At 66.3% G+C, this 66,819-nt stretch overlaps 4 long non-coding RNA genes across 4 annotated transcripts in view; all 4 read left to right on the plus strand.

Annotated features, from left to right (window-relative positions):
* The first annotated feature begins 16,028 nt into the window (after nt 1–16,028).
* Nucleotides 16,029–19,553, plus strand: LOC141963308 (uncharacterized). Its single transcript, XR_012634080.1, has 4 exons — nt 16,029–16,134; nt 17,196–17,312; nt 17,660–17,807; nt 19,221–19,553. It is a non-coding gene; the product is annotated as an uncharacterized LOC141963308 (long non-coding RNA).
* Nucleotides 19,554–34,697: 15,144 nt separating this feature from the next.
* LOC141963305 (uncharacterized) lies at nt 34,698–38,224 on the plus strand. The gene is made up of 4 exons (XR_012634077.1): nt 34,698–34,803; nt 35,867–35,983; nt 36,331–36,478; nt 37,892–38,224. It is a non-coding gene; the product is annotated as an uncharacterized LOC141963305 (long non-coding RNA).
* A 10,321-nt stretch (nt 38,225–48,545) lies between these two features.
* LOC141963307 (uncharacterized) lies at nt 48,546–52,071 on the plus strand. Its single transcript, XR_012634079.1, has 4 exons — nt 48,546–48,651; nt 49,714–49,830; nt 50,178–50,325; nt 51,739–52,071. It is a non-coding gene; the product is annotated as an uncharacterized LOC141963307 (long non-coding RNA).
* A 14,281-nt stretch (nt 52,072–66,352) lies between these two features.
* LOC141963306 (uncharacterized) overlaps nt 66,353–66,819 on the plus strand; it is a 3,526-nt gene continuing 3,059 nt past the window's right edge. The window contains exon 1 of the long non-coding RNA XR_012634078.1: nt 66,353–66,458. This is a non-coding gene — a long non-coding RNA (uncharacterized LOC141963306). The remainder of the gene's footprint in view (nt 66,459–66,819) is intronic.

The raw sequence follows: 66,819 nt of genomic DNA on the forward strand, positions 1-66,819 counted from the left end.
CTTCCTCTCTCACTTTCTCTCTCTTGTCTTGCTGCTCCCTTTTCTTTTTCTGTCTGCACTTCTGACTGCTTGTTCTGTACCTTTTGCATCACTCCTCAGTCCATTTCTCTCTCGATCCTTCCGTTCTGCTCCTCACTTCTCGGTTTCTCTCTCTTTCCTCTGTCCTACTCCTGCACGTAGTGTGTGATTGAATGAGGTTCTGTGTCTAGCAGGCCTCATCTCGTAAGAGCTGTGAGACACCTACATCTTCTCATAAGTGGAGGACAGCCAGGCACCTGGAGCTGTAGAAGAGGAAGGGAGAAGGCAAACAGAAGGAGGAGTCTGACCTGTCAAATTCTCCTGGCAGCGCGGAGAACTGCAGTAAGTCCCGAGCTCTTGGGCCCCTCTCATCCCTCTTGTGTGGCCTGGTCCCTCCCTGTCTTTCTCCTAGACTCCTCTCTTTCTGGTGCTGCTCAACTTTTTTTGCTCACCTGTATCTTCCGTCTTGCTTGGAGCATCTCCCTGTCCCCATCTTGTAGGTCTTCCCTTTCTCTGCCCTGTACCCTGCCGCTCTTGTTGCCTTTCTCCATCCCTCTCTGTCCAGCTCCCTGTTCCTATTGATGCCCCTTTCTTCTTCCTGCACCCGCTGCTATTCCCTGCGATCTCCATCTCTCTCTTTCCTGCTCCCTGTCCCCCGTTTTTCATTCCTACCTCCGTCCCTCATAGACTGTCTGGCCTTTTTCCTCGGTGTCTTTCTCTCTGGCTGACTCCCTTCTGCTGTTTTTCATTTCCTCCCTATCCATCTTGTTGCCCATCGCTCTTTTGTCTTCTCTCTCTCCATGTGTCGCTGTCTGTCTTCCAGTCACTGGTCTTTAATTCCTCCCTCTTCCCTGTAGCTTGCTGCTATTTTTTTTTTTTCCCTGTTCTCCATCATGCTCTGTCGGGTGCCCTGTCCCTGTTTATCAATTCCTCCCTCTGCCCTGCGGTCTGTCTCTTTTCACCATTTAATTTTTGCCTCGCTCTCTCTCTGTCTGGCTCCTTGTGCCGAGTTTGCTAATTCCTTCCTCTGTGCCCCGTACCCCCTGTGATCTTTGCTGCTTTGTGGCCTGTTTCTGGCTGGCGCTCTGTTACTATTCAGTAATTCCTCTCTCGATGCCTTGTAGTCTGTTGCTTTTGTCTTTTCTCCATCTCTCTGTCTCTGTTTCCCCTGTTTTAGAATACACCCCCCCACCCCCACCCCCCTTCTTTCTGTATGCATCAGGATTAGTTTTTGGCTCCAGGTCTCTTTTTTTCTGTGTCTCTGTCCCTGTTTCCTAATTCTTCCTTCTCTGCCCTGTCACATGTAGCGATGTGATTTGTTTTGTGTTCCTTCCCATGGTTTGCTGTCCTGACTCCCCATCGCTGTTGCTTTTTCCTCCCTCTGTGCCCTGTTCTCTGGAGCTTTTTGGTCTTTCTTCCATCTTGCTTGGTCTAGCTCCCTGCTCCCCCCCTTTTTTTTTTTTCCCTCCATGTCTGTTGTGCCACCCATCCCAGCTTTTTTTTTTCTGCATCTCTATGCTGCTCCTCGTCCTTCTTTGTTGGTTTCTGTCCTGATCCTGCTCCTTCTTTCTGCTGCCTGTTTTCTTCTCTCCCTGCTGCTTTTTTTTCTGCATATCCACGCTGGGTTCCCTGTCCCCATCCTCTCACCGCCCCATTGCTCATCTCTTGTTTTCTCTCTACCCCTGTACTAGTCAGCTAGCTGCCACCTTTCTTCTGTCTTCTTGTGTCCTGCATCTTGCTCCTCATGTTTGGCAGTTTCCAGCTCTGCCCTGCAGCTTGTTGCTCCAGGAACCGACTGACTGTTCCCGGCTGGACTGAGGAGCGTGGCTCCGGGAACAAGCGCCAAGGTGTGCCAGGGGCAGGGGCAGCATTAGGGGCCCTGAGCCCCGGAGCAGACTCACTCCCTTCTGGGACTTGTTCTGTGTGTGACTGAATAAACACTTGCTGGCTGCCGGCTGCCTTTTGTGCTTCCTTTGCCCCAGGTGAGGGGCTGGGAGGGGTGATGATGCTCTGTGGGGGTGGGTGATGGCCTCCAGCTGTGGGCTGGGGCTGGAGGGGCCCCAGGTGTGGGCAGTGAGGCTGATGGCAGCGGCCCCTCCCTGTAAAGGGCTTGCTCCGGGTGGAGGGGCGGGTGCTGCTGTTAAGAGCAAGGCAGCCGTCGGAGGGGTCGGTGTCAACCAAGGGAGGAGCAGAGCAGTCGCTGAGCATTGCTGGGCCCTGGCTGCACCGAGGGAGAAGGTGAGTGGAGCCGTGCCATCAGCTGGCAGCTCCTGGGGAGGATGGCGGTGCCTGCAGGGTGGCAGTGTTGGAGGTGGTGGCAGGGGCTGCCCCGAGCCGGTGGTGAGGCTTCTGGGTGCATTGGTGGGGGTTCGGAGGGGTGAGCAACGGTGTTGCTGCAGGGTCAGAAAGCAGAGAAAACTGCCTCTCGCAACCCAGCGGGAGCTGTGGTCCTGGCGTGTGGGGTTTCTGGCCAGCCGCGTTGGTTCCCTGGGTCACGCTGGGATGCGGGGTCTTACAGCGCTTGGCGTGCAGGCGGCCGTGCCGCGTTGGCCAGCGCGTGCCAGGAGCTGTAGGTTCTGCAGACTCGGCTGCCAGGCAGCTGCACCGCTCGTGGGCGCCCGTAGCGCGGCGCAGTCCTCGCTACCGCCGCGGCCCCTGTGGCGCAGCACGAGGGATAGTTTTGTTGCCGCTTTCACGTGGATTCCCGGGGGCTTCCAGCTGCTCCCCACCAAGCGTCGTGCCCGTTCCTCGAGAGCGTGTGCGCATTGACGTGCCGCTCGGCCGCCGCTCGCGCGGGGGGTGGCGCTCGCCCGCGCTAACCGCCGCTGCCTGGCAAACGCCACACGGCGCTGTCGGTGGGCGACACAGAGGTGGCCCCGTGCCCCACGCTGCCGCCCGCCAGCAACGTCGGTGCGATGCTCCGATGCCCGTGGGGGGGTGCGGCCACGCTCGGTGCCCCCTCCTGGTAAGGAAATGCTGCCGCCGCCCCACGTCACGCTGCCGGCGGGCGCTCGGTGCGCGAAGGGCAGGACTGCAGCGCCGGCCCCACACAGGTGTGCGGCACCGCCAGAGCCGCCTTCCTGCTGCTGCAGCGTGAGGCTTGCTGGGCGTGATTCCTGGGGGTGGGCGAGGGCCGAGGCCGCCAGTGAGGCCGGTCCGCCCCTTTGGCAGGTGTGGGGGCCCCTCCTGCCCGCTGGCCACATGGCAGCGGTGGGGCAGGAAGCTTCACACCGCCTGCTGTGTCAGGCCTCCGCTCTGCTGGAGGTGATCCGGGCCGGGGGAGCCCCAGGGAGTTACCCGAGAGCTGGGACAAAGGCAGAGGGGAATAAGATGGGTGTCCCCCGGGGGTTGGTGCTGGGTGCCTCCCCAGCTTGCCAGAGCTCCCCTTGAGCTGGCACTGGCCTCGCCCGCACCGTGTCCTGGCCCCAGGTCTCGCACCTCACCCTGAATCCCGTCCCGTAGCCCCAGGTCACCCCCGAGCCCCGCGGGGATGGCGGCAAGCCGGCCCTTGGCGCCTCCGCTGGAGCCCCTGTGGAAGGGGGGCTCCGGCCAGGGGCGATCTACGGTAATAACGGCAGTCACTTCACCTTCTCCCAGAGGCCTCACCGGGGCCGCGCTTGCCTGTTCCTTCCCTGGGGATGCTGTCGACTGGACCCACTTCAGAACTGTGTGGGGTTCTCTGCCTGCCCTTGTGCTCCTCTCAGCAGAGAGGTGAGAAGGGACAGGCCCCTGGGACGTTTTCTGGCTGTGGACAGGAGCTGCCACAGCTGAAGCTGGAGAGGCCTGAGAAAGGGAAAGAAGAAAATCAAGGGCATGTGGGCAGCAGCTGCCTTCCACTGCAGGAAGAGAGAGCCTGCCTCTCTGGGCGAGGCAGGAGCCCTCTGTACAGTCCGCAGCGGGCCGGACCGCCAGCGTGCGATCAGGGTCCGTGCGCGTCACCCAGAGCGCGGTACGGCCGCGCAGCGTGCGAGCGAGGCCACACGTGCAGGAAGCTGCGTTTTGTAAGAGCCGAGAGACACCCGCGTGTTCTTTGAGGTGGAGGGCAGCTGAGCGACTGCACCTCCAGAAAAGGAAGGGAGGAGAGAAGGAGAAAGAAGGGTCTGAATCGGCAAATTTTTCCTGGCAGCGCTGAGAGCGACAGCTGCGGTGAGTCGCGGACCCTCGGGCCCTGTTGCCCCTCTTGGACGTTTTGGGCTGTCCCCTGGCCCCCTCTCTATCCCATGCTGCTATGATTTTTGTTGTTTTTTTCTTCCCTGTACTTCTGCTCTCGTTCGTTCCTGCTCCCACTCCCTCTTGTGTCTTCTTCTAGCTCTCCCTTTTTCTTTCTTCCAGATGCTTGGTCCTGCTCTCTCTCCTTCCTTTGTTTCATCCTCCCTTTCTCTCCTGTAACCTAGCGCTGTTATTTTCCTTGTTCAGTTCTTGTTTCAGATCGGCTTTGGGGTCTCTTTTTGCCCACAGCTTTCTCTGGCCAGTTCCCAGGCATTGTTATCCTCGGCGAGCCTGTCTGCCGCTCCATGTGCCTGCCTGCCCATTTCCCTCCCTCCTGGTAATCCCGCCTCTACGCTGTGCCCGAGCTCAGGCCGCCCCTGCTCCTGTATCTCGGCTTTCGGCACGCCCCCGGCGCTTTCGGCACGCCCCCGGCGCTTTCGGCACGCCCCCGGCGCTTTCGGCACGCCCCCGGCGCTTTCGGCACGCCCCCGGCGCTTTCGGCACGCCCCCGGCGCTTTCGGCACGCCCCCGGCGCTTTCGGCACGCCCCCGGCGCTTTCGGCACGCCCCCGGCGCTTTCGGCACGCCCCCGGCGCTTTCGGCACGCCCCCGGCGCTTTCGGCACGCCCCCGGCGCTTTCGGCACGCCCCCGGCGCTTTCGGCACGCCCCCGGCGCTTTCGGCACGCCCCCGGCGCTTTCGGCACGCCCCCGGCGCTTTCGGCACGCCCCCGGCGCTTTCGGCACGCCCCCGGCGCTTTCGGCACGCCCCCGGCGCTTTCGGCACGCCCCCGGCGCTTTCGGCACGCCCCCGGCGCTTTCGGCACGCCCCCGGCGCTTTCGGCACGCCCCCGGCGCTTTCGGCACGCCCCCGGCGCTTTCGGCACGCCCCCGGCGCTTTCGGCACGCCCCCGGCGCTTTCGGCACGCCCCCGGCGCTTTCGGCACGCCCCCGGCGCTTTCGGCACGCCCCCGGCGCTTTCGGCACGCCCCCGGCGCTTTCGGCACGCCCCCGGCGCTTTCGGCACGCCCCCGGCGCTTTCGGCACGCCCCCGGCGCTTTCGGCACGCCCCCGGCGCTTTCGGCACGCCCCCGGCGCTTTCGGCACGCCCCCGGCGCTTTCGGCACGCCCCCGGCGCTTTCGGCACGCCCCCGGCGCTTTCGGCACGCCCCCGGCGCTTTCGGCACGCCCCCGGCGCTTTCGGCACGCCCCCGGCGCTTTCGGCACGCCCCCGGCGCTTTCGGCACGCCCCCGGCGCTTTCGGCACGCCCCCGGCGCTTTCGGCACGCCCCCGGCGCTTTCGGCACGCCCCCGGCGCTTTCGGCACGCCCCCGGCGCTTTCGGCACGCCCCCGGCGCTTTCGGCACGCCCCCGGCGCTTTCGGCACGCCCCCGGCGCTTTCGGCACGCCCCCGGCGCTTTCGGCACGCCCCCGACGCTTTCGGCACGCCCCCGACGCTTTCGGCACGCCCCCGACGCTTTCGGCACGCCCCCGACGCTTTCGGCACGCCCCCGACGCTTTCGGCACGCCCCCGACGCTTTCGGCACGCCCCCGACGCTTTCGGCACGCCCCCGACGCTTTCGGCACGCCCCCGACGCTTTCGGCACGCCCCCGACGCTTTCGGCACGCCCCCGACGCTTTCGGCACGCCCCCGACGCTTTCGGCACGCCCCCGACGCTTTCGGCACGCCCCCGACGCTTTCGGCACGCCCCCGACGCTTTCGGCACGCCCCCGACGCTTTCGGCACGCCCCCGACGCTTTCGGCACGCCCCCGACGCTTTCGGCACGCCCCCGACGCTTTCGGCACGCCCCCGACGCTTTCGGCACGCCCCCGACGCTTTCGGCACGCCCCCGACGCTTTCGGCACGCCCCCGACGCTTTCGGCACGCCCCCGACGCTTTCGGCACGCCCCCGACGCTTTCGGCACGCCCCCGACGCTTTCGGCACGCCCCCGACGCTTTCGGCACGCCCCCGACGCTTTCGGCACGCCCCCGACGCTTTCGGCACGCCCCCGACGCTTTCGGCACGCCCCCGACGCTTTCGGCACGCCCCCGACGCTTTCGGCGGGCGGGAACGCCGCGCGCCGACGTGAGGGGCGGAGCTTTCGCCTGAGGCGAAGGGCGGGAACGGCGCGCGCAGCAGTGAGGCGCCGCGCGGCCGCCTGAGGCGAAGGGCGGGAACGGCGCGCGCAGCAGTGAGGCGCCGCGCGGCCGCCTGAGAGGAGCGGGAGCGGCGCCCCCGGAAAAGGCTGCTCGGCGATCGGCGCCGCCTCGGCGGGGACCTCATCGGGTCGGCTCGGCTCGGGGCGGGCGGGGGTGGACCCGAGTCGCCTGTGGGGGGGCGAGCGCCATTGTCTGAGGGGCTCAGGAGAGTCCTGGACCCGCCAGGCGCGGCAAGGTGCCTGGAGCAGACGAGTGCCCGGCGCAGTCGTCCCTGCAGGAAGTGCTGGAGCATCGACTCTGGTGAGAAAAGCCGATCTGTGACGTTTTTTTCGGGGGGGGAAGGGGGGGTTGGAGGGCGGCCGGGGTTCGGGTGGTGCTGTGGGCACTTCTCGCCGGGGACAGGCGTCCTTCTCAGACCTGACGGCACACTCCTGCCCTTGCAGCAGCTGGTGGCGGAGAAGGGAGAGATGTCCACTGCGTGTGGAAGGACCTGCGAGGCAAGAGCGAGCGGGAGGAGCAGCGGAGGAAGTCTGGGCAGCAAGAGGAAAGAGAAGGGCGCTCTGAACAAAGCGCCGCTGTGAGGGGCGGAGCGGTCGCCTGAGGGGGACCTGCCCGGGGAAGGGGCGAGCAGGAGTCGAACCTGCCTGGGGAAGTACCGGATCGACTTGGGAACGGGGGGGGGGGGACGGGACGGGAGCCGCCTTGGAGAGGGGGTCGGTGTCGTCGCCTCGGCGGGGGAGGGGGGGGGAGCAGTGTCGTCGCCTCGGCGGGGGAGGGGGGGGGAGCAGTGTCGTCGCCTCGGCGGGGGAGGGGGGGGGGAGCAGTGTCGTCACCTCGGCGTGGGGGAGGGGGGGGAGCAGTGTCGTCGCCTCGGCGGGGGAGGGGGGGGGAGCAGTGTCGTCGCCTCGGCGGGGGAGGGGGTGGGAGCAGTGTCGTCGCCTCGGCGGGGGAGGGGGTGGGAGCAGTGTCGTCGCCTCGGCGGGGGAGGGGGGGGAGCAGTGTCGTCGCCTCGGCGGGGGAGGGGGGGGAGCAGTGTCGTCGCCTCGGCGGGGGAGGGGGGGGGAGCAGTGTCGTCACCTCGGCGTGGGGGAGGGGGGGGAGCAGTGTCGTCGCCTCGGCGGGGGAGGGGGGGGGAGCAGTGTCGTCGCCTCGGCGGGGGAGGGGGGGGAGCAGTGTCGTCGCCTCGGCGGGGGAGGGGGGGGAGCAGTGTCTCGCCTCGGCGGGGGGGGGGGAGCAGTGTCGTCGCCTCTGTGTCTGTGTGGGGGGGGGGAGCAGTGTCGTCGCCTGGTGGGGGGAAGTGGGGTGGTGTCATCACCCTGGGGGGGGGAGTGTCGTCAACGGCAGGGGGTGGGGGAACGGAGCTTCCTCAGGACCGGTGAGAGGGGACTGGAGCTGCCTGAGGAGGGACGGCCATCGCCTCAGGGGCGGTGGAGGGTCCAAGCCTCGCTGAACGCGGCCAGGAGCCCGGAGGAGAAAAGCGCCCGTCGTAGACATCCCTGCAGGAAGTGCTGGAGCATGGACTGGGTGAGGAAAGCCAATCTGTGAGTCTTTTTCGCGGGGTGGGTGGTGGGAGGGCGGCCGGGGTTCGGGTGGTGCTGTGGCCAGCTCTCGCCGGGGACCAGCATCGCTCTCGGACCTGACGGCATCCTCCTGCCCTTGCAGCAGGCGGCGGAGCGGCGTGGAGGTCTCCGTCCTGTACCGCTGCAGGCCAAGAGGGAGTGGGACGAGGCGCGGAGGAAGTCTGGGCAGCAAGAGGAGGAAGGAGAAGGGCGCTCTGGGCAAAGGGACCTCCCTGTCACCGGGGCTGTGGTCGCACCAGCGTGTCGCCAGGACCTTTGGTGCCCTGGCCGGCTTTGTGCCGGGTGACCCCCCTGTAAGCAGGGCTCGGGTCTTTGGGTTTTTGCTGGCCTTTTGCCACGTCACCCCGTGGTCAGGCTGCCGGGCAGGTGGCAACCCTCTAAGGGGGGTGAGCGGCGCCGTCTCTGCGGCCGGGGCGGGAAGCGGAGCCCCTAAAGCGCGCCGTGGTGGTGAGCCGCAGCCAGGCCGGCCGGCCTGTAACTTGGGCGCGGGGGGGGGCCTGGCAGCGGGGCCGGGGCCTCTGCTCTGTCCTCCGGGTGGGGGAGCTGGCGCCTGGCTGCGCCTTCCTTCTGAGCACCAGCTCCTCGAGAAGCAAGACAAGGCATCGTGAAGGAGCTGCGAGGCCAGAGCGAGGGAGAGGAGGAGCGGCGGGCTGAAGAGAGGGCTGGGGGGAGAGGCGGGAGCTCAGGGCAAAGGGGCCTCCCCACGGCACCGTTGCCGGCACCTTTGGTGTCCTGGCCGGTGCTGCGCCGGGTGACCTCCCTGTAAGCAGGGCTCGGGTCTCTGGCCTTTTGCCCCCTTGCCCCGACGGTTTGGCTGCCCGGAGAGAGGGGTGACCCTGTAAGGAGAGAGCGGCACCGTCCCCGCACCGAGGGGCAAATGGGGCTCTCTGGCCCCCAAGCCCGCCCTGTAGGCAGGGGAGGGCTGTTTCCCCGGCCCTGGCGGCTTTCCGCCTGCTGGCGGCCTGGCCAGCGTGACCCCCTGGAGTCGGGGCGCGTCGCGGCACTTGTCCCTTGGTCCCCCGCGAAGGCCCGTGGCACGTTGAGTCCCTCTGGGCTCCGTGCGTCCGGGGGGACAGGTCCGAGGCTCTGCTCTCTTGCTCGCGGGAGGGGACGGCTCCCCAGACATTGGCTGCACAGAGCTCGCTCTCTCTCCTGGGAAGTTTTCTTTCCCCCTGTCCGTGTCCGTGTGCCTGCCTGTGTCCGCGTCGGTGCGAGTGAGCGAGTGAAGGAGCTTCTTGTTTAGGCCCCTGTTGAAATCGCTGCAGCGTACTTAGCTTAAACTTCCCGGGAGGGAAAGAGGGGCTCTGTGCAGCAACAGGGGGTCGGTCCCCGCTGAGCCCGCGAGCGGAGGGCGAGTCCCGGCTGGCCCCTCCTTTCCAAGGACGGAGCCAAGCCGCGCGGTCGTAGCACGGCCGACGCGTGACCCGCCCGCTCTCTGGGCCTGGGTGGCTGCCTGTCCTGCTGGCGACCTGCCAGCGTGCCGGCCCCGTACTCGGGGCGAGTGCCACGAGCCGTGGAGCCCTCTGACCCGACGGCCCTGTAAGCAGGGTTGTGCCCGTCCCCCGCCCTCGGCAGGAGGAGCGGGTAGCGAGCGGGCGTCTGCGGCCCCCGGCCTTCGAGGGCAAAGGCTCGGCAGTTGTGTCCCCTTCACCGAGAACCGCGGTAGCCTCTAGAAACGCAGGGAACGGCCCTGAGCCAAGTACCTGCCCCAGAGTCCTCGAGACCCTCCCAAAAGCGCCCAGGATGCTCTTGTCCCACAGCAGCCGTGGTGACAGGGAGGGCCCTTTGCCCGCAGCCCCTTTCTCTTTCCCCGGTTTCAGCGTGCCGCTCCTCCTCTCGCTTGCCCTCGCCTCGTAGTTTCTTCCGCAGGCCACGGATGCCTCTTCCTTCTTCCTTCTCCGGGAGCTGGTGCCTGGAAGGACGGCGCGGTCGGGCGCCAGCTCCTCTGCCTGGACGACGGGGAAGCCGGCCGCCTGAGGGACCTTCCCTCAGCGTGCTCTGGCCCCCGGCCCTCCCTCCTCCCTCCTGCCCCCTGCCCCGGCCTGAGCCGCCTCAGACCCCATTTTCTCACCTGGTGGTGCCCGGCGGCCTGGGGGCTTAAAGCATAGAGGGAGAGGGGACAGGGGTACGGCAGGGCAGGGGGAGATTTAGGGGGACAGGCAGCACGGGTGGGCCTCAGCCGCCAGCCCCTTGCAACCAGCTGCTCCGCAGTGACGCGGCAGCTTCTCCCAAGCGATGAGGAACCCCCCTCGGGAAGTTCTGCTTCCCCAGCCCCCAGAACCTCTTGGGAAAGGGCCGCTGCTGCCGATTCACCTGCCTTCAGGGCAGACAGCGCCCAGCACTCTCGATAGTGCTTGGCTGGCGCCTTGTGTGGGGCGGCGGCCCTGTTAGCGGGGTGCGGGTCAGGGCGCCCCTGTAGCGGAGAGGAGGGGCCTCGTGGGCCTTTGGGACCGGGGCTGCCCTGTAAGTCGGGGCCTGGCCCGTGCCCTGCAGTCCCGGGCACTTTGCAGTCCCGGCAGCGGCTCGAGCCCCCTGTAAGCAGGGGCGCAGCCTCGGTGGCCGCCATTTTGCATGCCCAGCTCCATTTGCCCAGAGTGCCCGACTCCGAGCCCAGCTCCAGCGCCCACCGCGACTCCACGTGTGGCAGCACCGGAGCACCGATTGGGTAAGAAAAGCCGATCTGTGAGGTTTTTTTTTGGGAGGGGGTATAGAGGAATAGTGGTGTGGGAGGGCGGCCTGGGTTCGGGTGGTGCCGTGTCAGGCTCTCGCCGGGGACCGTCGTCCCTCTCAGGCCTGACGGCACCCTCCTGCTCTTGCAGCACTTGGTGGTGGAGAAGGGAGAGACATCCACCGCATGCGGAAGGCCGTGCAAGGCAAGGGTTAGCAGGAGGAGCAGCGAAGGAAGTCTGGGCAGCAAGCGGAAGAAAGAGAAGCGCGCTCTGGGCAAAGCGCCGCTGTGAGGGGCAGAGCGGCCGCCTGAGGGAAAGGGGAGCGCAAGTCGGCGCTGCCTCAGCAAGAAATGGATCGACTCGGGGCCGAGGGATTGGAGCCACCTTGGCAGGGGATCAAAGCTGCTGCAGGGTGGGGGGCCAGTGCCGTCGCCTAGGAGGGGCAGCAGACCTGCGTCAGGGCGCATGGGGGGGGACTGGAGCTGCATGAGGAGGGACCGCCATCACCTCAGGGGCTGAGGAGGGTCCAGGCCCTGACGGACGCTGCCAGGAGCCGCCGGACGCTGCCAGGAGCCCATTGCAGATGAGAGCCCGTCACGGTCCCTGCACGAAGCACTGGAGCACCGACTGGGTGAGGAAAGCCGATCTGCGAGGTTTTTTCGCGGGGTGGGTGGTGGGAGGGCGGCCGGGGTTCGGGTGGTGCTGTGGCCAGCTCTCGCCGGGGACCAGCATCGCTCTCGGACCTGACGGCATCCTCCTGCCCTTGCAGCAGGCGGCGGAGCGGCGTGGAGGTCTCCGTCCTGTACCGCTGCAGGCCAAGAGCGGAGGAAGTCTGGGCAGCAAGAGGAGGCAGGAGAAGGGCGCTCTGGGCAAAGGGACCTCCCCGTCACCGGGGCTGTGGTCGCACCAGCGTGTCGCCAGGACCTTCGGTGCCCTGGCCGGCTTTGTGCCGGGTGACCCCCCTGTAAGCAGGGCTCGGGTCTTTGGGTTTTTGCCGGCCTTTTGCCACGTCACCCCGTGGTCAGGCTGCCGGGCAGGTGGCAACCCTCTAAGGGGGGTGAGCGGCGCCGTCTCTGCGGCCGGGGCGGGAAGCGGAGCTCCTGAAGCGCGCCGTGGTGGTGAGCCGCAGCCAGGCCGGCCGGCCTGTAACTTGGGCGCGGGGGGGGGCCTGGCAGCGGGGCCGGGGCCTCTGCTCTGTCCTCCGGGTGGGGGAGCTGGCGCCTGGCTGCGCCTTCCTTCCGAGCACCAGCTCCTCGAGAAGCAAGACAAGGCATCGTGAAGGAGCTGCGAGGCCAGAGCGAGGGAGAGGAGGAGCGGCGGGCTGAAGAGAGGGCTGGGGGGAGAGGCGGGAGCTCAGGGCAAAGGGGCCTCCCCACGGCACCGTTGCCGGCACCTTTGGTGTCCTGGCCGGCGCTGCGCCAGGTGACCTCCCTGTAAGCAGGGCTCGGGTCTCTGGCCTTTTGCCCCCTTGCCCCGACGGTTTGGCTGCCCGGAGAGAGGGGTGACCCTGTAAGGAGAGAGCGGCACCGTCCCCGCACCGAGGGGCAAATGGGGCTCTCTGGCCCCCAAGCCCGCCCTGTAGGCAGGGGAGGGCTGTTTCCCCGGCCCTGGCGGCTTTCCGCCTGCTGGCGGCCTGGCCAGCGTGACCCCCTGGAGTCGGGGCGCGTCGCGGCACTTGTCCCTTGGTCCCCCGCGAAGGCCCGTGGCACGTTGAGTCCCTCTGGGCTCCGTGCGTCCGGGGGGACAGGTCCGAGGCTCTGCTCTCTTGCTCGCGGGAGGGGACGGCTCCCCAGACATTGGCTGCACAGAGCTCGCTCTCTCTCCTGGGAAGTTTTCTTTCCCCCTGTCCGTGTCCGTGTGCCTGCCTGTGTCCGCGTCGGTGCGAGTGAGCGAGTGAAGGAGCTTCTTGTTTAGGCCCCTGTTGAAATCGCTGCAGCGTACTTAGCTTAAACTTCCCGGGAGGGAAAGAGGGGCTCTGTGCAGCAACAGGGGGTCGGTCCCCGCTGAGCCCGCGAGCGGAGGGCGAGTCCCGGCTGGCCCCTCCTTTCCAAGGACGGAGCCAAGCCGCGCGGTCGTAGCACGGCCGACGCGTGACCCGCCCGCTCTCTGGGCCTGGGTGGCTGCCTGTCCTGCTGGCGACCTGCCAGCGTGCCGGCCCCGTACTCGGGGCGAGTGCCACGAGCCGTGGAGCCCTCTGACCCGACGGTCCTGTAAGCAGGGTTGTGCCCGTCCCCCGCCCTCGGCAGGAGGAGCGGGTAGCGAGCGGGCGTCTGCGGCCCCCGGCCTTCGAGGGCAAAGGCTCGGCAGTTGTGTCCCCTTCACCGAGAACCGCGGTAGCCTCTAGAAACGCAGGGAACGGCCCTGAGCCAAGTACCTGCCCCAGAGTCCTCAAGACCCTCCCAAAAGCGCCCAGGATGCTCTTGTCCCACAGCAGCCGTGGTGACAGGGAGGGCCCTTTGCCTGCAGCCCCTTTCTCTTTCCCCGGTTTCAGCGTGCCGCTCCTCCTCTCGCTTGCCCTCGCCTCGTAGTTTCTTCCGCAGGCCACGGATGCCTCTTCCTTCTTCCTTCTCCGGGAGCTGGTGCCTGGAAGGACGGCGCGGTCGGGCGCCAGCTCCTCTGCCTGGACGACGGGGAAGCCGGCCGCCTGAGGGACCTTCCCTCAGCGTGCTCTGGCCCCCGGCCCTCCCTCCTCCCTCCTGCCCCCTGCCCCGGCCTGAGCCGCCTCAGACCCCATTTTCTCACCTGGTGGTGCCCGGCGGCCTGGGGGCTTAAAGCATAGAGGGAGAGGGGACAGGGGTACGGCAGGGCAGGGGGAGATTTAGGGGGACAGGCAGCACGGGTGGGCCTCAGCCGCCAGCCCCTTGCAACCAGCTGCTCCGCAGTGACGCGGCAGCTTCTCCCAAGCGATGAGGAACCCCCCTCGGGAAGTTCTGCTTCCCCAGCCCCCAGAACCTCTTGGGAAAGGGCCGCTGCTGCCGATTCACCTGCCTTCAGGGCAGACAGCGCCCAGCACTCTCGATAGTGCTTGGCTGGCGCCTTGTGTGGGGTGGCGGCCCTGTTAGCGGGGTGCGGGTCAGGGTGCCCCTGTAGCGGAGAGGAGGGGCCTCGTGGGCCTTCGGGACCGGGGCTGCCCTGTAAGTCGGGGCCTGGCCCGTGCCCTGCAGTCCCGGGCACTTTGCAGTCCCGGCAGCGGCTCGAGCCCCCTGTAAGCAGGGGCGCAGCCTCGGTGGCCGCCGCTCTGCATGCCCAGCTCCGTTTGCCCAGAGTGCCCGACTCCGAGCCCAGCTCCAGCGCCCGCCGCGACTCCACGTCCGGCAGCACCGGAGCACCGATTGGGTAAGAAAAGCCGATTTTTAATTTTTTTGGGGGGGGGCGGGGGTATAGGGCTGTGTGAGGGCGGCCGGTGTTCAGGTGGTGCTGTGGCCAGCTCTCACCCAGGACCGTCGTCGCTCTCAGACCTGATGGCATTCTCCCGCTCTTGCAGCAGTTGGTCGTGGAGAAGAAGGGAGAGACATCCACCGCGTGCAGAAGGACCTGCGAGGCAAGAGCGAGCGGGAGGAGTAGCGGCAGCGGTCCGACAAAGAGGCGAGAGAAAGCCCTCCTGGGCAGGGGACCTCCCTGTCACCTGGGCTGTGGTCGCCTCAAGCGTCCCTGCCCCTTTGGGGATGTTTTCTTTGCCTCGTGAGCAAGTACTCAATCAGATGCTTTCTCCAACTGCGTGTTCCCCATTTAGCTCCTTTTCTGCCCAACTCGGCTTTAACCGCTGCCTGCCACATGGCAGCGCGTGGGATTTTAACCTTTGGCAGCCGCTGGAATGTTTGCGGCGTGTGTTGGTCCTGGCTGCTTGCAAGGGGACTCTCGGGGTGAAGCGCTAAGGCTTGGACAATAGGGCCAAGCCAGAGTTGACTTGTAGACGAGTCCTGTGTATTTTGTAACTGTTAACCATTGTGCTCACAGGTATTTTACTAAGTGATAACCAACCACCTATTCCGATGTAAAAAGTGGAAGTATCGCAGCCTGAACAACAGGCCCTGAGCCGAAGCTGCTCACTCAGTATGTCATCGTTAGTGAAAGAGGTGTGGAAGACGTGGCTCTCTTGAATGTACATTTATCTTTCTTTGTGTGGGGATAAAATAACCGGGTCGTGGAGACCGTAGTCTGGCCCTGTGGCCTGACGTGAGCCCTTGCACCTAGCCTGCCTGGGTAAGCAGAGGAGCTCCCTTAGCTTCTCCCCTGAGCCCTGGCCAGGCTCCGGGGGAATCTAATGTGAGATTGAAACCAGATATTTCCGCTCCAAACCAAGGTGCCAGCTCTTCTGGCTTGCCGATTTTGGGGTATAGAAGGGTGGACCCGCTCACAGCGACTTTGGAGGCCTCAGCTACGGGTGTTCGCACCGCGTAGGGTTTCCCACTTGCCGGGAAAGGCTCTGCAAACCCTCGCTGTAACCGGGGCTGCCTGCGGGTCTGGGTGATGGCAACGGGTGCAGGTGCTGAGGGATCTTTTTTAACCGCTGTTCCCTCTCTCTCAGGCAGTCAGGATTTGATGCGTTACCCTGTATTTTCCTGTCTGTGTGAGTGCACTATTCCGTCTTTCCTGACTGCGTGTTTTCCATATTCTTCTGTTATTTAGTTATTTCTAATAAAATACGCCTGCTCCTTTCACTCCGGTGTCTGAGTTGAATTGATATCCCTAATCAGCAAAACGGGGGGAGATGAGGTGGCGCTTTCCAGAGCCGAGGTCGGTGTCGGTTTGGCTTTGGGCTGAGCTGTAGCCGCTGCGGCGCTAGTTCCTGGCAAGGGGACGGACGGGGGAGCTGTCGGGGCCAGAGCTGCCGTAAATATAATCAGACAGCTTGCTCGGGTTCTCCAGCTCCTAGCGTACGCTCCAGAAGAGCGGCTGAACGCGGGCAGAAATGTTCCTGGATTTATCTGGGTTTTTTTAAAAAACTATTTCTGCTATCACCAGGGTTTGAAAAACTAAATTGGATAAATGTGAGTTTAGGAAAAATATCTAACACTACGTGTGCTTTTAATAGTTACTGTACTGGTCTCCCAGGGACCGAAGTTACGCTGTTTCGTCCTTAAAACAACTCTGCGCTCCCGTGTCGCGTTGTCACAGGCTTTCCTCCCCCTTCCACCCGTCCAAAGAGCCCTGAGGCTGCTCTGACCGACACTTCGGTCACCCCGCTGAGTTCTGGGTCACAAGGCGAGACTGCGCTGCCCTGCGCTGCGGCCGTGCCGGAGCTCCTCCCTCTCCGGGGGGTTATAAGATTTGGCAGCGTCGGTCCCGTCGGCCCGCGCACCGGAGCGGTCTCGCCCAGCGGCTGCTCCCGCTGGCCGGGGAAGGTTCCCCCGGCGGGGAGAGGCGACCTGCGGCGTGCGACTGCGCCGGGCGGCCCCCGGAGTGCGCGTGCGCGGCGGCGGCCCCGCGACCGGAGGACCGGCGGCCCATAGAGCGCGAGCTCGGAGGAGCGACGGGCACCTCCGGCGTTTATTAACGGTGCTGGTCGCTATAGTTACCGGGGGGGGGGGGGGGGAGCGTGGGCCGGGCCGGAGGAGCCGCAGGGGCGGGCAGGGAGGCTGCAGGCAGCGACCCCTCCCTGTCCGGGGCCGGTGCTGGAGGAGGAGCCGGTGCGAGCCGAGGCAGGAGCGGGGCCGGGCGGCTGCGGGGAAAGGTGCGGCGGGACCGGGGGCGGAGGCCGCTCCGCGTCGGGGCCGGGCGGCGGCGGCGCTGCCCGGAGCCGCGCGGGGCTGCGCTCGGCCGGGCTTCCGGGTGCGCGGGCGGCGCGGCGGGAGCCGTAGTCACGTGCAGGGGGCTTCCGGTCGGCCATGTTGGCTCCCCGGGGCACGCCGGGAGCTGCAGTTTCTGCGCTCTCGGTTCCCCGCAGCTGCGGCGCTGGCGGGCGCGCGCGGCACGGCACAGCCCTCGGTACCGGCGCGGCCCGAGACGCGGTTTTGTGGCGGTTTCCCGCGGGCTGCCCGCGGCTCCCCGAGACGCGGTGTGCCCCCCGGCCCGGGGGTGCGCATGCGCGGCCGCGGCGTCTCCCGGGAGTGCGCGTGCGCGGCGGAGGTGAGTGTTGGGGCTGCGGCCGGGCCGGTCCGCGGCAATAAGGGTCCCTGCCGCCTCCGTGCCCCCTCCCGAGGCCGCGCTGGGGCCGCGCGTGTCCGTTCCTGCCCCGGGGATGCCGCCGGCTGCGCCCAGCTCGGGCTGGCGTGGGGTGTCTCTGCCCGGCCTGGCGCTTCTCACGGCTCGGGGGCCAGAAGGGACGGGCGGAGCCGAGCCTTCCCGGCCGTGGGCAGCGGGGCGGGAGCCGCCGCGGCTGGAGCTGGAGGGGCCGGAGAAAGGGAAGGAAGGAGAACGTCAAGGGCATGTGGGCAGCAGCCGCCTCGCCCTGCAGGGGGAGAGCGCCTGCCTCTCCGGGTGAGCGAGGAGCCCTCTGCACAGTCCGCAGCGGGCCGGACCCAGGCGCGGAACGGCCGCGGAGCGAGCGAGCGAGCGAGGCTGCGTGTGTCGGAAGCCACGTCTTGTAAGAGCCGAGAGACACCCGCGTATTCTTTTAGGGGGAGGTCAGCCGGGCGAGTGGAGTTTCAGAAGAAGAGGAGGGGCAGGAGGAAGGAAGGAGAAAGAAGCATCTGACCTGTCCAGTTCTCCCGGCAGTGCCGGGAGCGAGAGCCGCGGTGAGTCCCGGGCCCTCGGGGCCCTGTCGCCCCCCTTGTATGTCCCAGTCCCTTCCCGCCCTTCTCTTTCCCATGCTGTGATTATTTTTTTTTCTTCTCTATATCTTTTCTTTCTTTTCTTCTGCCTTGCTCCCCCTTCCTCTCTCACTTTCTCTCTCTTGTCTTGCTGCTCCCTTTTCTTTTTCTGTCTGCACTTCTGACTGCTTGTTCTGTACCTTTTGCATCACTCCTCAGTCCATTTCTCTCTCGATCCTTCCGTTCTGCTCCTCACTTCTCGGTTTCTCTCTCTTTCCTCTGTCCTACTCCTGCACGTAGTGTGTGATTGAATGAGGTTCTGTGTCTAGCAGGCCTCATCTCGTAAGAGCTGTGAGACACCTACATCTTCTCATAAGTGGAGGACAGCCAGGCACCTGGAGCTGTAGAAGAGGAAGGGAGAAGGCAAACAGAAGGAGGAGTCTGACCTGTCAAATTCTCCTGGCAGCGCGGAGAACTGCAGTAAGTCCCGAGCTCTTGGGCCCCTCTCATCCCTCTTGTGTGGCCTGGTCCCTCCCTGTCTTTCTCCTAGACTCCTCTCTTTCTGGTGCTGCTCAACTTTTTTTGCTCACCTGTATCTTCCGTCTTGCTTGGAGCATCTCCCTGTCCCCATCTTGTAGGTCTTCCCTTTCTCTGCCCTGTACCCTGCCGCTCTTGTTGCCTTTCTCCATCCCTCTCTGTCCAGCTCCCTGTTCCTATTGATGCCCCTTTCTTCTTCCTGCACCCGCTGCTATTCCCTGCGATCTCCATCTCTCTCTTTCCTGCTCCCTGTCCCCCGTTTTTCATTCCTACCTCCGTCCCTCATAGACTGTCTGGCCTTTTTCCTCGGTGTCTTTCTCTCTGGCTGACTCCCTTCTGCTGTTTTTCATTTCCTCCCTATCCATCTTGTTGCCCATCGCTCTTTTGTCTTCTCTCTCTCCATGTGTCGCTGTCTGTCTTCCAGTCACTGGTCTTTAATTCCTCCCTCTTCCCTGTAGCTTGCTGCTATTTTTTTTTTTTCCCTGTTCTCCATCATGCTCTGTCGGGTGCCCTGTCCCTGTTTATCAATTCCTCCCTCTGCCCTGCGGTCTGTCTCTTTTCACCATTTAATTTTTGCCTCGCTCTCTCTCTGTCTGGCTCCTTGTGCCGAGTTTGCTAATTCCTTCCTCTGTGCCCCGTACCCCCTGTGATCTTTGCTGCTTTGTGGCCTGTTTCTGGCTGGCGCTCTGTTACTATTCAGTAATTCCTCTCTCGATGCCTTGTAGTCTGTTGCTTTTGTCTTTTCTCCATCTCTCTGTCTCTGTTTCCCCTGTTTTAGAATACACCCCCCCACCCCCACCCCCCTTCTTTCTGTATGCATCAGGATTAGTTTTTGGCTCCAGGTCTCTTTTTTTCTGTGTCTCTGTCCCTGTTTCCTAATTCTTCCTTCTCTGCCCTGTCACATGTAGCGATGTGATTTGTTTTGTGTTCCTTCCCATGGTTTGCTGTCCTGACTCCCCATCGCTGTTGCTTTTTCCTCCCTCTGTGCCCTGTTCTCTGGAGCTTTTTGGTCTTTCTTCCATCTTGCTTGGTCTAGCTCCCTGCTCCCCCCCTTTTTTTTTTTCCCCTCCATGTCTGTTGTGCCACCCATCCCAGCTTTTTTTTTTCTGCATCTCTATGCTGCTCCTCGTCCTTCTTTGTTGGTTTCTGTCCTGATCCTGCTCCTTCTTTCTGCTGCCTGTTTTCTTCTCTCCCTGCTGCTTTTTTTTCTGCATATCCACGCTGGGTTCCCTGTCCCCATCCTCTCACCGCCCCATTGCTCATCTCTTGTTTTCTCTCTACCCCTGTACTAGTCAGCTAGCTGCCACCTTTCTTCTGTCTTCTTGTGTCCTGCATCTTGCTCCTCATGTTTGGCAGTTTCCAGCTCTGCCCTGCAGCTTGTTGCTCCAGGAACCGACTGACTGTTCCCGGCTGGACTGAGGAGCGTGGCTCCGGGAACAAGCGCCAAGGTGTGCCAGGGGCAGGGGCAGCATTAGGGGCCCTGAGCCCCGGAGCAGACTCACTCCCTTCTGGGACTTGTTCTGTGTGTGACTGAATAAACACTTGCTGTCTGCCGGCTGCCTTTTGTGCTTCCTTTGCCCCAGGTGAGGGGCTGGGAGGGGTGATGATGCTCTGTGGGGGTGGGTGATGGCCTCCAGCTGTGGGCTGGGGCTGGAGGGGCCCCAGGTGTGGGCAGTGAGGCTGATGGCAGCGGCCCCTCCCTGTAAAGGGCTTGCTCCGGGTGGAGGGGCGGGTGCTGCTGTTAAGAGCAAGGCAGCCGTCGGAGGGGTCGGTGTCAACCAAGGGAGGAGCAGAGCAGTCGCTGAGCATTGCTGGGCCCTGGCTGCACCGAGGGAGAAGGTGAGTGGAGCCGTGCCATCAGCTGGCAGCTCCTGGGGAGGATGGCGGTGCCTGCAGGGTGGCAGTGTTGGAGGTGGTGGCAGGGGCTGCCCCGAGCCGGTGGTGAGGCTTCTGGGTGCATTGGTGGGGGTTCGGAGGGGTGAGCAACGGTGTTGCTGCAGGGTCAGAAAGCAGAGAAAACTGCCTCTCGCAACCCAGCGGGAGCTGTGGTCCTGGCGTGTGGGGTTTCTGGCCAGCCGCGTTGGTTCCCTGGGTCACGCTGGGATGCGGGGTCTTACAGCGCTTGGCGTGCAGGCGGCCGTGCCGCGTTGGCCAGCGCGTGCCAGGAGCTGTAGGTTCTGCAGACTCGGCTGCCAGGCAGCTGCACCGCTCGTGGGCGCCCGTAGCGCGGCGCAGTCCTCGCTACCGCCGCGGCCCCTGTGGCGCAGCACGAGGGATAGTTTTGTTGCCGCTTTCACGTGGATTCCCGGGGGCTTCCAGCTGCTCCCCACCAAGCGTCGTGCCCGTTCCTCGAGAGCGTGTGCGCATTGACGTGCCGCTCGGCCGCCGCTCGCGCGGGGGGTGGCGCTCGCCCGCGCTAACCGCCGCTGCCTGGCAAACGCCACACGGCGCTGTCGGTGGGCGACACAGAGGTGGCCCCGTGCCCCACGCTGCCGCCCGCCAGCAACGTCGGTGCGATGCTCCGATGCCCGTGGGGGGGTGCGGCCACGCTCGGTGCCCCCTCCTGGTAAGGAAATGCTGCCGCCGCCCCACGTCACGCTGCCGGCGGGCGCTCGGTGCGCGAAGGGCAGGACTGCAGCGCCGGCCCCACACAGGTGTGCGGCACCGCCAGAGCCGCCTTCCTGCTGCTGCAGCGTGAGGCTTGCTGGGCGTGATTCCTGGGGGTGGGCGAGGGCCGAGGCCGCCAGTGAGGCCGGTCCGCCCCTTTGGCAGGTGTGGGGGCCCCTCCTGCCCGCTGGCCACATGGCAGCGGTGGGGCAGGAAGCTTCACACCGCCTGCTGTGTCAGGCCTCCGCTCTGCTGGAGGTGATCCGGGCCGGGGGAGCCCCAGGGAGTTACCCGAGAGCTGGGACAAAGGCAGAGGGGAATAAGATGGGTGTCCCCCGGGGGTTGGTGCTGGGTGCCTCCCCAGCTTGCCAGAGCTCCCCTTGAGCTGGCACTGGCCTCGCCCGCACCGTGTCCTGGCCCCAGGTCTCGCACCTCACCCTGAATCCCGTCCCGTAGCCCCAGGTCACCCCCGAGCCCCGCGGGGATGGCGGCAAGCCGGCCCTTGGCGCCTCCGCTGGAGCCCCTGTGGAAGGGGGGCTCCGGCCAGGGGCGATCTACGGTAATAACGGCAGTCACTTCACCTTCTCCCAGAGGCCTCACCGGGGCCGCGCTTGCCTGTTCCTTCCCTGGGGATGCTGTCGACTGGACCCACTTCAGAACTGTGTGGGGTTCTCTGCCTGCCCTTGTGCTCCTCTCAGCAGAGAGGTGAGAAGGGACAGGCCCCTGGGACGTTTTCTGGCTGTGGACAGGAGCTGTCACAGCTGAAGCTGGAGAGGCCTGAGAAAGGGAAAGAAGAAAATCAAGGGCATGTGGGCAGCAGCTGCCTTCCACTGCAGGAAGAGAGAGCCTGCCTCTCTGGGCGAGGCAGGAGCCCTCTGTACAGTCCGCAGCGGGCCGGACCGCCAGCGTGCGATCAGGGTCCGTGCGCGTCACCCAGAGCGCGGTACGGCCGCGCAGCGTGCGAGCGAGGCCACACGTGCAGGAAGCTGCGTTTTGTAAGAGCCGAGAGACACCCGCGTGTTCTTTGAGGTGGAGGGCAGCTGAGCGACTGCACCTCCAGAAAAGGAAGGGAGGAGAGAAGGAGAAAGAAGGGTCTGAATCGGCAAATTTTTCCTGGCAGCGCTGAGAGCGACAGCTGCGGTGAGTCGCGGACCCTCGGGCCCTGTTGCCCCTCTTGGACGTTTTGGGCTGTCCCCTGGCCCCCTCTCTATCCCATGCTGCTATGATTTTTGTTGTTTTTTTCTTCCCTGTACTTCTGCTCTCGTTCGTTCCTGCTCCCACTCCCTCTTGTGTCTTCTTCTAGCTCTCCCTTTTTCTTTCTTCCAGATGCTTGGTCCTGCTCTCTCTCCTTCCTTTGTTTCATCCTCCCTTTCTCTCCTGTAACCTAGCGCTGTTATTTTCCTTGTTCAGTTCTTGTTTCAGATCGGCTTTGGGGTCTCTTTTTGCCCACAGCTTTCTCTGGCCAGTTCCCAGGCATTGTTATCCTCGGCGAGCCTGTCTGCCGCTCCATGTGCCTGCCTGCCCATTTCCCTCCCTCCTGGTAATCCCGCCTCTACGCTGTGCCCGAGCTCAGGCCGCCCCTGCTCCTGTATCTCGGCTTTCGGCACGCCCCCGGCGCTTTCGGCACGCCCCCGGCGCTTTCGGCACGCCCCCGGCGCTTTCGGCACGCCCCCGGCGCTTTCGGCACGCCCCCGGCGCTTTCGGCACGCCCCCGACGCTTTCGGCACGCCCCCGACGCTTTCGGCACGCCCCCGACGCTTTCGGCACGCCCCCGACGCTTTCGGCACGCCCCCGACGCTTTCGGCACGCCCCCGACGCTTTCGGCACGCCCCCGACGCTTTCGGCACGCCCCCGACGCTTTCGGCACGCCCCCGACGCTTTCGGCACGCCCCCGACGCTTTCGGCACGCCCCCGACGCTTTCGGCACGCCCCCGACGCTTTCGGCACGCCCCCGACGCTTTCGGCACGCCCCCGACGCTTTCGGCACGCCCCCGACGCTTTCGGCACGCCCCCGACGCTTTCGGCACGCCCCCGACGCTTTCGGCACGCCCCCGACGCTTTCGGCACGCCCCCGACGCTTTCGGCACGCCCCCGACGCTTTCGGCACGCCCCCGACGCTTTCGGCACGCCCCCGACGCTTTCGGCACGCCCCCGACGCTTTCGGCACGCCCCCGACGCTTTCGGCACGCCCCCGACGCTTTCGGCACGCCCCCGACGCTTTCGGCACGCCCCCGACGCTTTCGGCACGCCCCCGACGCTTTCGGCACGCCCCCGACGCTTTCGGCACGCCCCCGACGCTTTCGGCACGCCCCCGACGCTTTCGGCACGCCCCCGACGCTTTCGGCACGCCCCCGACGCTTTCGGCACGCCCCCGACGCTTTCGGCACGCCCCCGACGCTTTCGGCACGCCCCCGACGCTTTCGGCACGCCCCCGACGCTTTCGGCACGCCCCCGACGCTTTCGGCACGCCCCCGACGCTTTCGGCACGCCCCCGACGCTTTCGGCACGCCCCCGACGCTTTCGGCACGCCCCCGACGCTTTCGGCACGCCCCCGACGCTTTCGGCACGCCCCCGACGCTTTCGGCACGCCCCCGACGCTTTCGGCACGCCCCCGACGCTTTCGGCACGCCCCCGACGCTTTCGGCACGCCCCCGACGCTTTCGGCACGCCCCCGACGCTTTCGGCACGCCCCCGACGCTTTCGGCACGCCCCCGACGCTTTCGGCACGCCCCCGACGCTTTCGGCACGCCCCCGACGCTTTCGGCACGCCCCCGACGCTTTCGGCACGCCCCCGACGCTTTCGGCACGCCCCCGACGCTTTCGGCACGCCCCCGACGCTTTCGGCACGCCCCCGACGCTTTCGGCACGCCCCCGACGCTTTCGGCACGCCCCCGACGCTTTCGGCACGCCCCCGACGCTTTCGGCACGCCCCCGACGCTTTCGGCACGCCCCCGACGCTTTCGGCACGCCCCCGACGCTTTCGGCACGCCCCCGACGCTTTCGGCACGCCCCCGACGCTTTCGGCACGCCCCCGACGCTTTCGGCACGCCCCCGACGCTTTCGGCACGCCCCCGACGCTTTCGGCACGCCCCCGACGCTTTCGGCACGCCCCCGACGCTTTCGGCACGCCCCCGACGCTTTCGGCACGCCCCCGACGCTTTCGGCACGCCCCCGACGCTTTCGGCACGCCCCCGACGCTTTCGGCACGCCCCCGACGCTTTCGGCACGCCCCCGACGCTTTCGGCACGCCCCCGACGCTTTCGGCACGCCCCCGACGCTTTCGGCACGCCCCCGACGCTTTCGGCACGCCCCCGACGCTTTCGGCACGCCCCCGACGCTTTCGGCACGCCCCCGACGCTTTCGGCACGCCCCCGACGCTTTCGGCACGCCCCCGACGCTTTCGGCACGCCCCCGACGCTTTCGGCACGCCCCCGACGCTTTCGGCACGCCCCCGACGCTTTCGGCACGCCCCCGACGCTTTCGGCACGCCCCCGACGCTTTCGGCACGCCCCCGACGCTTTCGGCACGCCCCCGACGCTTTCGGCACGCCCCCGACGCTTTCGGCACGCCCCCGACGCTTTCGGCACGCCCCCGACGCTTTCGGCACGCCCCCGACGCTTTCGGCACGCCCCCGACGCTTTCGGCACGCCCCCGACGCTTTCGGCACGCCCCCGACGCTTTCGGCACGCCCCCGACGCTTTCGGCACGCCCCCGACGCTTTCGGCACGCCCCCGACGCTTTCGGCACGCCCCCGACGCTTTCGGCACGCCCCCGACGCTTTCGGCACGCCCCCGACGCTTTCGGCACGCCCCCGACGCTTTCGGCACGCCCCCGACGCTTTCGGCACGCCCCCGACGCTTTCGGCACGCCCCCGACGCTTTCGGCACGCCCCCGACGCTTTCGGCACGCCCCCGACGCTTTCGGCACGCCCCCGACGCTTTCGGCACGCCCCCGACGCTTTCGGCACGCCCCCGACGCTTTCGGCACGCCCCCGACGCTTTCGGCACGCCCCCGACGCTTTCGGCACGCCCCCGACGCTTTCGGCACGCCCCCGACGCTTTCGGCACGCCCCCGACGCTTTCGGCACGCCCCCGACGCTTTCGGCACGCCCCCGACGCTTTCGGCACGCCCCCGACGCTTTCGGCACGCCCCCGACGCTTTCGGCACGCCCCCGACGCTTTCGGCACGCCCCCGACGCTTTCGGCACGCCCCCGACGCTTTCGGCACGCCCCCGACGCTTTCGGCACGCCCCCGACGCTTTCGGCACGCCCCCGACGCTTTCGGCACGCCCCCGACGCTTTCGGCACGCCCCCGACGCTTTCGGCACGCCCCCGACGCTTTCGGCACGCCCCCGACGCTTTCGGCACGCCCCCGACGCTTTCGGCACGCCCCCGACGCTTTCGGCACGCCCCCGACGCTTTCGGCACGCCCCCGACGCTTTCGGCACGCCCCCGACGCTTTCGGCACGCCCCCGACGCTTTCGGCACGCCCCCGACGCTTTCGGCACGCCCCCGACGCTTTCGGCGGGCGGGAACGCCGCGCGCCGACGTGAGGGGCGGAGCTTTCGCCTGAGGCGAAGGGCGGGAACGGCGCGCGCAGCAGTGAGGCGCCGCGCGGCCGCCTGAGGCGAAGGGCGGGAACGGCGCGCGCAGCAGTGAGGCGCCGCGCGGCCGCCTGAGAGGAGCGGGAGCGGCGCCCCCGGAAAAGGCTGCTCGGCGATCGGCGCCGCCTCGGCGGGGACCTCATCGGGTCGGCTCGGCTCGGGGCGGGCGGGGGTGGACCCGAGTCGCCTGTGGGGGGGCGAGCGCCATTGTCTGAGGGGCTCAGGAGAGTCCTGGACCCGCCAGGCGCGGCAAGGTGCCTGGAGCAGACGAGTGCCCGGCGCAGTCGTCCCTGCAGGAAGTGCTGGAGCATCGACTCTGGTGAGAAAAGCCGATCTGTGAGGTTTTTTTCGGGGGGGGAAGGGGGGGTTGGAGGGCGGCCGGGGTTCGGGTGGTGCTGTGGGCACTTCTCGCCGGGGACAGGCGTCCTTCTCAGACCTGACGGCACACTCCTGCCCTTGCAGCAGCTGGTGGCGGAGAAGGGAGAGATGTCCACTGCGTGTGGAAGGACCTGCGAGGCAAGAGCGAGCGGGAGGAGCAGCGGAGGAAGTCTGGGCAGCAAGAGGAAAGAGAAGGGCGCTCTGAACAAAGCGCCGCTGTGAGGGGCGGAGCGGTCGCCTGAGGGGGACCTGCCCGGGGAAGGGGCGAGCAGGAGTCGAACCTGCCTGGGGAAGTACCGGATCGACTTGGGAACGGGGGGGGGGGGGACGGGACGGGAGCCGCCTTGGAGAGGGGGTCGGTGTCGTCGCCTCGGCGGGGGGGGGGAGCAGTGTCGTCGCCTCGGCGGGGGAGGGGGGGGGAGCAGTGTCGTCGCCTCGGCGGGGGAGGGGGGGGGGAGCAGTGTCGTCACCTCGGCGTGGGGGAGGGGGGGGAGCAGTGTCGTCGCCTCGGCGGGGGAGGGGGGGGGAGCAGTGTCGTCGCCTCGGCGGGGGAGGGGGTGGGAGCAGTGTCGTCGCCTCGGCGGGGGAGGGGGGGGAGCAGTGTCGTCGCCTCGGCGGGGGAGGGGGGGGAGCAGTGTCGTCGCCTCGGCGGGGGAGGGGGGGGGAGCAGTGTCGTCACCTCGGCGTGGGGGAGGGGGGGGGAGCAGTGTCGTCGCCTCGGCGGGGGAGGGGGGGGGAGCAGTGTCGTCGCCTCGGCGGGGGAGGGGGGGGAGCAGTGTCGTCGCCTCGGCGGGGGAGGGGGGGGAGCAGTGTCTCGCCTCGGCGGGGGGGGGGGAGCAGTGTCGTCGCCTCTGTGTCTGTGTGGGGGGGGGGAGCAGTGTCGTCGCCTGGTGGGGGGAAGTGGGGTGGTGTCATCACCCTGGGGGGGGGAGTGTCGTCAACGGCAGGGGGTGGGGGAACGGAGCTTCCTCAGGACCGGTGAGAGGGGACTGGAGCTGCCTGAGGAGGGACGGCCATCGCCTCAGGGGCGGTGGAGGGTCCAAGCCTCGCTGAACGCGGCCAGGAGCCCGGAGGAGAAAAGCGCCCGTCGTAGACATCCCTGCAGGAAGTGCTGGAGCATGGACTGGGTGAGGAAAGCCAATCTGTGAGTCTTTTTCGCGGGGTGGGTGGTGGGAGGGCGGCCGGGGTTCGGGTGGTGCTGTGGCCAGCTCTCGCCGGGGACCAGCATCGCTCTCGGACCTGACGGCATCCTCCTGCCCTTGCAGCAGGCGGCGGAGCGGCGTGGAGGTCTCCGTCCTGTACCGCTGCAGGCCAAGAGGGAGTGGGACGAGGCGCGGAGGAAGTCTGGGCAGCAAGAGGAGGAAGGAGAAGGGCGCTCTGGGCAAAGGGACCTCCCTGTCACCGGGGCTGTGGTCGCACCAGCGTGTCGCCAGGACCTTCGGTGCCCTGGCCGGCTTTGTGCCGGGTGACCCCCCTGTAAGCAGGGCTCGGGTCTTTGGGTTTTTGCTGGCCTTTTGCCACGTCACCCCGTGGTCAGGCTGCCGGGCAGGTGGCAACCCTCTAAGGGGGGTGAGCGGCGCCGTCTCTGCGGCCGGGGCGGGAAGCGGAGCCCCTAAAGCGCGCCGTGGTGGTGAGCCGCAGCCAGGCCGGCCGGCCTGTAACTTGGGCGCGGGGGGGGGCCTGGCAGCGGGGCCGGGGCCTCTGCTCTGTCCTCCGGGTGGGGGAGCTGGCGCCTGGCTGCGCCTTCCTTCTGAGCACCAGCTCCTCGAGAAGCAAGACAAGGCATCGTGAAGGAGCTGCGAGGCCAGAGCGAGGGAGAGGAGGAGCGGCGGGCTGAAGAGAGGGCTGGGGGGAGAGGCGGGAGCTCAGGGCAAAGGGGCCTCCCCACGGCACCGTTGCCGGCACCTTTGGTGTCCTGGCCGGTGCTGCGCCGGGTGACCTCCCTGTAAGCAGGGCTCGGGTCTCTGGCCTTTTGCCCCCTTGCCCCGACGGTTTGGCTGCCCGGAGAGAGGGGTGACCCTGTAAGGAGAGAGCGGCACCGTCCCCGCACCGAGGGGCAAATGGGGCTCTCTGGCCCCCAAGCCCGCCCTGTAGGCAGGGGAGGGCTGTTTCCCCGGCCCTGGCGGCTTTCCGCCTGCTGGCGGCCTGGCCAGCGTGACCCCCTGGAGTCGGGGCGCGTCGCGGCACTTGTCCCTTGGTCCCCCGCGAAGGCCCGTGGCACGTTGAGTCCCTCTGGGCTCCGTGCGTCCGGGGGGACAGGTCCGAGGCTCTGCTCTCTTGCTCGCGGGAGGGGACGGCTCCCCAGACATTGGCTGCACAGAGCTCGCTCTCTCTCCTGGGAAGTTTTCTTTCCCCCTGTCCGTGTCCGTGTGCCTGCCTGTGTCCGCGTCGGTGCGAGTGAGCGAGTGAAGGAGCTTCTTGTTTAGGCCCCTGTTGAAATCGCTGCAGCGTACTTAGCTTAAACTTCCCGGGAGGGAAAGAGGGGCTCTGTGCAGCAACAGGGGGTCGGTCCCCGCTGAGCCCGCGAGCGGAGGGCGAGTCCCGGCTGGCCCCTCCTTTCCAAGGACGGAGCCAAGCCGCGCGGTCGTAGCACGGCCGACGCGTGACCCGCCCGCTCTCTGGGCCTGGGTGGCTGCCTGTCCTGCTGGCGACCTGCCAGCGTGCCGGCCCCGTACTCGGGGCGAGTGCCACGAGCCGTGGAGCCCTCTGACCCGACGGCCCTGTAAGCAGGGTTGTGCCCGTCCCCCGCCCTCGGCAGGAGGAGCGGGTAGCGAGCGGGCGTCTGCGGCCCCCGGCCTTCGAGGGCAAAGGCTCGGCAGTTGTGTCCCCTTCACCGAGAACCGCGGTAGCCTCTAGAAACGCAGGGAACGGCCCTGAGCCAAGTACCTGCCCCAGAGTCCTCGAGACCCTCCCAAAAGCGCCCAGGATGCTCTTGTCCCACAGCAGCCGTGGTGACAGGGAGGGCCCTTTGCCCGCAGCCCCTTTCTCTTTCCCCGGTTTCAGCGTGCCGCTCCTCCTCTCGCTTGCCCTCGCCTCGTAGTTTCTTCCGCAGGCCACGGATGCCTCTTCCTTCTTCCTTCTCCGGGAGCTGGTGCCTGGAAGGACGGCGCGGTCGGGCGCCAGCTCCTCTGCCTGGACGACGGGGAAGCCGGCCGCCTGAGGGACCTTCCCTCAGCGTGCTCTGGCCCCCGGCCCTCCCTCCTCCCTCCTGCCCCCTGCCCCGGCCTGAGCCGCCTCAGACCCCATTTTCTCACCTGGTGGTGCCCGGCGGCCTGGGGGCTTAAAGCATAGAGGGAGAGGGGACAGGGGTACGGCAGGGCAGGGGGAGATTTAGGGGGACAGGCAGCACGGGTGGGCCTCAGCCGCCAGCCCCTTGCAACCAGCTGCTCCGCAGTGACGCGGCAGCTTCTCCCAAGCGATGAGGAACCCCCCTCGGGAAGTTCTGCTTCCCCAGCCCCCAGAACCTCTTGGGAAAGGGCCGCTGCTGCCGATTCACCTGCCTTCAGGGCAGACAGCGCCCAGCACTCTCGATAGTGCTTGGCTGGCGCCTTGTGTGGGGCGGCGGCCCTGTTAGCGGGGTGCGGGTCAGGGCGCCCCTGTAGCGGAGAGGAGGGGCCTCGTGGGCCTTTGGGACCGGGGCTGCCCTGTAAGTCGGGGCCTGGCCCGTGCCCTGCAGTCCCGGGCACTTTGCAGTCCCGGCAGCGGCTCGAGCCCCCTGTAAGCAGGGGCGCAGCCTCGGTGGCTGCCATTTTGCATGCCCAGCTCCATTTGCCCAGAGTGCCCGACTCCGAGCCCAGCTCCAGCGCCCACCGCGACTCCACGTGTGGCAGCACCGGAGCACCGATTGGGTAAGAAAAGCCGATCGGTGAGGTTTTTTTTTGGGAGGGGGTATAGAGGAATAGTGGTGTGGGAGGGCGGCCTGGGTTCGGGTGGTGCCGTGTCAGGCTCTCGCCGGGGACCGTCGTCCCTCTCAGGCCTGACGGCACCCTCCTGCTCTTGCAGCACTTGGTGGTGGAGAAGGGAGAGACATCCACCGCATGCGGAAGGCCGTGCAAGGCAAGGGTTAGCAGGAGGAGCAGCGAAGGAAGTCTGGGCAGCAAGCGGAAGAAAGAGAAGCGCGCTCTGGGCAAAGCGCCGCTGTGAGGGGCAGAGCGGCCGCCTGAGGGAAAGGGGAGCGCAAGTCGGCGCTGCCTCAGCAAGAAATGGATCGACTCGGGGCCGAGGGATTGGAGCCACCTTGGCAGGGGATCAAAGCTGCTGCAGGGTGGGGGGCCAGTGCCGTCGCCTAGGAGGGGCAGCAGACCTGCGTCAGGGCGCATGGGGGGGGACTGGAGCTGCATGAGGAGGGACCGCCATCACCTCAGGGGCTGAGGAGGGTCCAGGCCCTGACGGACGCTGCCAGGAGCCGCCGGACGCTGCCAGGAGCCCATTGCAGATGAGAGCCCGTCACGGTCCCTGCACGAAGCACTGGAGCACCGACTGGGTGAGGAAAGCCGATCTGCGAGGTTTTTTCGCGGGGTGGGTGGTGGGAGGGCGGCCGGGGTTCGGGTGGTGCTGTGGCCAGCTCTCGCCGGGGACCAGCATCGCTCTCGGACCTGACGGCATCCTCCTGCCCTTGCAGCAGGCGGCGGAGCGGCGTGGAGGTCTCCGTCCTGTACCGCTGCAGGCCAAGAGCGGAGGAAGTCTGGGCAGCAAGAGGAGGCAGGAGAAGGGCGCTCTGGGCAAAGGGACCTCCCCGTCACCGGGGCTGTGGTCGCACCAGCGTGTCGCCAGGACCTTCGGTGCCCTGGCCGGCTTTGTGCCGGGTGACCCCCCTGTAAGCAGGGCTCGGGTCTTTGGGTTTTTGCCGGCCTTTTGCCACGTCACCCCGTGGTCAGGCTGCCGGGCAGGTGGCAACCCTCTAAGGGGGGTGAGCGGCGCCGTCTCTGCGGCCGGGGCGGGAAGCGGAGCTCCTGAAGCGCGCCGTGGTGGTGAGCCGCAGCCAGGCCGGCCGGCCTGTAACTTGGGCGCGGGGGGGGGCCTGGCAGCGGGGCCGGGGCCTCTGCTCTGTCCTCCGGGTGGGGGAGCTGGCGCCTGGCTGCGCCTTCCTTCCGAGCACCAGCTCCTCGAGAAGCAAGACAAGGCATCGTGAAGGAGCTGCGAGGCCAGAGCGAGGGAGAGGAGGAGCGGCGGGCTGAAGAGAGGGCTGGGGGGAGAGGCGGGAGCTCAGGGCAAAGGGGCCTCCCCACGGCACCGTTGCCGGCACCTTTGGTGTCCTGGCCGGCGCTGCGCCAGGTGACCTCCCTGTAAGCAGGGCTCGGGTCTCTGGCCTTTTGCCCCCTTGCCCCGACGGTTTGGCTGCCCGGAGAGAGGGGTGACCCTGTAAGGAGAGAGCGGCACCGTCCCCGCACCGAGGGGCAAATGGGGCTCTCTGGCCCCCAAGCCCGCCCTGTAGGCAGGGGAGGGCTGTTTCCCCGGCCCTGGCGGCTTTCCGCCTGCTGGCGGCCTGGCCAGCGTGACCCCCTGGAGTCGGGGCGCGTCGCGGCACTTGTCCCTTGGTCCCCCGCGAAGGCCCGTGGCACGTTGAGTCCCTCTGGGCTCCGTGCGTCCGGGGGGACAGGTCCGAGGCTCTGCTCTCTTGCTCGCGGGAGGGGACGGCTCCCCAGACATTGGCTGCACAGAGCTCGCTCTCTCTCCTGGGAAGTTTTCTTTCCCCCTGTCCGTGTCCGTGTGCCTGCCTGTGTCCGCGTCGGTGCGAGTGAGCGAGTGAAGGAGCTTCTTGTTTAGGCCCCTGTTGAAATCGCTGCAGCGTACTTAGCTTAAACTTCCCGGGAGGGAAAGAGGGGCTCTGTGCAGCAACAGGGGGTCGGTCCCCGCTGAGCCCGCGAGCGGAGGGCGAGTCCCGGCTGGCCCCTCCTTTCCAAGGACGGAGCCAAGCCGCGCGGTCGTAGCACGGCCGACGCGTGACCCGCCCGCTCTCTGGGCCTGGGTGGCTGCCTGTCCTGCTGGCGACCTGCCAGCGTGCCGGCCCCGTACTCGGGGCGAGTGCCACGAGCCGTGGAGCCCTCTGACCCGACGGCCCTGTAAGCAGGGTTGTGCCCGTCCCCCGCCCTCGGCAGGAGGAGCGGGTAGCGAGCGGGCGTCTGCGGCCCCCGGCCTTCGAGGGCAAAGGCTCGGCAGTTGTGTCCCCTTCACCGAGAACCGCGGTAGCCTCTAGAAACGCAGGGAACGGCCCTGAGCCAAGTACCTGCCCCAGAGTCCTCGAGACCCTCCCAAAAGCGCCCAGGATGCTCTTGTCCCACAGCAGCCGTGGTGACAGGGAGGGCCCTTTGCCCGCAGCCCCTTTCTCTTTCCCCGGTTTCAGCGTGCCGCTCCTCCTCTCGCTTGCCCTCGCCTCGTAGTTTCTTCCGCAGGCCACGGATGCCTCTTCCTTCTTCCTTCTCCGGGAGCTGGTGCCTGGAAGGACGGCGCGGTCGGGCGCCAGCTCCTCTGCCTGGACGACGGGGAAGCCGGCCGCCTGAGGGACCTTCCCTCAGCGTGCTCTGGCCCCCGGCCCTCCCTCCTCCCTCCTGCCCCCTGCCCCGGCCTGAGCCGCCTCAGACCCCATTTTCTCACCTGGTGGTGCCCGGCGGCCTGGGGGCTTAAAGCATAGAGGGAGAGGGGACAGGGGTACGGCAGGGCAGGGGGAGATTTAGGGGGACAGGCAGCACGGGTGGGCCTCAGCCGCCAGCCCCTTGCAACCAGCTGCTCCGCAGTGACGCGGCAGCTTCTCCCAAGCGATGAGGAACCCCCCTCGGGAAGTTCTGCTTCCCCAGCCCCCAGAACCTCTTGGGAAAGGGCCGCTGCTGCCGATTCACCTGCCTTCAGGGCAGACAGCGCCCAGCACTCTCGATAGTGCTTGGCTGGCGCCTTGTGTGGGGCGGCGGCCCTGTTAGCGGGGTGCGGGTCAGGGCGCCCCTGTAGCGGAGAGGAGGGGCCTCGTGGGCCTTTGGGACCGGGGCTGCCCTGTAAGTCGGGGCCTGGCCCGTGCCCTGCAGTCCCGGGCACTTTGCAGTCCCGGCAGCGGCTCGAGCCCCCTGTAAGCAGGGGCGCAGCCTCGGTGGCCGCCGCTCTGCATGCCCAGCTCCGTTTGCCCAGAGTGCCCGACTCCGAGCCCAGCTCCAGCGCCCGCCGCGACTCCACGTCCGGCAGCACCGGAGCACCGATTGGGTAAGAAAAGCCGATTTTTAATTTTTTTGGGGGGGGGCGGGGGTATAGGGCTGTGTGAGGGCGGCCGGTGTTCAGGTGGTGCTGTGGCCAGCTCTCACCCAGGACCGTCGTCGCTCTCAGACCTGATGGCATTCTCCCGCTCTTGCAGCAGTTGGTCGTGGAGAAGAAGGGAGAGACATCCACCGCGTGCAGAAGGACCTGCGAGGCAAGAGCGAGCGGGAGGAGTAGCGGCAGCGGTCCGACAAAGAGGCGAGAGAAAGCCCTCCTGGGCAGGGGATCTCCCTGTCACCTGGGCTGTGGTCGCCTCAAGCGTCCCTGCCCCTTTGGGGATGTTTTCTTTGCCTCGTGAGCAAGTACTCAATCAGATGCTTTCTCCAACTGCATGTTCCCCATTTAGCTCCTTTTCTGCCCAACTCGGCTTTAACCGCTGCCTGCCACATGGCAGCGCGTGGGATTTTAACCTTTGGCAGCCGCTGGAATGTTTGCGGCGTGTGTTGGTCCTGGCTGCTTGCAAGGGGACTCTCGGGGTGAAGCGCTAAGGCTTGGACAATAGGGCCAAGCCAGAGTTGACTTGTAGACGAGTCCTGTGTATTTTGTAACTGTTAACCATTGTGCTCACAGGTATTTTACTAAGTGATAACCAACCACCTATTCCGATGTAAAAAGTGGAAGTATCGCAGCCTGAACAACAGGCCCTGAGCCGAAGCTGCTCACTCAGTATGTCATCGTTAGTGAAAGAGGTGTGGAAGACGTGGCTCTCTTGAATGTACATTTATCTTTCTTTGTGTGGGGATAAAATAACCGGGTCGTGGAGACCGTAGTCTGGCCCTGTGGCCTGACGTGAGCCCTTGCACCTAGCCTGCCTGAGTAAGCAGAGGAGCTCCCTTAGCTTCTCCCCTGAGCCCTGGCCAGGCTCCGGGGGAATCTAATGTGAGATTGAAACCAGATATTTCCGCTCCAAACCAAGGTGCCAGCTCTTCTGGCTTGCCGATTTTGGGGTATAGAAGGGTGGACCCGCTCACAGCGACTTTGGAGGCCTCACCTACGGGTGGACGCACCGCGTAGGGTTTCCCACTTGCCGGGAAAGGCTCTGCAAACCCTCGCTGTAACCGGGGCTGCCTGCGGGTCTGGGTGATGGCAACGGGTGCAGGTGCTGAGGGATCTTTTTTAACCGCTGTTCCCTCTCTCTCAGGCAGTCAGGATTTGATGCGTTACCCTGTATTTTCCTGTCTGTGTGAGTGCACTATTCCGTCTTTCCTGACTGCGTGTTTTCCATATTCTTCTGTTATTTAGTTATTTCTAATAAAATACGCCTGCTCCTTTCACTCCGGTGTCTGAGTTGAATTGATATCCCTAATCAGCAAAACGGGGGGAGATGAGGTGGCGCTTTCCAGAGCCGAGGTCGGTGTCGGTTTGGCTTTGGGCTGAGCTGTAGCCGCCGCGGCGCTAGTTCCTGGCAAGGGGACGGACGGGGGAGCTGTCGGGGCCAGAGCTGCCGTAAATATAATCAGACAGCTTGCTCGGGTTCTCCAGCTCCTAGCGTACGCTCCAGAAGAGCGGCTGAACGCGGGCAGAAATGTTCCTGGATTTATCTGGGTTTTTTTAAAAAACTATTTCTGCTATCACCAGGGTTTGAAAAACTAAATTGGATAAATGTGAGTTTAGGAAAAATATCTAACACTACGTGTGCTTTTAATAGTTACTGTACTGGTCTCCCAGGGACCGAAGTTACGCTGTTTCGTCCTTAAAACAACTCTGCGCTCCCGTGTCGCGTTGTCACAGGCTTTCCTCCCCCTTCCACCCGTCCAAAGAGCCCTGAGGCTGCTCTGACCGACACTTCGGTCACCCCGCTGAGTTCTGGGTCACAAGGCGAGACTGCGCTGCCCTGCGCTGCGGCCGTGCCGGAGCTCCTCCCGCTCCGGGGGGTTATAAGATTTGGCAGCGTCGGTCCCGTCGGCCCGCGCACCGGAGCGGTCTCGCCCAGCGGCTGCTCCCGCTGGCCGGGGAAGGTTCCCCCGGCGGGGAGAGGCGACCTGCGGCGTGCGACTGCGCCGGGCGGCCCCCGGAGTGCGCGTGCGCGGCGGCGGCCCCGCGACCGGAGGACCGGCGGCCCATAGAGCGCGAGCTCGGAGGAGCGACGGGCACCTCCGGCGTTTATTAACGGTGCTGGTCGCTATAGTTACCGGGGGGGGGGGGGGGGGGAGCGTGGGCCGGGCCGGAGGAGCCGCAGGGGCGGGCAGGGAGGCTGCAGGCAGCGACCCCTCCCTGTCCGGGGCCGGTGCTGGAGGAGGAGCCGGTGCGAGCCGAGGCAGGAGCGGGGCCGGGCGGCTGCGGGGAAAGGTGCGGCGGGACCGGGGGCGGAGGCCGCTCCGCGTCGGGGCCGGGCGGCGGCGGCGCTGCCCGGAGCCGCGCGGGGATGCGCTCGGCCGGGCTTCCGGGTGCGCGGGCGGCGCGGCGGGAGCCGTAGTCACGTGCAGGGGGCTTCCGGTCGGCCATGTTGGCTCCCCGGGGCACGCCGGGAGCTGCAGTTTCTGCGCTCTCGGTTCCCCGCAGCTGCGGCGCTGGCGGGCGCGCGCGGCACGGCACAGCCCTCGGTACCGGCGCGGCCCGAGACGCGGTTTTGTGGCGGTTTCCCGCGGGCTGCCCGCGGCTCCCCGAGACGCGGTGTGCCCCCCGGCCCGGGGGTGCGCATGCGCGGCCGCGGCGTCTCCCGGGAGTGCGCGTGCGCGGCGGAGGTGAGTGTTGGGGCTGCGGCCGGGCCGGTCCGCGGCAATAAGGGTCCCTGCCGCCTCCGTGCCCCCTCCCGAGGCCGCGCTGGGGCCGCGCGTGTCCGTTCCTGCCCCGGGGATGCCGCCGGCTGCGCCCAGCTCGGGCTGGCGTGGGGTGTCTCTGCCCGGCCTGGCGCTTCTCACGGCTCGGGGGCCAGAAGGGACGGGCGGAGCCGAGCCTTCCCGGCCGTGGGCAGCGGGGCGGGAGCCGCCGCGGCTGGAGCTGGAGGGGCCGGAGAAAGGGAAGGAAGGAGAACGTCAAGGGCATGTGGGCAGCAGCCGCCTCGCCCTGCAGGGGGAGAGCGCCTGCCTCTCCGGGTGAGCGAGGAGCCCTCTGCACAGTCCGCAGCGGGCCGGACCCAGGCGCGGAACGGCCGCGGAGCGAGCGAGCGAGCGAGGCTGCGTGTGTCGGAAGCCACGTCTTGTAAGAGCCGAGAGACACCCGCGTATTCTTTTAGGGGGAGGTCAGCCGGGCGAGTGGAGTTTCAGAAGAAGAGGAGGGGCAGGAGGAAGGAAGGAGAAAGAAGCATCTGACCTGTCCAGTTCTCCCGGCAGTGCCGGGAGCGAGAGCCGCGGTGAGTCCCGGGCCCTCGGGGCCCTGTCGCCCCCCTTGTATGTCCCAGTCCCTTCCCGCCCTTCTCTTTCCCATGCTGTGATTATTTTTTTTTCTTCTCTATATCTTTTCTTTCTTTTCTTCTGCCTTGCTCCCCCTTCCTCTCTCACTTTCTCTCTCTTGTCTTGCTGCTCCCTTTTCTTTTTCTGTCTGCACTTCTGACTGCTTGTTCTGTACCTTTTGCATCACTCCTCAGTCCATTTCTCTCTCGATCCTTCCGTTCTGCTCCTCACTTCTCGGTTTCTCTCTCTTTCCTCTGTCCTACTCCTGCACGTAGTGTGTGATTGAATGAGGTTCTGTGTCTAGCAGGCCTCATCTCGTAAGAGCTGTGAGACACCTACATCTTCTCATAAGTGGAGGACAGCCAGGCACCTGGAGCTGTAGAAGAGGAAGGGAGAAGGCAAACAGAAGGAGGAGTCTGACCTGTCAAATTCTCCTGGCAGCGCGGAGAACTGCAGTAAGTCCCGAGCTCTTGGGCCCCTCTCATCCCTCTTGTGTGGCCTGGTCCCTCCCTGTCTTTCTCCTAGACTCCTCTCTTTCTGGTGCTGCTCAACTTTTTTTGCTCACCTGTATCTTCCGTCTTGCTTGGAGCATCTCCCTGTCCCCATCTTGTAGGTCTTCCCTTTCTCTGCCCTGTACCCTGCCGCTCTTGTTGCCTTTCTCCATCCCTCTCTGTCCAGCTCCCTGTTCCTATTGATGCCCCTTTCTTCTTCCTGCACCCGCTGCTATTCCCTGCGATCTCCATCTCTCTCTTTCCTGCTCCCTGTCCCCCGTTTTTCATTCCTACCTCCGTCCCTCATAGACTGTCTGGCCTTTTTCCTCGGTGTCTTTCTCTCTGGCTGACTCCCTTCTGCTGTTTTTCATTTCCTCCCTATCCATCTTGTTGCCCATCGCTCTTTTGTCTTCTCTCTCTCCATGTGTCGCTGTCTGTCTTCCAGTCACTGGTCTTTAATTCCTCCCTCTTCCCTGTAGCTTGCTGCTATTTTTTTTTTTTCCCTGTTCTCCATCATGCTCTGTCGGGTGCCCTGTCCCTGTTTATCAATTCCTCCCTCTGCCCTGCGGTCTGTCTCTTTTCACCATTTAATTTTTGCCTCGCTCTCTCTCTGTCTGGCTCCTTGTGCCGAGTTTGCTAATTCCTTCCTCTGTGCCCCGTACCCCCTGTGATCTTTGCTGCTTTGTGGCCTGTTTCTGGCTGGCGCTCTGTTACTATTCAGTAATTCCTCTCTCGATGCCTTGTAGTCTGTTGCTTTTGTCTTTTCTCCATCTCTCTGTCTCTGTTTCCCCTGTTTTAGAATACACCCCCCCACCCCCACCCCCCTTCTTTCTGTATGCATCAGGATTAGTTTTTGGCTCCAGGTCTCTTTTTTTCTGTGTCTCTGTCCCTGTTTCCTAATTCTTCCTTCTCTGCCCTGTCACATGTAGCGATGTGATTTGTTTTGTGTTCCTTCCCATGGTTTGCTGTCCTGACTCCCCATCGCTGTTGCTTTTTCCTCCCTCTGTGCCCTGTTCTCTGGAGCTTTTTGGTCTTTCTTCCATCTTGCTTGGTCTAGCTCCCTGCTCCCCCCCTTTTTTTTTTTCCCCTCCATGTCTGTTGTGCCACCCATCCCAGCTTTTTTTTTTCTGCATCTCTATGCTGCTCCTCGTCCTTCTTTGTTGGTTTCTGTCCTGATCCTGCTCCTTCTTTCTGCTGCCTGTTTTCTTCTCTCCCTGCTGCTTTTTTTTCTGCATATCCACGCTGGGTTCCCTGTCCCCATCCTCTCACCGCCCCATTGCTCATCTCTTGTTTTCTCTCTACCCCTGTACTAGTCAGCTAGCTGCCACCTTTCTTCTGTCTTCTTGTGTCCTGCATCTTGCTCCTCATGTTTGGCAGTTTCCAGCTCTGCCCTGCAGCTTGTTGCTCCAGGAACCGACTGACTGTTCCCGGCTGGACTGAGGAGCGTGGCTCCGGGAACAAGCGCCAAGGTGTGCCAGGGGCAGGGGCAGCATTAGGGGCCCTGAGCCCCGGAGCAGACTCACTCCCTTCTGGGACTTGTTCTGTGTGTGACTGAATAAACACTTGCTGTCTGCCGGCTGCCTTTTGTGCTTCCTTTGCCCCAGGTGAGGGGCTGGGAGGGGTGATGATGCTCTGTGGGGGTGGGTGATGGCCTCCAGCTGTGGGCTGGGGCTGGAGGGGCCCCAGGTGTGGGCAGTGAGGCTGATGGCAGCGGCCCCTCCCTGTAAAGGGCTTGCTCCGGGTGGAGGGGCGGGTGCTGCTGTTAAGAGCAAGGCAGCCGTCGGAGGGGTCGGTGTCAACCAAGGGAGGAGCAGAGCAGTCGCTGAGCATTGCTGGGCCCTGGCTGCACCGAGGGAGAAGGTGAGTGGAGCCGTGCCATCAGCTGGCAGCTCCTGGGGAGGATGGCGGTGCCTGCAGGGTGGCAGTGTTGGAGGTGGTGGCAGGGGCTGCCCCGAGCCGGTGGTGAGGCTTCTGGGTGCATTGGTGGGGGTTCGGAGGGGTGAGCAACGGTGTTGCTGCAGGGTCAGAAAGCAGAGAAAACTGCCTCTCGCAACCCAGCGGGAGCTGTGGTCCTGGCGTGTGGGGTTTCTGGCCAGCCGCGTTGGTTCCCTGGGTCACGCTGGGATGCGGGGTCTTACAGCGCTTGGCGTGCAGGCGGCCGTGCCGCGTTGGCCAGCGCGTGCCAGGAGCTGTAGGTTCTGCAGACTCGGCTGCCAGGCAGCTGCACCGCTCGTGGGCGCCCGTAGCGCGGCGCAGTCCTCGCTACCGCCGCGGCCCCTGTGGCGCAGCACGAGGGATAGTTTTGTTGCCGCTTTCACGTGGATTCCCGGGGGCTTCCAGCTGCTCCCCACCAAGCGTCGTGCCCGTTCCTCGAGAGCGTGTGCGCATTGACGTGCCGCTCGGCCGCCGCTCGCGCGGGGGGTGGCGCTCGCCCGCGCTAACCGCCGCTGCCTGGCAAACGCCACACGGCGCTGTCGGTGGGCGACACAGAGGTGGCCCCGTGCCCCACGCTGCCGCCCGCCAGCAACGTCGGTGCGATGCTCCGATGCCCGTGGGGGGGTGCGGCCACGCTCGGTGCCCCCTCCTGGTAAGGAAATGCTGCCGCCGCCCCACGTCACGCTGCCGGCGGGCGCTCGGTGCGCGAAGGGCAGGACTGCAGCGCCGGCCCCACACAGGTGTGCGGCACCGCCAGAGCCGCCTTCCTGCTGCTGCAGCGTGAGGCTTGCTGGGCGTGATTCCTGGGGGTGGGCGAGGGCCGAGGCCGCCAGTGAGGCCGGTCCGCCCCTTTGGCAGGTGTGGGGGCCCCTCCTGCCCGCTGGCCACATGGCAGCGGTGGGGCAGGAAGCTTCACACCGCCTGCTGTGTCAGGCCTCCGCTCTGCTGGAGGTGATCCGGGCCGGGGGAGCCCCAGGGAGTTACCCGAGAGCTGGGACAAAGGCAGAGGGGAATAAGATGGGTGTCCCCCGGGGGTTGGTGCTGGGTGCCTCCCCAGCTTGCCAGAGCTCCCCTTGAGCTGGCACTGGCCTCGCCCGCACCGTGTCCTGGCCCCAGGTCTCGCACCTCACCCTGAATCCCGTCCCGTAGCCCCAGGTCACCCCCGAGCCCCGCGGGGATGGCGGCAAGCCGGCCCTTGGCGCCTCCGCTGGAGCCCCTGTGGAAGGGGGGCTCCGGCCAGGGGCGATCTACGGTAATAACGGCAGTCACTTCACCTTCTCCCAGAGGCCTCACCGGGGCCGCGCTTGCCTGTTCCTTCCCTGGGGATGCTGTCGACTGGACCCACTTCAGAACTGTGTGGGGTTCTCTGCCTGCCCTTGTGCTCCTCTCAGCAGAGAGGTGAGAAGGGACAGGCCCCTGGGACGTTTTCTGGCTGTGGACAGGAGCTGTCACAGCTGAAGCTGGAGAGGCCTGAGAAAGGGAAAGAAGAAAATCAAGGGCATGTGGGCAGCAGCTGCCTTCCACTGCAGGAAGAGAGAGCCTGCCTCTCTGGGCGAGGCAGGAGCCCTCTGTACAGTCCGCAGCGGGCCGGACCGCCAGCGTGCGATCAGGGTCCGTGCGCGTCACCCAGAGCGCGGTACGGCCGCGCAGCGTGCGAGCGAGGCCACACGTGCAGGAAGCTGCGTTTTGTAAGAGCCGAGAGACACCCGCGTGTTCTTTGAGGTGGAGGGCAGCTGAGCGACTGCACCTCCAGAAAAGGAAGGGAGGAGAGAAGGAGAAAGAAGGCTCTGAATCGGCAAATTTTTCCTGGCAGCGCTGAGAGCGACAGCTGCGGTGAGTCGCGGACCCTCGGGCCCTGTTGCCCCTCTTGGACGTTTTGGGCTGTCCCCTGGCCCCCTCTCTATCCCATGCTGCTATGATTTTTGTTGTTTTTTTCTTCCCTGTACTTCTGCTCTCGTTCGTTCCTGCTCCCACTCCCTCTTGTGTCTTCTTCTAGCTCTCCCTTTTTCTTTCTTCCAGATGCTTGGTCCTGCTCTCTCTCCTTCCTTTGTTTCATCCTCCCTTTCTCTCCTGTAACCTAGCGCTGTTATTTTCCTTGTTCAGTTCTTGTTTCAGATCGGCTTTGGGGTCTCTTTTTGCCCACAGCTTTCTCTGGCCAGTTCCCAGGCATTGTTATCCTCGGCGAGCCTGTCTGCCGCTCCATGTGCCTGCCTGCCCATTTCCCTCCCTCCTGGTAATCCCGCCTCTACGCTGTGCCCGAGCTCAGGCCGCCCCTGCTCCTGTATCTCGGCTTTCGGCACGCCCCCGGCGCTTTCGGCACGCCCCCGGCGCTTTCGGCACGCCCCCGGCGCTTTCGGCACGCCCCCGGCGCTTTCGGCACGCCCCCGGCGCTTTCGGCACGCCCCCGGCGCTTTCGGCACGCCCCCGGCGCTTTCGGCACGCCCCCGGCGCTTTCGGCACGCCCCCGGCGCTTTCGGCACGCCCCCGGCGCTTTCGGCACGCCCCCGGCGCTTTCGGCACGCCCCCGGCGCTTTCGGCACGCCCCCGGCGCTTTCGGCACGCCCCCGGCGCTTTCGGCACGCCCCCGGCGCTTTCGGCACGCCCCCGGCGCTTTCGGCACGCCCCCGGCGCTTTCGGCACGCCCCCGACGCTTTCGGCACGCCCCCGACGCTTTCGGCACGCCCCCGACGCTTTCGGCACGCCCCCGACGCTTTCGGCACGCCCCCGACGCTTTCGGCACGCCCCCGACGCTTTCGGCACGCCCCCGACGCTTTCGGCACGCCCCCGACGCTTTCGGCACGCCCCCGACGCTTTCGGCACGCCCCCGACGCTTTCGGCACGCCCCCGACGCTTTCGGCACGCCCCCGACGCTTTCGGCACGCCCCCGACGCTTTCGGCACGCCCCCGACGCTTTCGGCACGCCCCCGACGCTTTCGGCACGCCCCCGACGCTTTCGGCACGCCCCCGACGCTTTCGGCACGCCCCCGACGCTTTCGGCACGCCCCCGACGCTTTCGGCACGCCCCCGACGCTTTCGGCACGCCCCCGACGCTTTCGGCACGCCCCCGACGCTTTCGGCACGCCCCCGACGCTTTCGGCACGCCCCCGACGCTTTCGGCACGCCCCCGACGCTTTCGGCACGCCCCCGACGCTTTCGGCACGCCCCCGACGCTTTCGGCACGCCCCCGACGCTTTCGGCACGCCCCCGACGCTTTCGGCACGCCCCCGACGCTTTCGGCACGCCCCCGACGCTTTCGGCACGCCCCCGACGCTTTCGGCACGCCCCCGACGCTTTCGGCACGCCCCCGACGCTTTCGGCACGCCCCCGACGCTTTCGGCACGCCCCCGACGCTTTCGGCACGCCCCCGACGCTTTCGGCACGCCCCCGACGCTTTCGGCACGCCCCCGACGCTTTCGGCACGCCCCCGACGCTTTCGGCACGCCCCCGACGCTTTCGGCACGCCCCCGACGCTTTCGGCACGCCCCCGACGCTTTCGGCACGCCCCCGACGCTTTCGGCACGCCCCCGACGCTTTCGGCACGCCCCCGACGCTTTCGGCACGCCCCCGACGCTTTCGGCACGCCCCCGACGCTTTCGGCACGCCCCCGACGCTTTCGGCACGCCCCCGACGCTTTCGGCACGCCCCCGACGCTTTCGGCACGCCCCCGACGCTTTCGGCACGCCCCCGACGCTTTCGGCACGCCCCCGACGCTTTCGGCACGCCCCCGACGCTTTCGGCACGCCCCCGACGCTTTCGGCACGCCCCCGACGCTTTCGGCACGCCCCCGACGCTTTCGGCACGCCCCCGACGCTTTCGGCACGCCCCCGACGCTTTCGGCACGCCCCCGACGCTTTCGGCACGCCCCCGACGCTTTCGGCGGGCGGGAACGCCGCGCGCCGACGTGAGGGGCGGAGCTTTCGCCTGAGGCGAAGGGCGGGAACGGCGCGCGCAGCAGTGAGGCGCCGCGCGGCCGCCTGAGGCGAAGGGCGGGAACGGCGCGCGCAGCAGTGAGGCGCCGCGCGGCCGCCTGAGAGGAGCGGGAGCGGCGCCCCCGGAAAAGGCTGCTCGGCGATCGGCGCCGCCTCGGCGGGGACCTCATCGGGTCGGCTCGGCTCGGGGCGGGCGGGGGTGGACCCGAGTCGCCTGTGGGGGGGCGAGCGCCATTGTCTGAGGGGCTCAGGAGAGTCCTGGACCCGCCAGGCGCGGCAAGGTGCCTGGAGCAGACGAGTGCCCGGCGCAGTCGTCCCTGCAGGAAGTGCTGGAGCATCGACTCTGGTGAGAAAAGCCGATCTGTGAGGTTTTTTTCGGGGGGGGAAGGGGGGGTTGGAGGGCGGCCGGGGTTCGGGTGGTGCTGTGGGCACTTCTCGCCGGGGACAGGCGTCCTTCTCAGACCTGACGGCACACTCCTGCCCTTGCAGCAGCTGGTGGCGGAGAAGGGAGAGATGTCCACTGCGTGTGGAAGGACCTGCGAGGCAAGAGCGAGCGGGAGGAGCAGCGGAGGAAGTCTGGGCAGCAAGAGGAAAGAGAAGGGCGCTCTGAACAAAGCGCCGCTGTGAGGGGCGGAGCGGTCGCCTGAGGGGGACCTGCCCGGGGAAGGGGCGAGCAGGAGTCGAACCTGCCTGGGGAAGTACCGGATCGACTTGGGAACGGGGGGGGGGGACGGGACGGGAGCCGCCTTGGAGAGGGGGTCGGTGTCGTCGCCTCGGCGGGGGAGGGGGGGGAGCAGTGTCGTCGCCTCGGCGGGGGAGGGGGGGGAGCAGTGTCGTCGCCTCGGCGGGGGAGGGGGGGGAGCAGTGTCGTCGCCTCGGCGGGGGAGGGGGGGGAGCAGTGTCGTCGCCTCGGCGGGGGAGGGGGGGGGAGCAGTGTCGTCACCTCGGCGTGGGGGGGGGGGGGAGCAGTGTCGTCGCCTCGGCGGGGGAGGGGGGGGGAGCAGTGTCGTCGCCTCGGCGGGGGAGGGGGGGGAGCAGTGTCGTCGCCTCGGCGGGGGAGGGGGGGGAGCAGTGTCTCGCCTCGGCGGGGGGGGGGGAGCAGTGTCGTCGCCTCTGTGTCTGTGTGGGGGGGGGGAGCAGTGTCGTCGCCTGGTGGGGGGAAGTGGGGTGGTGTCATCACCCTGGGGGGGGGAGTGTCGTCAACGGCAGGGGGTGGGGGAACGGAGCTTCCTCAGGACCGGTGAGAGGGGACTGGAGCTGCCTGAGGAGGGACGGCCATCGCCTCAGGGGCGGTGGAGGGTCCAAGCCTCGCTGAACGCGGCCAGGAGCCCGGAGGAGAAAAGCGCCCGTCGTAGACATCCCTGCAGGAAGTGCTGGAGCATGGACTGGGTGAGGAAAGCCAATCTGTGAGTCTTTTTCGCGGGGTGGGTGGTGGGAGGGCGGCCGGGGTTCGGGTGGTGCTGTGGCCAGCTCTCGCCGGGGACCAGCATCGCTCTCGGACCTGACGGCATCCTCCTGCCCTTGCAGCAGGCGGCGGAGCGGCGTGGAGGTCTCCGTCCTGTACCGCTGCAGGCCAAGAGGGAGTGGGACGAGGCGCGGAGGAAGTCTGGGCAGCAAGAGGAGGAAGGAGAAGGGCGCTCTGGGCAAAGGGACCTCCCTGTCACCGGGGCTGTGGTCGCACCAGCGTGTCGCCAGGACCTTCGGTGCCCTGGCCGGCTTTGTGCCGGGTGACCCCCCTGTAAGCAGGGCTCGGGTCTTTGGGTTTTTGCTGGCCTTTTGCCACGTCACCCCGTGGTCAGGCTGCCGGGCAGGTGGCAACCCTCTAAGGGGGGTGAGCGGCGCCGTCTCTGCGGCCGGGGCGGGAAGCGGAGCCCCTAAAGCGCGCCGTGGTGGTGAGCCGCAGCCAGGCCGGCCGGCCTGTAACTTGGGCGCGGGGGGGGGCCTGGCAGCGGGGCCGGGGCCTCTGCTCTGTCCTCCGGGTGGGGGAGCTGGCGCCTGGCTGCGCCTTCCTTCTGAGCACCAGCTCCTCGAGAAGCAAGACAAGGCATCGTGAAGGAGCTGCGAGGCCAGAGCGAGGGAGAGGAGGAGCGGCGGGCTGAAGAGAGGGCTGGGGGGAGAGGCGGGAGCTCAGGGCAAAGGGGCCTCCCCACGGCACCGTTGCCGGCACCTTTGGTGTCCTGGCCGGTGCTGCGCCAGGTGACCTCCCTGTAAGCAGGGCTCGGGTCTCTGGCCTTTTGCCCCCTTGCCCCGACGGTTTGGCTGCCCGGAGAGAGGGGTGACCCTGTAAGGAGAGAGCGGCACCGTCCCCGCACCGAGGGGCAAATGGGGCTCTCTGGCCCCCAAGCCCGCCCTGTAGGCAGGGGAGGGCTGTTTCCCCGGCCCTGGCGGCTTTCCGCCTGCTGGCGGCCTGGCCAGCGTGACCCCCTGGAGTCGGGGCGCGTCGCGGCACTTGTCCCTTGGTCCCCCGCGAAGGCCCGTGGCACGTTGAGTCCCTCTGGGCTCCGTGCGTCCGGGGGGACAGGTCCGAGGCTCTGCTCTCTTGCTCGCGGGAGGGGACGGCTCCCCAGACATTGGCTGCACAGAGCTCGCTCTCTCTCCTGGGAAGTTTTCTTTCCCCCTGTCCGTGTCCGTGTGCCTGCCTGTGTCCGCGTCGGTGCGAGTGAGCGAGTGAAGGAGCTTCTTGTTTAGGCCCCTGTTGAAATCGCTGCAGCGTACTTAGCTTAAACTTCCCGGGAGGGAAAGAGGGGCTCTGTGCAGCAACAGGGGGTCGGTCCCCGCTGAGCCCGCGAGCGGAGGGCGAGTCCCGGCTGGCCCCTCCTTTCCAAGGACGGAGCCAAGCCGCGCGGTCGTAGCACGGCCGACGCGTGACCCGCCCGCTCTCTGGGCCTGGGTGGCTGCCTGTCCTGCTGGCGACCTGCCAGCGTGCCGGCCCCGTACTCGGGGCGAGTGCCACGAGCCGTGGAGCCCTCTGACCCGACGGCCCTGTAAGCAGGGTTGTGCCCGTCCCCCGCCCTCGGCAGGAGGAGCGGGTAGCGAGCGGGCGTCTGCGGCCCCCGGCCTTCGAGGGCAAAGGCTCGGCAGTTGTGTCCCCTTCACCGAGAACCGCGGTAGCCTCTAGAAACGCAGGGAACGGCCCTGAGCCAAGTACCTGCCCCAGAGTCCTCGAGACCCTCCCAAAAGCGCCCAGGATGCTCTTGTCCCACAGCAGCCGTGGTGACAGGGAGGGCCCTTTGCCCGCAGCCCCTTTCTCTTTCCCCGGTTTCAGCGTGCCGCTCCTCCTCTCGCTTGCCCTCGCCTCGTAGTTTCTTCCGCAGGCCACGGATGCCTCTTCCTTCTTCCTTCTCCGGGAGCTGGTGCCTGGAAGGACGGCGCGGTCGGGCGCCAGCTCCTCTGCCTGGACGACGGGGAAGCCGGCCGCCTGAGGGACCTTCCCTCAGCGTGCTCTGGCCCCCGGCCCTCCCTCCTCCCTCCTGCCCCCTGCCCCGGCCTGAGCCGCCTCAGACCCCATTTTCTCACCTGGTGGTGCCCGGCGGCCTGGGGGCTTAAAGCATAGAGGGAGAGGGGACAGGGGTACGGCAGGGCAGGGGGAGATTTAGGGGGACAGGCAGCACGGGTGGGCCTCAGCCGCCAGCCCCTTGCAACCAGCTGCTCCGCAGTGACGCGGCAGCTTCTCCCAAGCGATGAGGAACCCCCCTCGGGAAGTTCTGCTTCCCCAGCCCCCAGAACCTCTTGGGAAAGGGCCGCTGCTGCCGATTCACCTGCCTTCAGGGCAGACAGCGCCCAGCACTCTCGATAGTGCTTGGCTGGCGCCTTGTGTGGGGCGGCGGCCCTGTTAGTGGGGTGCGGGTCAGGGTGCCCCTGTAGCGGAGAGGAGGGGCCTCGTGGGCCTTTGGGACCGGGGCTGCCCTGTAAGTCGGGGCCTGGCCCGTGCCCTGCAGTCCCGGGCACTTTGCAGTCCCGGCAGCGGCTCGAGCCCCCTGTAAGCAGGGGCGCAGCCTCGGTGGCCGCCGCTCTGCATGCCCAGCTCCGTTTGCCCAGAGTGCCCGACTCCGAGCCCAGCTCCAGCGCCCGCCGCGACTCCACGTCCGGCAGCACTGGAGCACCGATTGGGTAAGAAAAGCCGATTTTTAATTTTTTTGGGGGGGGGCGGGGGTATAGGGCTGTGTGAGGGCGGCCGGTGTTCAGGTGGTGCTGTGGCCAGCTCTCACCCAGGACCGTCGTCGCTCTCAGACCTGATGGCATTCTCCCGCTCTTGCAGCAGTTGGTCGTGGAGAAGAAGGGAGAGACATCCACCGCGTGCAGAAGGACCTGCGAGGCAAGAGCGAGCGGGAGGAGTAGCGGCAGCGGTCCGACAAAGAGGCGAGAGAAAGCCCTCCTGGGCAGGGGATCTCCCTGTCACCTGGGCTGTGGTCGCCTCAAGCGTCCCTGCCCCTTTGGGGATGTTTTCTTTGCCTCGTGAGCAAGTACTCAATCAGATGCTTTCTCCAACTGCGTGTTCCCCATTTAGCTCCTTTTCTGCCCAACTCGGCTTTAACCGCTGCCTGCCACATGGCAGCGCGTGGGATTTTAACCTTTGGCAGCCGCTGGAATGTTTGCGGCGTGTGTTGGTCCTGGCTGCTTGCAAGGGGACTCTCGGGGTGAAGCGCTAAGGCTTGGACAATAGGGCCAAGCCAGAGTTGACTTGTAGACGAGTCCTGTGTATTTTGTAACTGTTAACCATTGTGCTCACAGGTATTTTACTAAGTGATAACCAACCACCTATTCCGATGTAAAAAGTGGAAGTATCGCAGCCTGAACAACAGGCCCTGAGCCGAAGCTGCTCACTCAGTATGTCATCGTTAGTGAAAGAGGTGTGGAAGACGTGGCTCTCTTGAATGTACATTTATCTTTCTTTGTGTGGGGATAAAATAACCGGGTCGTGGAGACCGTAGTCTGGCCCTGTGGCCTGACGTGAGCCCTTGCACCTAGTCTGCCTGGGTAAGCAGAGGAGCTCCCTTAGCTTCTCCCCTGAGCCCTGGCCAGGCTCCGGGGGAATCTAATGTGAGATTGAAACCAGATATTTCCGCTCCAAACCAAGGTGCCAGCTCTTCTGGCTTGCCGATTTTGGGGTATAGAAGGGTGGACCCGCTCACAGCGACTTTGGAGGCCTCAGCTACGGGTGGACGCACCGCGTAGGGTTTCCCACTTGCCGGGAAAGGCTCTGCAAACCCTCGCTGTAACCGGGGCTGCCTGCGGGTCTGGGTGATGGCAACGGGTGCAGGTGCTGAGGGATCTTTTTTAATCGCTGTTCCCTCTCTCTCAGGCAGTCAGGATTTGATGCGTTACCCTGTATTTTCCTGTCTGTGTGAGTGCACTATTCCGTCTTTCCTGACTGCGTGTTTTCCATATTCTTCTGTTATTTAGTTATTTCTAATAAAATACGCCTGCTCCTTTCACTCCGGTGTCTGAGTTGAATTGATATCCCTAATCAGCAAAACGGGGGGAGATGAGGTGGCGCTTTCCAGAGCCGAGGTCGGTGTCGGTTTGGCTTTGGGCTGAGCTGTAGCCGCCGCGGCGCTAGTTCCTGGCAAGGGGACGGACGGGGGAGCTGTCGGGGCCAGAGCTGCCGTAAATATAATCAGACAGCTTGCTCGGGTTCTCCAGCTCCTAGCGTACGCTCCAGAAGAGCGGCTGAACGCGGGCAGAAATGTTCCTGGATTTATCTGGGTTTTTTTAAAAAACTATTTCTGCTATCACCAGGGTTTGAAAAACTAAATTGGATAAATGTGAGTTTAGGAAAAATATCTAACACTACGTGTGCTTTTAATAGTTACTGTACTGGTCTCCCAGGGACCGAAGTTACGCTGTTTCGTCCTTAAAACAACTCTGCGCTCCCGTGTCGCGTTGTCACAGGCTTTCCTCCCCCTTCCACCCGTCCAAAGAGCCCTGAGGCTGCTCTGACCGACACTTCGGTCACCCCGCTGAGTTCTGGGTCACAAGGCGAGACTGCGCTGCCCTGCGCTGCGGCCGTGCCGGAGCTCCTCCCGCTCCGGGGGGTTATAAGATTTGGCAGCGTCGGTCCCGTCGGCCCGCGCACCGGAGCGGTCTCGCCCAGCGGCTGCTCCCGCTGGCCGGGGAAGGTTCCCCCGGCGGGGAGAGGCGACCTGCGGCGTGCGACTGCGCCGGGCGGCCCCCGGAGTGCGCGTGCGCGGCGGCGGCCCCGCGACCGGAGGACCGGCGGCCCATAGAGCGCGAGCTCGGAGGAGCGACGGGCACCTCCGGCGTTTATTAACGGTGCTGGTCGCTATAGTTACCGGGGGGGGGGGGGGGGGAGCGTGGGCCGGGCCGGAGGAGCCGCAGGGGCGGGCAGGGAGGCTGCAGGCAGCGACCCCTCCCTGTCCGGGGCCGGTGCTGGAGGAGGAGCCGGTGCGAGCCGAGGCAGGAGCGGGGCCGGGCGGCTGCGGGGAAAGGTGCGGCGGGACCGGGGGCGGAGGCCGCTCCGCGTCGGGGCCGGGCGGCGGCGGCGCTGCCCGGAGCCGCGCGGGGATGCGCTCGGCCGGGCTTCCGGGTGCGCGGGCGGCGCGGCGGGAGCCGTAGTCACGTGCAGGGGGCTTCCGGTCGGCCATGTTGGCTCCCCGGGGCACGCCGGGAGCTGCAGTTTCTGCGCTCTCGGTTCCCCGCAGCTGCGGCGCTGGCGGGCGCGCGCGGCACGGCACAGCCCTCGGTACCGGCGCGGCCCGAGACGCGGTTTTGTGGCGGTTTCCCGCGGGCTGCCCGCGGCTCCCCGAGACGCGGTGTGCCCCCCGGCCCGGGGGTGCGCATGCGCGGCCGCGGCGTCTCCCGGGAGTGCGCGTGCGCGGCGGAGGTGAGTGTTGGGGCTGCGGCCGGGCCGGTCCGCGGCAATAAGGGTCCCTGCCGCCTCCGTGCCCCCTCCCGAGGCCGCGCTGGGGCCGCGCGTGTCCGTTCCTGCCCCGGGGATGCCGCCGGCTGCGCCCAGCTCGGGCTGGCGTGGGGTGTCTCTGCCCGGCCTGGCGCTTCTCACGGCTCGGGGGCCAGAAGGGACGGGCGGAGCCGAGCCTTCCCGGCCGTGGGCAGCGGGGCGGGAGCCGCCGCGGCTGGAGCTGGAGGGGCCGGAGAAAGGGAAGGAAGGAGAACGTCAAGGGCATGTGGGCAGCAGCCGCCTCGCCCTGCAGGGGGAGAGCGCCTGCCTCTCCGGGTGAGCGAGGAGCCCTCTGCACAGTCCGCAGCGGGCCGGACCCAGGCGCGGAACGGCCGCGGAGCGAGCGAGCGAGCGAGGCTGCGTGTGTCGGAAGCCACGTCTTGTAAGAGCCGAGAGACACCCGCGTATTCTTTTAGGGGGAGGTCAGCCGGGCGAGTGGAGTTTCAGAAGAAGAGGAGGGGCAGGAGGAAGGAAGGAGAAAGAAGCATCTGACCTGTCCAGTTCTCCCGGCAGTGCCGGGAGCGAGAGCCGCGGTGAGTCCCGGGCCCTCGGGGCCCTGTCGCCCCCCTTGTATGTCCCAGTCCCTTCCCGCCCTTCTCTTTCCCATGCTGTGATTATTTTTTTTTCTTCTCTATATCTTTTCTTTCTTTTCTTCTGCCTTGCTCCCCCTTCCTCTCTCACTTTCTCTCTCTTGTCTTGCTGCTCCCTTTTCTTTTTCTGTCTGCACTTCTGACTGCTTGTTCTGTACCTTTTGCATCACTCCTCAGTCCATTTCTCTCTCGATCCTTCCGTTCTGCTCCTCACTTCTCGGTTTCTCTCTCTTTCCTCTGTCCTACTCCTGCACGTAGTGTGTGATTGAATGAGGTTCTGTGTCTAGCAGGCCTCATCTCGTAAGAGCTGTGAGACACCTACATCTTCTCATAAGTGGAGGACAGCCAGGCACCTGGAGCTGTAGAAGAGGAAGGGAGAAGGCAAACAGAAGGAGGAGTCTGACCTGTCAAATTCTCCTGGCAGCGCGGAGAACTGCAGTAAGTCCCGAGCTCTTGGGCCCCTCTCATCCCTCTTGTGTGGCCTGGTCCCTCCCTGTCTTTCTCCTAGACTCCTCTCTTTCTGGTGCTGCTCAACTTTTTTTGCTCACCTGTATCTTCCGTCTTGCTTGGAGCATCTCCCTGTCCCCATCTTGTAGGTCTTCCCTTTCTCTGCCCTGTACCCTGCCGCTCTTGTTGCCTTTCTCCATCCCTCTCTGTCCAGCTCCCTGTTCCTATTGATGCCCCTTTCTTCTTCCTGCACCCGCTGCTATTCCCTGCGATCTCCATCTCTCTCTTTCCTGCTCCCTGTCCCCCGTTTTTCATTCCTACCTCCGTCCCTCATAGACTGTCTGGCCTTTTTCCTCGGTGTCTTTCTCTCTGGCTGACTCCCTTCTGCTGTTTTTCATTTCCTCCCTATCCATCTTGTTGCCCATCGCTCTTTTGTCTTCTCTCTCTCCATGTGTCGCTGTCTGTCTTCCAGTCACTGGTCTTTAATTCCTCCCTCTTCCCTGTAGCTTGCTGCTATTTTTTTTTTTTCCCTGTTCTCCATCATGCTCTGTCGGGTGCCCTGTCCCTGTTTATCAATTCCTCCCTCTGCCCTGCGGTCTGTCTCTTTTCACCATTTAATTTTTGCCTCGCTCTCTCTCTGTCTGGCTCCTTGTGCCGAGTTTGCTAATTCCTTCCTCTGTGCCCCGTACCCCCTGTGATCTTTGCTGCTTTGTGGCCTGTTTCTGGCTGGCGCTCTGTTACTATTCAGTAATTCCTCTCTCGATGCCTTGTAGTCTGTTGCTTTTGTCTTTTCTCCATCTCTCTGTCTCTGTTTCCCCTGTTTTAGAATACACCCCCCCACCCCCACCCCCCTTCTTTCTGTATGCATCAGGATTAGTTTTTGGCTCCAGGTCTCTTTTTTTCTGTGTCTCTGTCCCTGTTTCCTAATTCTTCCTTCTCTGCCCTGTCACATGTAGCGATGTGATTTGTTTTGTGTTCCTTCCCATGGTTTGCTGTCCTGACTCCCCATCGCTGTTGCTTTTTCCTCCCTCTGTGCCCTGTTCTCTGGAGCTTTTTGGTCTTTCTTCCATCTTGCTTGGTCTAGCTCCCTGCTCCCCCCCTTTTTTTTTTTCCCCTCCATGTCTGTTGTGCCACCCATCCCAGCTTTTTTTTTTCTGCATCTCTATGCTGCTCCTCGTCCTTCTTTGTTGGTTTCTGTCCTGATCCTGCTCCTTCTTTCTGCTGCCTGTTTTCTTCTCTCCCTGCTGCTTTTTTTTCTGCATATCCACGCTGGGTTCCCTGTCCCCATCCTCTCACCGCCCCATTGCTCATCTCTTGTTTTCTCTCTACCCCTGTACTAGTCAGCTAGCTGCCACCTTTCTTCTGTCTTCTTGTGTCCTGCATCTTGCTCCTCATGTTTGGCAGTTTCCAGCTCTGCCCTGCAGCTTGTTGCTCCAGGAACCGACTGACTGTTCCCGGCTGGACTGAGGAGCGTGGCTCCGGGAACAAGCGCCAAGGTGTGCCAGGGGCAGGGGCAGCATTAGGGGCCCTGAGCCCCGGAGCAGACTCACTCCCTTCTGGGACTTGTTCTGTGTGTGACTGAATAAACACTTGCTGTCTGCCGGCTGCCTTTTGTGCTTCCTTTGCCCCAGGTGAGGGGCTGGGAGGGGTGATGATGCTCTGTGGGGGTGGGTGATGGCCTCCAGCTGTGGGCTGGGGCTGGAGGGGCCCCAGGTGTGGGCAGTGAGGCTGATGGCAGCGGCCCCTCCCTGTAAAGGGCTTGCTCCGGGTGGAGGGGCGGGTGCTGCTGTTAAGAGCAAGGCAGCCGTCGGAGGGGTCGGTGTCAACCAAGGGAGGAGCAGAGCAGTCGCTGAGCATTGCTGGGCCCTGGCTGCACCGAGGGAGAAGGTGAGTGGAGCCGTGCCATCAGCTGGCAGCTCCTGGGGAGGATGGCGGTGCCTGCAGGGTGGCAGTGTTGGAGGTGGTGGCAGGGGCTGCCCCGAGCCGGTGGTGAGGCTTCTGGGTGCATTGGTGGGGGTTCGGAGGGGTGAGCAACGGTGTTGCTGCAGGGTCAGAAAGCAGAGAAAACTGCCTCTCGCAACCCAGCGGGAGCTGTGGTCCTGGCGTGTGGGGTTTCTGGCCAGCCGCGTTGGTTCCCTGGGTCACGCTGGGATGCGGGGTCTTACAGCGCTTGGCGTGCAGGCGGCCGTGCCGCGTTGGCCAGCGCGTGCCAGGAGCTGTAGGTTCTGCAGACTCGGCTGCCAGGCAGCTGCACCGCTCGTGGGCGCCCGTAGCGCGGCGCAGTCCTCGCTACCGCCGCGGCCCCTGTGGCGCAGCACGAGGGATAGTTTTGTTGCCGCTTTCACGTGGATTCCCGGGGGCTTCCAGCTGCTCCCCACCAAGCGTCGTGCCCGTTCCTCGAGAGCGTGTGCGCATTGACGTGCCGCTCGGCCGCCGCTCGCGCGGGGGGTGGCGCTCGCCCGCGCTAACCGCCGCTGCCTGGCAAACGCCACACGGCGCTGTCGGTGGGCGACACAGAGGTGGCCCCGTGCCCCACGCTGCCGCCCGCCAGCAACGTCGGTGCGATGCTCCGATGCCCGTGGGGGGGTGCGGCCACGCTCGGTGCCCCCTCCTGGTAAGGAAATGCTGCCGCCGCCCCACGTCACGCTGCCGGCGGGCGCTCGGTGCGCGAAGGGCAGGACTGCAGCGCCGGCCCCACACAGGTGTGCGGCACCGCCAGAGCCGCCTTCCTGCTGCTGCAGCGTGAGGCTTGCTGGGCGTGATTCCTGGGGGTGGGCGAGGGCCGAGGCCGCCAGTGAGGCCGGTCCGCCCCTTTGGCAGGTGTGGGGGCCCCTCCTGCCCGCTGGCCACATGGCAGCGGTGGGGCAGGAAGCTTCACACCGCCTGCTGTGTCAGGCCTCCGCTCTGCTGGAGGTGATCCGGGCCGGGGGAGCCCCAGGGAGTTACCCGAGAGCTGGGACAAAGGCAGAGGGGAATAAGATGGGTGTCCCCCGGGGGTTGGTGCTGGGTGCCTCCCCAGCTTGCCAGAGCTCCCCTTGAGCTGGCACTGGCCTCGCCCGCACCGTGTCCTGGCCCCAGGTCTCGCACCTCACCCTGAATCCCGTCCCGTAGCCCCAGGTCACCCCCGAGCCCCGCGGGGATGGCGGCAAGCCGGCCCTTGGCGCCTCCGCTGGAGCCCCTGTGGAAGGGGGGCTCCGGCCAGGGGCGATCTACGGTAATAACGGCAGTCACTTCACCTTCTCCCAGAGGCCTCACCGGGGCCGCGCTTGCCTGTTCCTTCCCTGGGGATGCTGTCGACTGGACCCACTTCAGAACTGTGTGGGGTTCTCTGCCTGCCCTTGTGCTCCTCTCAGCAGAGAGGTGAGAAGGGACAGGCCCCTGGGACGTTTTCTGGCTGTGGACAGGAGCTGTCACAGCTGAAGCTGGAGAGGCCTGAGAAAGGGAAAGAAGAAAATCAAGGGCATGTGGGCAGCAGCTGCCTTCCACTGCAGGAAGAGAGAGCCTGCCTCTCTGGGCGAGGCAGGAGCCCTCTGTACAGTCCGCAGCGGGCCGGACCGCCAGCGTGCGATCAGGGTCCGTGCGCGTCACCCAGAGCGCGGTACGGCCGCGCAGCGTGCGAGCGAGGCCACACGTGCAGGAAGCTGCGTTTTGTAAGAGCCGAGAGACACCCGCGTGTTCTTTGAGGTGGAGGGCAGCTGAGCGACTGCACCTCCAGAAAAGGAAGGGAGGAGAGAAGGAGAAAGAAGGCTCTGAATCGGCAAATTTTTCCTGGCAGCGCTGAGAGCGACAGCTGCGGTGAGTCGCGGACCCTCGGGCCCTGTTGCCCCTCTTGGACGTTTTGGGCTGTCCCCTGGCCCCCTCTCTATCCCATGCTGCTATGATTTTTGTTGTTTTTTTCTTCCCTGTACTTCTGCTCTCGTTCGTTCCTGCTCCCACTCCCTCTTGTGTCTTCTTCTAGCTCTCCCTTTTTCTTTCTTCCAGATGCTTGGTCCTGCTCTCTCTCCTTCCTTTGTTTCATCCTCCCTTTCTCTCCTGTAACCTAGCGCTGTTATTTTCCTTGTTCAGTTCTTGTTTCAGATCGGCTTTGGGGTCTCTTTTTGCCCACAGCTTTCTCTGGCCAGTTCCCAGGCATTGTTATCCTCGGCGAGCCTGTCTGCCGCTCCATGTGCCTGCCTGCCCATTTCCCTCCCTCCTGGTAATCCCGCCTCTACGCTGTGCCCGAGCTCAGGCCGCCCCTGCTCCTGTATCTCGGCTTTCGGCACGCCCCCGGCGCTTTCGGCACGCCCCCGGCGCTTTCGGCACGCCCCCGGCGCTTTCGGCACGCCCCCGGCGCTTTCGGCACGCCCCCGGCGCTTTCGGCACGCCCCCGGCGCTTTCGGCACGCCCCCGGCGCTTTCGGCACGCCCCCGGCGCTTTCGGCACGCCCCCGGCGCTTTCGGCACGCCCCCGGCGCTTTCGGCACGCCCCCGGCGCTTTCGGCACGCCCCCGGCGCTTTCGGCACGCCCCCGGCGCTTTCGGCACGCCCCCGGCGCTTTCGGCACGCCCCCGGCGCTTTCGGCACGCCCCCGGCGCTTTCGGCACGCCCCCGGCGCTTTCGGCACGCCCCCGGCGCTTTCGGCACGCCCCCGGCGCTTTCGGCACGCCCCCGGCGCTTTCGGCACGCCCCCGGCGCTTTCGGCACGCCCCCGGCGCTTTCGGCACGCCCCCGGCGCTTTCGGCACGCCCCCGGCGCTTTCGGCACGCCCCCGGCGCTTTCGGCACGCCCCCGGCGCTTTCGGCACGCCCCCGGCGCTTTCGGCACGCCCCCGGCGCTTTCGGCACGCCCCCGGCGCTTTCGGCACGCCCCCGGCGCTTTCGGCACGCCCCCGGCGCTTTCGGCACGCCCCCGACGCTTTCGGCACGCCCCCGACGCTTTCGGCACGCCCCCGACGCTTTCGGCACGCCCCCGACGCTTTCGGCACGCCCCCGACGCTTTCGGCACGCCCCCGACGCTTTCGGCACGCCCCCGACGCTTTCGGCACGCCCCCGACGCTTTCGGCACGCCCCCGACGCTTTCGGCACGCCCCCGACGCTTTCGGCACGCCCCCGACGCTTTCGGCACGCCCCCGACGCTTTCGGCACGCCCCCGACGCTTTCGGCACGCCCCCGACGCTTTCGGCACGCCCCCGACGCTTTCGGCACGCCCCCGACGCTTTCGGCACGCCCCCGACGCTTTCGGCACGCCCCCGACGCTTTCGGCACGCCCCCGACGCTTTCGGCACGCCCCCGACGCTTTCGGCACGCCCCCGACGCTTTCGGCACGCCCCCGACGCTTTCGGCACGCCCCCGACGCTTTCGGCACGCCCCCGACGCTTTCGGCACGCCCCCGACGCTTTCGGCACGCCCCCGACGCTTTCGGCACGCCCCCGACGCTTTCGGCACGCCCCCGACGCTTTCGGCACGCCCCCGACGCTTTCGGCACGCCCCCGACGCTTTCGGCACGCCCCCGACGCTTTCGGCACGCCCCCGACGCTTTCGGCACGCCCCCGACGCTTTCGGCACGCCCCCGACGCTTTCGGCACGCCCCCGACGCTTTCGGCACGCCCCCGACGCTTTCGGCACGCCCCCGACGCTTTCGGCACGCCCCCGACGCTTTCGGCACGCCCCCGACGCTTTCGGCACGCCCCCGACGCTTTCGGCACGCCCCCGACGCTTTCGGCACGCCCCCGACGCTTTCGGCACGCCCCCGACGCTTTCGGCACGCCCCCGACGCTTTCGGCACGCCCCCGACGCTTTCGGCACGCCCCCGACGCTTTCGGCACGCCCCCGACGCTTTCGGCACGCCCCCGACGCTTTCGGCACGCCCCCGACGCTTTCGGCACGCCCCCGACGCTTTCGGCACGCCCCCGACGCTTTCGGCACGCCCCCGACGCTTTCGGCACGCCCCCGACGCTTTCGGCACGCCCCCGACGCTTTCGGCACGCCCCCGACGCTTTCGGCACGCCCCCGACGCTTTCGGCACGCCCCCGACGCTTTCGGCACGCCCCCGACGCTTTCGGCACGCCCCCGACGCTTTCGGCACGCCCCCGACGCTTTCGGCACGCCCCCGACGCTTTCGGCACGCCCCCGACGCTTTCGGCACGCCCCCGACGCTTTCGGCACGCCCCCGACGCTTTCGGCACGCCCCCGACGCTTTCGGCACGCCCCCGACGCTTTCGGCACGCCCCCGACGCTTTCGGCACGCCCCCGACGCTTTCGGCACGCCCCCGACGCTTTCGGCACGCCCCCGACGCTTTCGGCACGCCCCCGACGCTTTCGGCACGCCCCCGACGCTTTCGGCACGCCCCCGACGCTTTCGGCACGCCCCCGACGCTTTCGGCACGCCCCCGACGCTTTCGGCACGCCCCCGACGCTTTCGGCACGCCCCCGACGCTTTCGGCACGCCCCCGACGCTTTCGGCACGCCCCCGACGCTTTCGGCGGGCGGGAACGCCGCGCGCCGACGTGAGGGGCGGAGCTTTCGCCTGAGGCGAAGGGCGGGAACGGCGCGCGCAGCAGTGAGGCGCCGCGCGGCCGCCTGAGGCGAAGGGCGGGAACGGCGCGCGCAGCAGTGAGGCGCCGCGCGGCCGCCTGAGAGGAGCGGGAGCGGCGCCCCCGGAAAAGGCTGCTCGGCGATCGGCGCCGCCTCGGCGGGGACCTCATCGGGTCGGCTCGGCTCGGGGCGGGCGGGGGTGGACCCGAGTCGCCTGTGGGGGGGCGAGCGCCATTGTCTGAGGGGCTCAGGAGAGTCCTGGACCCGCCAGGCGCGGCAAGGTGCCTGGAGCAGACGAGTGCCCGGCGCAGTCGTCCCTGCAGGAAGTGCTGGAGCATCGACTCTGGTGAGAAAAGCCGATCTGTGAGGTTTTTTTCGGGGGGGGAAGGGGGGGTTGGAGGGCGGCCGGGGTTCGGGTGGTGCTGTGGGCACTTCTCGCCGGGGACAGGCGTCCTTCTCAGACCTGACGGCACACTCCTGCCCTTGCAGCAGCTGGTGGCGGAGAAGGGAGAGATGTCCACTGCGTGTGGAAGGACCTGCGAGGCAAGAGCGAGCGGGAGGAGCAGCGGAGGAAGTCTGGGCAGCAAGAGGAAAGAGAAGGGCGCTCTGAACAAAGCGCCGCTGTGAGGGGCGGAGCGGTCGCCTGAGGGGGACCTGCCCGGGGAAGGGGCGAGCAGGAGTCGAACCTGCCTGGGGAAGTACCGGATCGACTTGGGAACGGGGGGGGGGGACGGGACGGGAGCCGCCTTGGAGAGGGGGTCGGTGTCGTCGCCTCGGCGGGGGAGGGGGGGGAGCAGTGTCGTCGCCTCGGCGGGGGAGGGGGGGGAGCAGTGTCGTCGCCTCGGCGGGGGAGGGGGGGGAGCAGTGTCGTCGCCTCGGCGGGGGAGGGGGGGGAGCAGTGTCGTCGCCTCGGCGGGGGAGGGGGGGGGAGCAGTGTCGTCACCTCGGCGTGGGGGGGGGGGGGAGCAGTGTCGTCGCCTCGGCGGGGGAGGGGGGGGGAGCAGTGTCGTCGCCTCGGCGGGGGAGGGGGGGGAGCAGTGTCGTCGCCTCGGCGGGGGAGGGGGGGGAGCAGTGTCTCGCCTCGGCGGGGGGGGGGGAGCAGTGTCGTCGCCTCTGTGTCTGTGTGGGGGGGGGGAGCAGTGTCGTCGCCTGGTGGGGGGAAGTGGGGTGGTGTCATCACCCTGGGGGGGGGAGTGTCGTCAACGGCAGGGGGTGGGGGAACGGAGCTTCCTCAGGACCGGTGAGAGGGGACTGGAGCTGCCTGAGGAGGGACGGCCATCGCCTCAGGGGCGGTGGAGGGTCCAAGCCTCGCTGAACGCGGCCAGGAGCCCGGAGGAGAAAAGCGCCCGTCGTAGACATCCCTGCAGGAAGTGCTGGAGCATGGACTGGGTGAGGAAAGCCAATCTGTGAGTCTTTTTCGCGGGGTGGGTGGTGGGAGGGCGGCCGGGGTTCGGGTGGTGCTGTGGCCAGCTCTCGCCGGGGACCAGCATCGCTCTCGGACCTGACGGCATCCTCCTGCCCTTGCAGCAGGCGGCGGAGCGGCGTGGAGGTCTCCGTCCTGTACCGCTGCAGGCCAAGAGGGAGTGGGACGAGGCGCGGAGGAAGTCTGGGCAGCAAGAGGAGGAAGGAGAAGGGCGCTCTGGGCAAAGGGACCTCCCTGTCACCGGGGCTGTGGTCGCACCAGCGTGTCGCCAGGACCTTCGGTGCCCTGGCCGGCTTTGTGCCGGGTGACCCCCCTGTAAGCAGGGCTCGGGTCTTTGGGTTTTTGCTGGCCTTTTGCCACGTCACCCCGTGGTCAGGCTGCCGGGCAGGTGGCAACCCTCTAAGGGGGGTGAGCGGCGCCGTCTCTGCGGCCGGGGCGGGAAGCGGAGCCCCTAAAGCGCGCCGTGGTGGTGAGCCGCAGCCAGGCCGGCCGGCCTGTAACTTGGGCGCGGGGGGGGGCCTGGCAGCGGGGCCGGGGCCTCTGCTCTGTCCTCCGGGTGGGGGAGCTGGCGCCTGGCTGCGCCTTCCTTCTGAGCACCAGCTCCTCGAGAAGCAAGACAAGGCATCGTGAAGGAGCTGCGAGGCCAGAGCGAGGGAGAGGAGGAGCGGCGGGCTGAAGAGAGGGCTGGGGGGAGAGGCGGGAGCTCAGGGCAAAGGGGCCTCCCCACGGCACCGTTGCCGGCACCTTTGGTGTCCTGGCCGGTGCTGCGCCAGGTGACCTCCCTGTAAGCAGGGCTCGGGTCTCTGGCCTTTTGCCCCCTTGCCCCGACGGTTTGGCTGCCCGGAGAGAGGGGTGACCCTGTAAGGAGAGAGCGGCACCGTCCCCGCACCGAGGGGCAAATGGGGCTCTCTGGCCCCCAAGCCCGCCCTGTAGGCAGGGGAGGGCTGTTTCCCCGGCCCTGGCGGCTTTCCGCCTGCTGGCGGCCTGGCCAGCGTGACCCCCTGGAGTCGGGGCGCGTCGCGGCACTTGTCCCTTGGTCCCCCGCGAAGGCCCGTGGCACGTTGAGTCCCTCTGGGCTCCGTGCGTCCGGGGGGACAGGTCCGAGGCTCTGCTCTCTTGCTCGCGGGAGGGGACGGCTCCCCAGACATTGGCTGCACAGAGCTCGCTCTCTCTCCTGGGAAGTTTTCTTTCCCCCTGTCCGTGTCCGTGTGCCTGCCTGTGTCCGCGTCGGTGCGAGTGAGCGAGTGAAGGAGCTTCTTGTTTAGGCCCCTGTTGAAATCGCTGCAGCGTACTTAGCTTAAACTTCCCGGGAGGGAAAGAGGGGCTCTGTGCAGCAACAGGGGGTCGGTCCCCGCTGAGCCCGCGAGCGGAGGGCGAGTCCCGGCTGGCCCCTCCTTTCCAAGGACGGAGCCAAGCCGCGCGGTCGTAGCACGGCCGACGCGTGACCCGCCCGCTCTCTGGGCCTGGGTGGCTGCCTGTCCTGCTGGCGACCTGCCAGCGTGCCGGCCCCGTACTCGGGGCGAGTGCCACGAGCCGTGGAGCCCTCTGACCCGACGGCCCTGTAAGCAGGGTTGTGCCCGTCCCCCGCCCTCGGCAGGAGGAGCGGGTAGCGAGCGGGCGTCTGCGGCCCCCGGCCTTCGAGGGCAAAGGCTCGGCAGTTGTGTCCCCTTCACCGAGAACCGCGGTAGCCTCTAGAAACGCAGGGAACGGCCCTGAGCCAAGTACCTGCCCCAGAGTCCTCGAGACCCTCCCAAAAGCGCCCAGGATGCTCTTGTCCCACAGCAGCCGTGGTGACAGGGAGGGCCCTTTGCCCGCAGCCCCTTTCTCTTTCCCCGGTTTCAGCGTGCCGCTCCTCCTCTCGCTTGCCCTCGCCTCGTAGTTTCTTCCGCAGGCCACGGATGCCTCTTCCTTCTTCCTTCTCCGGGAGCTGGTGCCTGGAAGGACGGCGCGGTCGGGCGCCAGCTCCTCTGCCTGGACGACGGGGAAGCCGGCCGCCTGAGGGACCTTCCCTCAGCGTGCTCTGGCCCCCGGCCCTCCCTCCTCCCTCCTGCCCCCTGCCCCGGCCTGAGCCGCCTCAGACCCCATTTTCTCACCTGGTGGTGCCCGGCGGCCTGGGGGCTTAAAGCATAGAGGGAGAGGGGACAGGGGTACGGCAGGGCAGGGGGAGATTTAGGGGGACAGGCAGCACGGGTGGGCCTCAGCCGCCAGCCCCTTGCAACCAGCTGCTCCGCAGTGACGCGGCAGCTTCTCCCAAGCGATGAGGAACCCCCCTCGGGAAGTTCTGCTTCCCCAGCCCCCAGAACCTCTTGGGAAAGGGCCGCTGCTGCCGATTCACCTGCCTTCAGGGCAGACAGCGCCCAGCACTCTCGATAGTGCTTGGCTGGCGCCTTGTGTGGGGCGGCGGCCCTGTTAGCGGGGTGCGGGTCAGGGCGCCCCTGTAGCGGAGAGGAGGGGCCTCGTGGGCCTTTGGGACCGGGGCTGCCCTGTAAGTCGGGGCCTGGCCCGTGCCCTGCAGTCCCGGGCACTTTGCAGTCCCGGCAGCGGCTCGAGCCCCCTGTAAGCAGGGGCGCAGCCTCGGTGGCCGCCATTTTGCATGCCCAGCTCCATTTGCCCAGAGTGCCCGACTCCGAGCCCAGCTCCAGCGCCCACCGCGACTCCACGTGTGGCAGCACCGGAGCACCGATTGGGTAAGAAAAGCCGATCTGTGAGGTTTTTTTTTGGGAGGGGGTATAGAGGAATAGTGGTGTGGGAGGGCGGCCTGGGTTCGGGTGGTGCCGTGTCAGGCTCTCGCCGGGGACCGTCGTCCCTCTCAGGCCTGACGGCACCCTCCTGCTCTTGCAGCACTTGGTGGTGGAGAAGGGAGAGACATCCACCGCATGCGGAAGGCCGTGCAAGGCAAGGGTTAGCAGGAGGAGCAGCGAAGGAAGTCTGGGCAGCAAGCGGAAGAAAGAGAAGCGCGCTCTGGGCAAAGCGCCGCTGTGAGGGGCAGAGCGGCCGCCTGAGGGAAAGGGGAGCGCAAGTCGGCGCTGCCTCAGCAAGAAATGGATCGACTCGGGGCCGAGGGATTGGAGCCACCTTGGCAGGGGATCAAAGCTGCTGCAGGGTGGGGGGCCAGTGCCGTCGCCTAGGAGGGGCAGCAGACCTGCGTCAGGGCGCATGGGGGGGGACTGGAGCTGCATGAGGAGGGACCGCCATCACCTCAGGGGCTGAGGAGGGTCCAGGCCCTGACGGACGCTGCCAGGAGCCGCCGGACGCTGCCAGGAGCCCATTGCAGATGAGAGCCTGTCACGGTCCCTGCACGAAGCACTGGAGCACCGACTGGGTGAGGAAAGCCGATCTGCGAGGTTTTTTCGCGGGGTGGGTGGTGGGAGGGCGGCCGGGGTTCGGGTGGTGCTGTGGCCAGCTCTCGCCGGGGACCAGCATCGCTCTCGGACCTGACGGCATCCTCCTGCCCTTGCAGCAGGCGGCGGAGCGGCGTGGAGGTCTCCGTCCTGTACCGCTGCAGGCCAAGAGCGGAGGAAGTCTGGGCAGCAAGAGGAGGCAGGAGAAGGGCGCTCTGGGCAAAGGGACCTCCCCGTCACCGGGGCTGTGGTCGCACCAGCGTGTCGCCAGGACCTTCGGTGCCCTGGCCGGCTTTGTGCCGGGTGACCCCCCTGTAAGCAGGGCTCGGGTCTTTGGGTTTTTGCTGGCCTTTTGCCACGTCACCCCGTGGTCAGGCTGCCGGGCAGGTGGCAACCCTCTAAGGGGGGTGAGCGGCGCCGTCTCTGCGGCCGGGGCGGGAAGCGGAGCTCCTGAAGCGCGCCGTGGTGGTGAGCCGCAGCCAGGCCGGCCGGCCTGTAACTTGGGCGCGGGGGGGGGCCTGGCAGCGGGGCCGGGGCCTCTGCTCTGTCCTCCGGGTGGGGGAGCTGGCGCCTGGCTGCGCCTTCCTTCCGAGCACCAGCTCCTCGAGAAGCAAGACAAGGCATCGTGAAGGAGCTGCGAGGCCAGAGCGAGGGAGAGGAGGAGTGGCGGGCTGAAGAGAGGGCTGGGGGGAGAGGCGGGAGCTCAGGGCAAAGGGGCCTCCCCACGGCACCGTTGCCGGCACCTTTGGTGTCCTGGCCGGCGCTGCGCCAGGTGACCTCCCTGTAAGCAGGGCTCGGGTCTCTGGCCTTTTGCCCCCTTGCCCCGACGGTTTGGCTGCCCGGAGAGAGGGGTGACCCTGTAAGGAGAGAGCGGCACCGTCCCCGCACCGAGGGGCAAATGGGGCTCTCTGGCCCCCAAGCCCGCCCTGTAGGCAGGGGAGGGCTGTTTCCCCGGCCCTGGCGGCTTTCCGCCTGCTGGCGGCCTGGCCAGCGTGACCCCCTGGAGTCGGGGCGCGTCGCGGCACTTGTCCCTTGGTCCCCCGCGAAGGCCCGTGGCACGTTGAGTCCCTCTGGGCTCCGTGCGTCCGGGGGGACAGGTCCGAGGCTCTGCTCTCTTGCTCGCGGGAGGGGACGGCTCCCCAGACATTGGCTGCACAGAGCTCGCTCTCTCTCCTGGGAAGTTTTCTTTCCCCCTGTCCGTGTCCGTGTGCCTGCCTGTGTCCGCGTCGGTGCGAGTGAGCGAGTGAAGGAGCTTCTTGTTTAGGCCCCTGTTGAAATCGCTGCAGCGTACTTAGCTTAAACTTCCCGGGAGGGAAAGAGGGGCTCTGTGCAGCAACAGGGGGTCGGTCCCCGCTGAGCCCGCGAGCGGAGGGCGAGTCCCGGCTGGCCCCTCCTTTCCAAGGACGGAGCCAAGCCGCGCGGTCGTAGCACGGCCGACGCGTGACCCGCCCGCTCTCTGGGCCTGGGTGGCTGCCTGTCCTGCTGGCGACCTGCCAGCGTGCCGGCCCCGTACTCGGGGCGAGTGCCACGAGCCGTGGAGCCCTCTGACCCGACGGCCCTGTAAGCAGGGTTGTGCCCGTCCCCCGCCCTCGGCAGGAGGAGCGGGTAGCGAGCGGGCGTCTGCGGCCCCCGGCCTTCGAGGGCAAAGGCTCGGCAGTTGTGTCCCCTTCACCGAGAACCGCGGTAGCCTCTAGAAACGCAGGGAACGGCCCTGAGCCAAGTACCTGCCCCAGAGTCCTCGAGACCCTCCCAAAAGCGCCCAGGATGCTCTTGTCCCACAGCAGCCGTGGTGACAGGGAGGGCCCTTTGCCCGCAGCCCCTTTCTCTTTCCCCGGTTTCAGCGTGCCGCTCCTCCTCTCGCTTGCCCTCGCCTCGTAGTTTCTTCCGCAGGCCACGGATGCCTCTTCCTTCTTCCTTCTCCGGGAGCTGGTGCCTGGAAGGACGGCGCGGTCGGGCGCCAGCTCCTCTGCCTGGACGACGGGGAAGCCGGCCGCCTGAGGGACCTTCCCTCAGCGTGCTCTGGCCCCCGGCCCTCCCTCCTCCCTCCTGCCCCCTGCCCCGGCCTGAGCCGCCTCAGACCCCATTTTCTCACCTGGTGGTGCCCGGCGGCCTGGGGGCTTAAAGCATAGAGGGAGAGGGGACAGGGGTACGGCAGGGCAGGGGGAGATTTAGGGGGACAGGCAGCACGGGTGGGCCTCAGCCGCCAGCCCCTTGCAACCAGCTGCTCCGCAGTGACGCGGCAGCTTCTCCCAAGCGATGAGGAACCCCCCTCGGGAAGTTCTGCTTCCCCAGCCCCCAGAACCTCTTGGGAAAGGGCCGCTGCTGCCGATTCACCTGCCTTCAGGGCAGACAGCGCCCAGCACTCTCGATAGTGCTTGGCTGGCGCCTTGTGTGGGGCGGCGGCCCTGTTAGCGGGGTGCGGGTCAGGGCGCCCCTGTAGCGGAGAGGAGGGGCCTCGTGGGCCTTTGGGACCGGGGCTGCCCTGTAAGTCGGGGCCTGGCCCGTGCCCTGCAGTCCCGGGCACTTTGCAGTCCCGGCAGCGGCTCGAGCCCCCTGTAAGCAGGGGCGCAGCCTCGGTGGCCGCCATTTTGCATGCCCAGCTCCATTTGCCCAGAGTGCCCGACTCCGAGCCCAGCTCCAGCGCCCGCCGCGACTCCACGTCCGGCAGCACCGGAGCACCGATTGGGTAAGAAAAGCCGATTTTTAATTTTTTTGGGGGGGGGCGGGGGTATAGGGCTGTGTGAGGGCGGCCGGTGTTCAGGTGGTGCTGTGGCCAGCTCTCACCCAGGACCGTCGTCGCTCTCAGACCTGATGGCATTCTCCCGCTCTTGCAGCAGTTGGTCGTGGAGAAGAAGGGAGAGACATCCACCGCGTGCAGAAGGACCTGCGAGGCAAGAGCGAGCGGGAGGAGTAGCGGCAGCGGTCCGACAAAGAGGCGAGAGAAAGCCCTCCTGGGCAGGGGATCTCCCTGTCACCTGGGCTGTGGTCGCCTCAAGCGTCCCTGCCCCTTTGGGGATGTTTTCTTTGCCTCGTGAGCAAGTACTCAATCAGATGCTTTCTCCAACTGCATGTTCCCCATTTAGCTCCTTTTCTGCCCAACTCGGCTTTAACCGCTGCCTGCCACATGGCAGCGCGTGGGATTTTAACCTTTGGCAGCCGCTGGAATGTTTGCGGCGTGTGTTGGTCCTGGCTGCTTGCAAGGGGACTCTCGGGGTGAAGCGCTAAGGCTTGGACAATAGGGCCAAGCCAGAGTTGACTTGTAGACGAGTCCTGTGTATTTTGTAACTGTTAACCATTGTGCTCACAGGTATTTTACTAAGTGATAACCAACCACCTATTCCGATGTAAAAAGTGGAAGTATCGCAGCCTGAACAACAGGCCCTGAGCCGAAGCTGCTCACTCAGTATGTCATCGTTAGTGAAAGAGGTGTGGAAGACGTGGCTCTCTTGAATGTACATTTATCTTTCTTTGTGTGGGGATAAAATAACCGGGTCGTGGAGACCGTAGTCTGGCCCTGTGGCCTGACGTGAGCCCTTGCACCTAGCCTGCCTGAGTAAGCAGAGGAGCTCCCTTAGCTTCTCCCCTGAGCCCTGGCCAGGCTCCGGGGGAATCTAATGTGAGATTGAAACCAGATATTTCCGCTCCAAACCAAGGTGCCAGCTCTTCTGGCTTGCCGATTTTGGGGTATAGAAGGGTGGACCCGCTCACAGCGACTTTGGAGGCCTCACCTACGGGTGGACGCACCGCGTAGGGTTTCCCACTTGCCGGGAAAGGCTCTGCAAACCCTCGCTGTAACCGGGGCTGCCTGCGGGTCTGGGTGATGGCAACGGGTGCAGGTGCTGAGGGATCTTTTTTAACCGCTGTTCCCTCTCTCTCAGGCAGTCAGGATTTGATGCGTTACCCTGTATTTTCCTGTCTGTGTGAGTGCACTATTCCGTCTTTCCTGACTGCGTGTTTTCCATATTCTTCTGTTATTTAGTTATTTCTAATAAAATACGCCTGCTCCTTTCACTCCGGTGTCTGAGTTGAATTGATATCCCTAATCAGCAAAACGGGGGGAGATGAGGTGGCGCTTTCCAGAGCCGAGGTCGGTGTCGGTTTGGCTTTGGGCTGAGCTGTAGCCGCCGCGGCGCTAGTTCCTGGCAAGGGGACGGACGGGGGAGCTGTCGGGGCCAGAGCTGCCGTAAATATAATCAGACAGCTTGCTCGGGTTCTCCAGCTCCTAGCGTACGCTCCAGAAGAGCGGCTGAACGCGGGCAGAAATGTTCCTGGATTTATCTGGGTTTTTTTAAAAAACTATTTCTGCTATCACCAGGGTTTGAAAAACTAAATTGGATAAATGTGAGTTTAGGAAAAATATCTAACACTACGTGTGCTTTTAATAGTTACTGTACTGGTCTCCCAGGGACCGAAGTTACGCTGTTTCGTCCTTAAAACAACTCTGCGCTCCCGTGTCGCGTTGTCACAGGCTTTCCTCCCCCTTCCACCCGTCCAAAGAGCCCTGAGGCTGCTCTGACCGACACTTCGGTCACCCCGCTGAGTTCTGGGTCACAAGGCGAGACTGCGCTGCCCTGCGCTGCGGCCGTGCCGGAGCTCCTCCCGCTCCGGGGGGTTATAAGATTTGGCAGCGTCGGTCCCGTCGGCCCGCGCACCGGAGCGGTCTCGCCCAGCGGCTGCTCCCGCTGGCCGGGGAAGGTTCCCCCGGCGGGGAGAGGCGACCTGCGGCGTGCGACTGCGCCGGGCGGCCCCCGGAGTGCGCGTGCGCGGCGGCGGCCCCGCGACCGGAGGACCGGCGGCCCATAGAGCGCGAGCTCGGAGGAGCGACGGGCACCTCCGGCGTTTATTAACGGTGCTGGTCGCTATAGTTACCGGGGGGGGGGGGGGGGGAGCGTGGGCCGGGCCGGAGGAGCCGCAGGGGCGGGCAGGGAGGCTGCAGGCAGCGACCCCTCCCTGTCCGGGGCCGGTGCTGGAGGAGGAGCCGGTGCGAGCCGAGGCAGGAGCGGGGCCGGGCGGCTGCGGGGAAAGGTGCGGCGGGACCGGGGGCGGAGGCCGCTCCGCGTCGGGGCCGGGCGGCGGCGGCGCTGCCCGGAGCCGCGCGGGGATGCGCTCGGCCGGGCTTCCGGGTGCGCGGGCGGCGCGGCGGGAGCCGTAGTCACGTGCAGGGGGCTTCCGGTCGGCCATGTTGGCTCCCCGGGGCACGCCGGGAGCTG

Source organism: Athene noctua, chromosome 8 (assembly GCF_965140245.1).
Source record: "Athene noctua chromosome 8, bAthNoc1.hap1.1, whole genome shotgun sequence".
NCBI classification, from domain to species: domain Eukaryota; kingdom Metazoa; phylum Chordata; class Aves; order Strigiformes; family Strigidae; genus Athene; species Athene noctua.